The following is a 72,089-nucleotide window of genomic DNA, read 5'->3' as shown; positions in this document are numbered from 1 at the left end:
AAAGGACTGGAAAATGGCAAATATCATCCCATTATATAAAAAGGGTGACAGGGCAGATCCAAGCAACTATAGGCCAGTAAGCTTAACAAGCATCACAGGAAAATTAATGGAAGGAATTATTAAGGATAAGATTGAGCAACACATGACAAGGACAGGAGTTATTCTGAACAGTCAGCATGGGTTCAGAAGGGGAGGTCGTGTTTTACTAACATGTTGGAATTCTATGAGGAGGCAACAAAAGGATACGATCAAAGTGGAGCTTATGATATTATTTATCTGGACTTTCAGAAAGCATTTGATAAGGTGCCACATGAGAGGTTGGGCATCAAGTTAAAAGAAGTGGGAATTCAGGGTGATGTTTTTAGATGGGTGCAGAATTGGCTCAGACACAGGAAGCAGAGGGTGATGGTGCGAGGAACCTCATCAGAACTGGCGATGTTAAGAGTGGTGTTCCACAGGGGTCAGTGCTAGGGCCTGCTATTTTTAATATATATAAATGATTTAGATAGGAATATAAGTAACAAGCTGGTTAAGTTTGCAGATGATACCAAGATAGGTGGATTAGCAGATAATTTGGAATCCGTTATATCATTACAGAAGGACTTGGATAGCATACAGGCTTGGGCAGATTTGTGGCAGATGAAATTTAATGTCAGTAAATGTAAAGTATTACACATAGGAAGTAAAAATATTAGGTTTGAATACACAATGGGCGGTCGGAAAATCGAGAGTACACCTTATGAGAAGGATTTAGGAGTCATAGTGGACTCCAAGCTATCAACTTCCAAACAGTGTTCAGAAGCCATTAAGAAGGCTAACAGAATGTTAGGTTATATAGCACGATCTGTGGAGTACAAGTCCAAGGAGGTTATGCTCAACCTTTATAATGCACTGGTGAGGCCTCATCTTGAGTACTGTGTGCAGTTTTGGTCTCCAGGCTACAAAAAGGACATAGCAGCACTTGAAAAGGTCCAGAGAAGAGCGACTAGGCTGATTCCAGGTCTACAGGGGTTGAATTATGAGGAAAGATTAAAAGAGCTGAGCCTTTACAGTTTAAGCAAAAGAAGATTAAGAGGTGACATGATTGAAGTGTTTAAAATTATGAAGGGAATTAGTACAGTGGATCGAGACTTGTATTTTAAAATGAGCTCATCAAGAACACGGGGACACAGTTGGAAACTTGTTAAGGGTAAATTTCGCACAAACAATAGGAAGTTTTTCTTTACACAAAGAACGATAGACACTTGGAATAAGCTACCAAGTAGTGTGGTAGACAGTAAGACGTTAGGGACTTTCAAAACTCGACTTGATGTTTTCTTGGAGGAAGCAAGTGGATAGGACTGGCGAGCTTTGTTGGGCTGAATGGCCTGTTCTCGTCTAGATTGTTCTAATTCTAATTTAACTGTTTTCGAGTTAAAGCTACTAATTCACAACCTGACTTGTTCTAATTCTAATTAGCGCGAATCCGAGAAACACGCAATGGGCAGAATGGAGGCGCATTCATCACTCTCTCGCCAGCTTCGGGGCATGTACCTTAACTCCACTTAGTTAGCGAATGAGAGAACAATTGAATTCAACTTTGTTTGATATTTAAAATAAAGTGTTTGAGTCCGTGTCTGTGTGGGTCTCCTCTGGGCACTCCAGTTTCCCCCCAATGTCCAAAGAAATGCAGGTTAAGTTAATATGTGCCACTAAACTGACCCGTGTATGTGTTTGCCCTGAAACTGACTGGCGCACTGTCCAGGTTTGTTCCTGCCTTGCACACTATGCTGGCTGGAATAGGCTCTGGCACCCCATCCCCAACCAAATCCCCCTGCACATGACCCTGGTCTGGTTTAAGTGGCTTAGAAAATAACATGACAAGACATACTGTACATATGCTAGCATTATAATTAGGATTTTTACAAGTCATTTAGTTTTTCTCTCGGAATGGATAACACTTATCAGAACAGAGCTGTTTCTAGAGAATGATGTACTTGTGAACTAGAGTGATGATTTTAAACAGATAGCAAAATAATTGTGCAGGAGAGAATCAGTCATGTCAATTGTTAAAAAAAACAGCAATGTAGCAGAGCTGGACAACAGTTCTGATTTTATGAAGAGCAACAGGAAGGCAATCAGGTAAGTTACAGAATACAGAAGTCAGCAATCGAAAATCCAAAGGTATTGTTTCACACATGCGATTAGGAGACAGTTTATGGGCTTAAATAAGTGCGTGTTACCACTGGGCCAGGGGTTGGCACTGCCCTCTGCCTTCAACCTCTCCTGCCCTGAAGACAATTTAAACTGTCTCACATCACCGGATAGCGTCCATGTCTCGCAACCATATAGCAAGACAGGAAACACCCTAAAGACTTGGTCCTACGTCCTATTGCAGAAATTTCAGGCCCACTTCAGGAGAGAATGGACCTCCACTGTGGAAAATCTTTTCAATCACATCTGCCTGAGAGAAACTCTAAGGGACAATAAGGTCAAAAATATTTTTTTTTTCATTTGTACCTTGTCCTTATTTTCCTTTATTTGCCCAACTTCAAAGGTAATCCTGGCTAGTCCCCAACACTTTATTTACAGAAGCCAAGCTTTGTCTCACTGGATAATCTTTGATCTCCAACTTAAAATATTTATTCAGTGCTGTCATAACGTATAAAAAGATGCATCTGAATGTACAAAGGAAAGATAAGTAATTCTCTTTTCCAGAGTGCACACGTCTATGCATTTCCTAACATGCTTTATTTCACTGTGTTTTAACTCTATGCTTTCCTATGTTACTGTATATAATTTGAGTTTGCTACTAGTAAACTGTAAATTCTTGTAGGATGTGACTAATTATTTGCCTACTATCGCTGTTTTTAATGCTGGAAAGATATAGTCCTTTTCTGTGAACATACACTGGAACACAGCCTCTGAGGTTCACCATCATAGTATCCATATTTGATGAGTATTTTTAATAGTTAGGCTTTTAATTAAATGTAACACACAAGAAGTTAAATTCCTTAGTCTTTCAGGTTTTATTCTAAAATAAGGAAATGGGGCTTAGCCTCTGAGGTTGCATATGAACTATTTTTGTAACACACACTAAGTTTGCTATTTAGCCCCTGAGGTTTCATTATAATGCTAGTTAAACAGCACTTAACCTCTAAGGTTACATTTAAAAAACACGACTACTTGTCATAGTCGGTTTGTGTTTTTGGAGTTTATAACTTGTTTATAATATTAGGTCACATTAACTCAAATATACAGTAATCCATAACAGTTATAATCCACTTTCATAGAAAGGCACTCAGTTTCAGTTTAACTAACAAACAGGTGATGAAACGCAAGTGAAAAACTGTGCCAAGTTCATAACCAAAAAAGTCAGTTCTATCTTTTGCCAAAGCTCAATTAAGAAACCAAAAAGCACAGTGGAAAAACAAGAGCAAAAAAAAACAGGTAACCAGGTGAAAACATCAGAAGCAAAGCACAGCGTATGATGGGCATTGTTACCCAAATTTTCTAGAGAGCTTGGCAGTGACCTTTTTTACCGTTGCACTTCTGACATCACAAACTGTGAGCTGCACTCTATTTACCATAGTGATGTCGTAACAATCGCACCATATGATTGCACAACCCATACAAAAAATACAAAATGGTGTTAAACAATCGTACTATGTTTTCGATATTCTTTTTAAGTGCAAAATCACAGTCAGCCTATGTTAAAACCTGACTAGGCAAAAATACATTTCCAAAACAATTCCAGAATAAAACCAGGTAAATTTTAAGACAAGAGAAAAGCATAACAATAACGAACTTATTTCATAAAGACAAAAGTAGATCAAGAGATCCAACTTCAAGTCAAGTTGGTGGACCATACTCCTATTCCATCGATACATAGGAGAACCAGATGAAACACTGAATAAAGGGATGGAGCCCGGTGTGACCCTGACAGTTAAACATTTTCTTTTATGCCTTCATTGATCTTTTACAGATCATTGCAAATACAAGCAAACATACAAAACCATCTGTGATGTATGGTAATAATAATCTAGAGAGATACTGTAGATAGACAGATAGATACATAGATATAAAAGGCACTATATGATAGATAGATAGATAGATAGATAGATAGATAGATAGATAGATAGATAGATAGATAGATAGTGTCAGGGATGCCAGGGGCAATGACCTGGCCAGGACGCCCACCTTGGACCATGTGGGGGCCGCCACCCTGGAGGTTTTGGTGGCTACGGGTAGAGGTCTTGGAAGCCCAACCCTGTAGGGGCCCGTGGTCACCGCCAGGGGGCGCCCTGAGGCCTTGGAGACCCTGGACCTCAGCACTTCCGCCACACCAGGAAGTGCTGGGGGGAAGAGAAGCAGGGACACCCAGAGTACTTCCGGGAGTACAGCCAGCACTTCCGCCACACTGGGGCCTGTTGGTGGAAGATTGCCGGGAAGCACCTGGAGCACATCCAGGTGTGGATAAAAGGGGCCACCTCCCTTAATTCGAGGCTGGAGTTGGGTGGAAGTAGGACGAAGCAGGAGAAGCAAGATTGGAGGCGGCCCAAAGAAAGGCATAGGCCAGGACTTTGGGGGTTTGTGTGTGCACTTAATGCTCTTCTACTTCTATCAAGGCTGCTCTCCTGAACGTGAGATCAGTGTCTAATAAAACTTTTATTCTGCAAGACTTTATTACATCAAATAATCTGGATTTCTTCTTTATCACTGAGACTTGGATTTTAAATGGTGACTCTTCATGTTTTACTGACTTGGTTCCTTGAGGTTATTCATTTTTACACTCTCCTCGTTTGACTCGTCGGGGCGGGGGTGTGTATTGACACTGTTTTAAAAGTATGTTCTTGTGTCGAAGCCTTACAAGGGGTCCGTTTAGCAGCTTTGAACTTCAACTTTTCAAAGTGTGCAGCTCCCCTTCTTTATTGTTTGCCGTGGTTTATAGACCTCCTGTAATTAATGATACCTTCATATATGAATTCTGTGATCTTCTGGCTGATATCACCCTCTCCTATGACAAAATATTTATTGTTGGTGATTTCAACATTCACGTTTGTTGTCAATCGAAACCTTTGGTCAAAGACTTTTTATCACTATTGGACTCATTTGATTTTATACAGCATATTAATACGCCAACTCACTCTCTCGGTCACACCCTTGATCTCGTTCTTACTCGTGGTATTTCAGTGAATAGTATTAATTTATGTGATGTTTCTTTCACCGATCACTTTTCTGTAATAATGGATCTTCATATTACTGTTGATCTCCCGATTAATAGCCGTCCACCACGGTACTTGCACTTTTTAAATTCTTCCATTATATCTGATTTTAAAACTATTTTCTCTAGTCTTTATATGCATGACCAAAATAATGATATCGATGATTCTGTCGTAAAATTTAATTCCTCCTGTAAAACGGTTTTAGACGCAATTGCTCCGCCCAAGATTCGCTGTAATAAGGTAAGACCTGCTCCCTGGCTAAATGAAACTACGCGATCACTGCGCCGCGACTGTCGATCTACTGAACGGCGTTGGAAAAAAAAAAATCTCGAAACAGATTTTCAGGACTTCTCTTTTCAATTTCCAGGCTGAAGTTAAGAAATCGAAACACGACTTCTTTGCCGATTTAGTATCCCGTCATTCAAACAATCCTAGGGTTTTATTTAATTCAATTAATGCGGCCATTCACCCTCATTCTATGATGGGATTAACTAGCACTGTTCATTCATGTGAGCAGTTTCTATCATTCTTTGTCAGCAAAATTGATATTATCCGCCGTAACATTGTTCAAACTGGCTATGAACTTCCTACTGTTAATCACGACATTGTTCTAGATTCCTTTGATCAAGTCTCACATTCAATGCTAAAAAGAACTATTGACAACCTGCCTTGTTCACACGGGCGTTAAAATCGAGCGTTTTTTGCGTCAGAAGGCGTCCGTGAGCGGATCAAGCGCCAAGTGTTTTCTACACGTAGGAGTCAATGAGAGTGTTCACACGGGCTTTGGTGACGGCGCTTGTCCGCAGCGCGCTTATACGGCATCAAAAACGTTGCATGCAGCTTTTTCTTGGCGTTCAAAACCCAACGAACGCAAGGAAACCGCTTCTAGTTCATTTTCTGCGCGTTTATTTTACGCTTAGGAGGACCGGATATATATTTTCATATTGCTTATTTTATTTTATTGTCTCATGTAATTTGTAAACCATGAACCTATTAATTTATGTTCTAATATAATATTTGATAACGATTATGGGGGGGTGGGGTTTGGGCATTTCAGTGCATAACACCGGTGTAAGCGCACACTCGACTATCAAAGTGACAAGTAGTCTCTTCGCTAACACCAAGTCGCATATTGGTTGATCGGCGTGCAATGTGGCATTGCACCAGCTGCAGCAGACAATCAAAAGTGCAAACCGACATCCGACAGTAATTAAAAAACTTGCGCGGAAATTTACGCATTTCTTCATAAAGCAAAAAAAACTTCCTTTAACCCGACGTTGTGCAGTCAGAGGATGAACCCAGTAGCGGCGGCGATTTTTTCTCTCCCTAGGCGCCAGATTACGATTATTTTTAAAACAAGAAGATTAATATCTAACATAGCAAAATGGTCCATATTGAAAGGAGGCACCTCAAATAAAACGACAAGGGCTTTCATATCCAGTTCCCGACACTGCCTCCACAGGTTAACACACAAACTACAATTTGGGCTGCAGGCTGGCGTTAGACAGAGACAAACGAACGCCGGTGTAGAAGTCAATCGATCGCCACCACAAAATGCAACATAAACGTCTAGGACGTTCAGAGCAAGTTCGTTTATCCAAAAACTTAACGCCCGTGTGAACAAGGCCCTCGATATTGTACCACCACGTCTCTTAGTGGAAGCCTTTGATGTGTTGGGCACATCTTTACTAGCCATTATAAATGATTTTATTATTTCGGGGGTTGTGCCCTTTTGTAAACATGCTGCAGTCTGTCCCCATCTAAAAAAGGCAGAATTTGATCCTGGAGTTTTAACCAACTTTTGTCCAATTTCCCAGCTGCCATTTCTGGCTAAAATTCTAGAAAAAATTATTTATGATCAATTGGTCAATCACCTTAACTCCAATAATTTATTTGAGATCTACCAATCTGGTTTTAGGCGTTATCATGGTGTTGAAACGACACTCCTGAAAGTGTTCAACGACATCTCTCTTATTACTGACTCAGGTGATGCAGCAGTCCTTGTCCTCCTTGACCTGTCCGCTGCCTTTGACACCATTGACTATGAAATATTGCTGATGCAGCTTGAACATCCTGTTGGGCTTAAAGAGGCTGCTCTTAACTGGTTCAGGTCATATTTAACTGGTAGACACTTTTCAGTGACTTTAAATTCCTCTTTTTCATCTACTGCTCCTCTCAAATATGGTGTTCCTCAGGGATCCATTTTGGGTCCTATTTTATTCTCTATATACCTTCACCCTATTGGAGCGATTTTTAGGAAATTTAACATTTCTTTTCACTGCTATGCTGATGATACTCAGATTTATATTCCCGTCTGCAACTCTACAACAAATCAACTCCACAACTGTCTTTCTAAATTAAGATCCTGGATGGCTAATAATTTTCTTGATCTGAATCAAAATAAAACAGAGGTGCTTATAGTGGGTCCACCAGCTAAAGCCCAAACTGGTCTTGGACTTCTCGGCTCTTTCTCTGTCTTTTGCAAACCTCAAGTCCGCAATCTTGGTGTTATCTTTCACAGTAACCTCTCTTTTGAGAAACAAGTAAATTCTGTAGTCAAGAGTTGCTTTTTCTAACTTCGTCTATTAGGCAAGATCAAGCCTTTTTTATCTTCTAAAGATCTTGAGAAAGCTACTCATGCTTTTATTTTTTCTCACCTCGATTATTGCAATTCGCTGTATTCTGGGATTAACAAATCTCTGATGTACGGGTTACAGTTGGTCCAAAATGCCGCCGCTCACTTTCTGGTTGGAGCAAGGAAGTATGACTCTGTTTCTCCTATTTTAGCTGCCTGTCAGTTTTTGAATTGATTTTAAAATCTTGCTGCTAGTTTTTAAATCTTAACATGGGCTTGCTCCTGCCTATTTATCTGAACTGTGTGTTTTACACCAGCCATCCAGAGTGCTTAGATCTTCTGGTCAGTTGTCTCTTGTTGTCCCCCGTACCAAATGTAAAACCAAGGGGGACAGGGCCTTTGCAGCTGCTGCCCCTCACCTGTGGAACCCTTTACCTCATCATATAAAGGAGTCATCTAGAATTGAACTGTTCAAAACAAGATTAAAAACTCACTTCTTTTCACTTGCATTCAGTGACCTTCAGTAATACAGATGGTTTCCTCTTTGTGATCATATAACATTATTTCTATTTATTTATTATCTATCTTATTTTATGTTCATATATTTTATTACTATTTATGTTTTATTGTTTTTGTTTTTTTTTCTTTTATTCTATTATTGTAAAGCACTTTGGCCGCAGCATTACTATGTTGTTTTAAATGTGCTATATAAATAAATTTGACATTGACATCAATATTCTATAGGGGTTTTTACTTAAGTAAATATCCTTAAATAGACAATGGAGCCTTAATATATCTCATAATATTCTATAGGTCTCTGTGGTGGGCTGGTGCCCTGCCCAGGGTTTGTTTCCTGCCTTGCGCCCTGTGTTGGCTGGGATTGGCTACAGCGGACCCTCGTGACCCTGTAGTTAGGATATAGCGGGTTGGATAATGGATGGATGGATTCTATAGGTCTCTACTTTAGAACTTACTTATCAACAGCACTGACAAACATGCAGGGCCAGAGCCGGCAAGGTCTCCTTCCATTGGCTCGGTCCCGAAAGTGACGTCAAGAGGGCCAGGTGGGAACTCCCGTGAATGGTTTACACGAAAGGGAAAAAAAGAGTCAGTGCACTCTCCCACATCCCGGTATGACTCGGAATTGCCCTTACTCAAGCCCTTTAGCTGCCTCACATGCGCACGTGTGTGACAATATAAAGGCAAATGTATGGTAAGTTAAAAGCAACTTGGTATTTATTAAAGAACAATAATACCAGTAGAGGAAAATATAAAAGGTCATATAGATAGCAAAGTCTGGATATATGTAGTCTTTAGAAAAACCTTACGAAAATGTCAAAGATGAATGTCCTAGGGCAGCATTTGACTTAGCAATAGATGTTATTCATGAGATGCTTTAGCTGATGATTAGATGAAAATGTTTACTGGTCTCTTGCCCTCTCCTGAAGTCACTGCCTCTTCCTCTCTTAGAAAAGCCATACTTATTTTAATATTCCATATGGGATTCAGGAATGTGTGATGTTACACAGATTTGATTGGATGCCTGTCAATATGATGGATGTCCTCACTCAAACTCTTTGATTGGTGGCCGAGTTCAAAAAGCACAGGTGCCAAAAAAGTTCCATTGCTGCACACTAGAGGGAGAAAACACCTTCAAAATACCCTGACTAGAATCCGGGCCGAGACAAATCTTGATAAAAATGAAAAGTTTATTTTCATAAAAGCCTGTGCAGGCATAAAGCACTGAAGAGCACAAAGAGTTGTCTGAAAACAGATTCCCAATACAGTACCCAAGAAATCAAAGTCAAGACGGAGCAGAGGTTAAAAAAAATCAGTTACACAGTCCCGATAAACAAATCCAAAGCAGGAGTCGAGAAACAGAGCACAGATTCGATATCCAGAAAATTAAAAGGCAATAGCAGAGACAAATATTCACAAGAACTATCTACTGCAGCACGTGCAATGAACCGCCAGGAACCATGGGAGGCCCCCTCTGAAATAGGGTGGATGGCCATTCCTGGCGGTGATGGGCAGTATTATCTCTGAAAGAGAGAGACACTGACAGCTAGTAAGTGCAATTCCAAGACTACTTTTATTTCTTCGCTCTACACTCCTTAGACCAAATCAATTGAAACTCATTTTACAAAATGCAGACTGACATACAGCACATGGCCGCATGTCAATCAAACCCTGCAATTCAATTATGACTCAGTGCGCCTATACAACAGGGCAGTGGCCCCTCCCATTGTGGGACCACCCACAAAGTACAAGGGACATAACTAAAATCCTTCTCCTTTCCAAACATAGAATTAGAAAGATGTGCTTAATAAATGAAATAAACATTAATACAAATAAATTGAATAAAATAATGTAAGACCAACAAGAAATGACACTTTGAACCTCAGCTAGGGGAGACATGTTGAATGAAACATGACACAATATAGCCTGAGGCATCGTTTTGGTATTCTACTTTGTTTGAACAGATGTTTTTAAAAGAGAGGTACAAAATCAGGAAGAGGATCCTTGTATGTTAAGTTCATCCTATCCATCTGAGCAAAATATTTCTTTTAAGGTGATACAATTCAGAAAGAGAAGAAACGTTGATGTTAACTGTCTTCCTAAATTTAAGTTCCTTTGCTTGTGTGGGCAAAAAAATAAATATAAAATTTAAAACACATGACACTACAGGCACTCTTACAGTTTTGGATGTATCGGCTACAGAAATCCACAATAACAGTAATAAGATGTCACCTCCTTTTCACTGGCTGAGAACTTGAATGCGTTCACTTGATTTCATCTTTTCACAACACAAATGAAGCTGCCAATTCCCTGAACTGCACATTTACTGGGACTGTATCACTGTAACTGCGAGCAACAGAGAGCACATATAGGTGATGGCAATGCATCATTCATTTTTTCTGCGAGTCTAAAATGCTAAAGTATAATTTAGTTTTAAAAAAGTTTTTCCCTTGCAACAAGATGTTTACTTTTAACACATGTGACATGTTCTCCGATTACACAACGTGTCTCATTAGGGATAATTATGGCAGACTTTTTGACCACAGACAGTTGACAAAAGCACAATTACTCTTTGCTGTTTCAGTTTCGCGCTATGTCAACTGTATCCTCATTTCCACCCACCTTTACAACAAATAGATTCATGGATGACTACACACACTCTACTATAGACTGGTCTGGCCGTGCACGACTAGGTGAGGAGGACACATTGTCCTCTAAGGCTAACAAACACTTATTAGTATTTTAAAAGTGGTTATAATTAATTAATAGTTTGGGATCACAAAGCAAGTAAATTATTATTAATGTTTGGATGGACAGAATCGTATTTTGCAAATTAGAATGCTTCAAATCTGAATAGAATATGGTTTGCAGCTTGGGAAAACCTGAATGCCATTTTCTTGGTGTCCAGCTAATATAATAGGACTCTGTGGTTCCAGGGACACATGTCCACTTGTCTATCTCTGCATGTTCTACTTGAAACAAAGGGATTTCTCTGGGTAGTCCAGTTGAATGGAGTTGGACTTGGCTCAGGTGACATGTCCCTCTCTAAGGAGACAGAAGAGGCAATTTGGGATTACAGAGCAACCGTCCTTCCTAAAGGAGAACTCCTTCAATTGAATGACCTTCTGTCTACAAAGGTGTCTCTTATACAACAGGCGCTCTTGCTCAGCCTCGCTTAGCTTGTCATTCAATTATATTTAACCATGAACAAATCCACAAAATTGCACCAGTTGCCTCTGGTCAGGGCGAGCTCTCGTCCTCCTTATGGTGATAACAGATGAGGGAGTCAAACTTGAGAATTACAGAGCAGCCGTCTCTATCACTGTACCAAAGGAGCTCTCCTTCAGTACTGGTTGCAAAGGCAGTTGACAGGTTTACTAAATTATTACTTGGCTTTTATTTGGTTTGTTTACACTTATATTTTAATTTAGGTATCGTCATTTATTTTATGAACGTATTGTACATTTTATATACTAATACTCAGCAGAAACCTAAGTAATCAGAAAGTGTATTCTTTTTTTAAGCAGTTAAAGAATGTTTGAAGGGCATCAAAAGTGGCACAGTCCAGCCAATTCATCTTACGGAGAAGATAGAAAGACATCTTCCGTGGCACACAGCTTAGAAAATGCCTCCCGCTCCTTCAAAGTGGATGAAGACAATCGTCACCAATGCCACCACTGTGTCATGCCTTTCCATGGTTCCTTCAGGTGTCATTGGGGACTGTACTTCATTAAAATAAGTCAAACCTATGTGATAACAGGAACATTTCTGGAGAGAGTATACCTTTAACTGTTACGTAAGGCATGTTATTTGAACTGAGTTTCAACTGTAAGGAATGTAATCAGGAAATGGAAGGCCACAGGCACAGTTGCTGTTAAACCTCAGGTCTGGCAGGCCAAGAAAAATACAGGAGTGGCATATGCGCAGGATTGTGAGAATGGTTACAAACAACCCACAGATCACTTCCAAAGACCTGCAAGAACATCTTACTGCAGATGGTGTATCTGTACATAGTTCTACAATTCAGCACAAAGAACATCTGTATGGCAGGGTGATGAGAAAGAAGCCCTTTCTGCCCTCACGCCACAAACAAAGTCACTTGTTGTAAGCAAATGTTCATTTAGACAAGATTCATTTTGGAACAAAGTGCTTTGGACTGATGAGACAAAAATTGAGTTATTTGGTCATAACAAAAAGCGCTTTGCATGGCAGAAGAAGAACACCGCATTCCAAGATAAACACCTGCTACCTACTGTCAAATTTGGTGGAGGTTCCATCATGCTGTGGGGCTGTGTGGCTAGTTCAGGGACTGGGGCCCTTGTTAAAGTCAAGGGTCGGATGAATTCAACCCAATATAAACAAATTCTTCAGGATAATGTTCAAGCAACAGTCACAAAGTTGAATTTATGCAGGGGTTGGATTTTCCAACAATCCAACAAGCCCCAAACACAGTTCGAAGTCTACAAAGGCATTCATGCAGAGGGAGAAGTACAATGTTCTGGAATGGCCGTCACAGTCCCCTGACTTGAATATCACCAAAAATTAATGGGATGATTTGAAGCAGGCTGTCCATGCTCGGCAGCCATCAAATTGAACTGAACTGGAGAGATTTTGTATGGAAGAATGGTCAAAAATACCTCCATCCAGAGTCCAGACACTCAAAGGCTATAGAAGGAGTCTAGAGGCTGTTAGATTTGCAAAAGGAGGCGCAGCTAAGTATTTATGTAATATCTCTTCTGGGCTGCCCAATGTTATGCACCTGTCTAATTCTGTTATGATGCATATTGCATATTTTCTGTTAATCCAATAAACTTAACGTCACTGCTGAAATCCTACTGTTTCCATAAGGCATGTCATATATTAAAAGGAAGTTGCTACTGTGAAAGCTCAGCCAATGAGAAACAAAAATCCAAAGAATTAAGAGGGGTTCCCAAACTTTTTCATATGACTGTACATTTTAACTTAACTAAGAAAACACTTTCAATTTAACACAGAACTCACTGACAAAAAAAAAAAATATGTTAACGTACAAATTTTCTGAAATTGCTTGTGTTGTATAATAATCATTTCAGTAGGACAGATGTATGCTCACATCATTCAAAACGCAACTTTAAAATATTGTGAAATTTATTACTGGAAAATGGGAAGGATTTTTGGGGGAGAGTCACTCTAGATTTGTACTAATTTTAACTTTCCCAAAAAATTACTTTCTGCTTAAAAAACAACTGGCAAGTATTTTTTTTCTGTTGATTACACCAGCTTATCTGTTGATAGCCTTAAAACAACAATCAGATTTCCAGATCTGCACTTACATTCTCACATTACTTCATCTGAATGATTATTAATGAGTTGGAGGCAGTTGTGACCCAGTCCCATGACTGCCTGATGTGTGCTCCGCCATACTCAGTGACTCAGTCCAACCAGCCTGTGACTCAACTCGACAAAAACCAAACAGGTTTGGTTTTCTCTCAAGCTGTGGGTGGGCTTGTGTGTGTACAAGACTTGATAACCAATGAGAGCCCACCCAGAAGTACAATGTAAGTAATACAGCTACAGGGAATAACGAATGCAGAGGTTTTGAGCCTTGTAAACAGAGAAGCCCTGCAGTTTGCGGTTGCTCTCTCTACGTACCATCACAGAATGATAAAAAGAAAGAAAGGGCAGGACTGCAGCTGAACCTGCCATACTTGTAAACCCACTGTACGGGCACAGACTCCATCAGGCAGTATGTTATTGGTTACCAGAAAAAGGGGCAAACCCACAATACTTTAGATCAGTTACATTTTTTAGTAGCTTTAATGGTGAAGATCTGACATCTTAAAATCTTTAAGTTAAGAGTAGGATGAAGTGGCACACTAGTAAGAGTTGCCTTACACCAGGAGTCCTCAATCACAGTCCTTACACAGACACGCACATAAACCAAGACTAAACATGAAAAGATTGAGTTGCACATTTACAATTTTTTTTACATTTAAATTTTTTTTTTTTTTTAATATTTACATCATTATCCAAAATTAAATATTAGTGTTCCAGGGAAGCATGACATTTGTCAACACAAAAGAAACTGAAACATGAAACTTACTTGTAAGATGGTCATTTTATTGCAATAAATTGAATTATAAATAAATTTAAAATTCATTTTTGTCATTGGTACATTTCAAAAAATAAACAGACAGTTTCTGTGAAACTCTGTATTTAAGTAATTAAAATTTAAAATTTTATCTCTGATTATTGAATTCAATGGTGAAACCCAAACACTTAATTGCTTTTCCCAAATAAAGTTTGTTACTTCTATAATTCTATTGTTTTCATAAAGGGGTCACCAACTTCAAATGAGATACCATTTAACAGTCACGCTGCTCCTTAAATAGCTAATCCATCTGCATGTACTTAAATGCCTGGACAGCACATATTTTAACAATGGACTGCTGTTCAAAGAAGCACATTTTATTAGCAGTAGGACATTTCATTTTAAATATCCCAGTGGCTCATTTCTGTGAGCAGAACACAAACTAAATGCTGAAAGGTTAAACTAAATCCCCATCGCCAAAAGAGCTCACTCCTCTTCTAGAAAGAGTGAAAATATTTTACAGAATGAACACTCAATCTCTCCTCTTGTGCAAAAAATGTCATAATCAACGGTAAAAATAATGGCATGGAACTGAAGAAATACAAATATAAAGCAAAAGAACACCAACAGAACAGATTTGGTAGCCAACCTTAGTTCCCAAAAGCAGAAATAAATTGATTCCTGGGTTTTGGATGAAGACATCCTGAAAGTCCTGAAATCTTCTCTGTTTGTCCATTTTTAATTTAACATCTGCAAAGTAGCAAATAGCTTCTTCTGTAGGAAGTCATTGCAATGATTTCTCTCTAAAATGAACAAAAATGCACAAAAGAAAGAAACACAGCTGAACATATTGGTCTTTTATCTCAATAGATCGCCACCTTTGATACAAGATAAACGAAGAGTACACAGCATTGAACATGACAAATTCATTAGGAACAGTTAGATATGACACAAAGACACAAGTTACTTGATGGGAGACATCCCAGCAAACCTTACTTTTAATATTCATGTTCCCTTGTTTCTCACACACAGGGCTCCAAATTCCACAAAACTGGTTTCCAAAAAACGTCCTAAAAAGAACTGATGATCCCGGTGAATACGATGAGCAGGATAATGCATTTTTTTTCCCCTTTCGAGTTACTGATTGTTTTATTTGCTTCATTTTAACTCAAATACACATCTCATATTCATCTTAAATTATTGAAAAGGTGTAAACAATTACTGATAACATTATAAAAATCATAATACCTTTGTGAATGGCAGAGGCTTCTTAAAACATTATGAGAAAAAACAAGTGAACATTATGGCAGAATTTGGCTTTTATTTCTTTTCCAATTGTTTTCCTTAATTCATCATAAATTTAATTCTAAGATGGTTTAATGAAGTTTTGTACACTGCAGAGCAATGCTCTTTTAGTACAACAAAGTAGCAATGGTAAATTTAACTTTGTCCTATATTTCAACTTCTACATAGTAGAATCATTACAAAAATCGAAGACTTTACACACTGACTTGTATAAACTGATTATTTACAGACTGACAAGCAACTATAAAAACGAAGAGCAGGAAATTGAGATTACAGGCAGCAGATGACATCCTACACAAGCTTTGTCATTTTGTTGCCATAGTGACATCCTAAGGCACATCTTACCCAATCAACAAATAACTAATGTGTAGTTTAAAGATTTAAAATAAAAATGACAAGACGCTTCTGGCTATATTGATTTGCACATCCTGTGTTGTACATCACACGCAGATTCACTTTCTTCTGCTAGTGAAGGAATCGAATGCTCATTTTCTGCTCAACATCCACCTTTTCCAAGACCTGAAACATAAATAAATACAACAGTAAGCACACCATAGTAAACACTATGAATCAACGCACCATCATAATAAGCAGAGTTAAGGCTTTGGACTTCAAACCTTTTAGTTGTGGGTTCAAATCCCACTACTGACACTATGCAACCCTGAGTAAAATCACTTCATCTGTCTGTTCCAACTGCAAATACAACAAAATGTGCCCAATTGTATTTCCAATGTTGAAAGATTCCAAATAGTATTAGTCAGAAATGCAGAATCATTTGAAAAAACCCCTCTACATGGGAATGTTAAGGTAATAAGGAGATTTGAAAAACAATTTTAGATTTACACAAAACACACCTTGACAAACTCTGGAAATGAAATGGCACTGTCTCCATCTTGGTCTGCTTCCTGAATTGTCCGGTCAGCTATGCTACCCAACTGCTCATCTGAGATGTTCACTCCCACCATCATGCGGAGGACCTGCCAGCAAAAGAAAAACAGAAAATGCACCTTTTGTTTTTACATGCATCTGTTGTGGCCACCATCATACAAATTTAGTGACTGCACTGCATATGATTATTATGGGATTCGTGGATAAAAATGTTCTGTTAGTTTTCAAAATAACTAGTTGTTTAAAATGTGATACACTTCAAATTAAACTGAATCATGTACTTTATTTAATAAGTATATTTATGGCAAACCAGCAACATGTTTGAGCCAACAGACTCCTTAATGCACTGTATATTAAATAAACTGCTGTGAATCATCCTATATTTTAAACTTGCGTCTATGAGTCACAGAGCTTTGATGAACTCAAGAAAAATCCTGAAGTAATCCGCACCTCCAACCACAAAAAAAGGATATAAAATAAAGCAAGCCGCTTCACAGCAAATTTAACAAGCACATTTAAAATGTTTGCTCATATAAAACCTGCTTATTTTTTTTCCGCTCTTGACAATATAAATGAAATCAAAAACAGTAATTTAATGCAATCCAAAAACAGACTTTTAAAGTCAAAGACATAAGGACTAAAAAACTTTAATTACGCCTGTGGTTGCTACCCCCTTCCCTTTTGTGAATACAAAACACAAACTGCAGAAAATTTTACAGGCTTTGTCCTTAACATACTCACAAGATATCTGTATAGGACATGCAAAATGAAGGCAGGAGAGGCGGCTTCTGGGTAAATTACATTACAATAGGCCTCTAAAATCTAAAATGAGTATCCTAGCTTTACTAACAAGATCAAAGTGTGCCGTGTCTGGAAGGTTTCTGCACATAACATAGGGGAGGAAGGCTGGTATCTTTGAAACCTCATCTTCTTTTCAACCCTCTCGGCCCAATACCCAATGAAATAGCTAGCCACCCAGCAGTTCTACTCAGTGCATGCATTCAAGTACAATATGGAAAAAAGGCCCCTTTATCAAAATAATCCTAGTTTGAAGTATAACATACTCATTATCTCACAATAGGAATAAAGCCAGCCTAAAAGCCTTTCATTAACTCCTATAATACTACAGAATGCCAAGGATGTGGTGGGCACACCTGGCTGAGATCTACAGGGCTGTATCTGCATCAGGCTTTGTTCATTAAAATGGACCATGGCCCGTCTAGAGATGCTTTCTCCTGGGATGTTGCAGTCACTAGTTTTTGTTTTGCTCCCCTTTGTTGTCATCTGGCCAGAGCTCAAGTGCCTGTATAGTATTAATGGATATACACGGTTGGATTCCATTTATGTTAACCAATTTGAGGCTGCTTGTTTTACTGTCTGTTCAAACTAATCTGTAAGTTTACATGTGTGGACCTCAAAATTTGTAATTGGTACATTGTGATGTGCTCTACACAAAAGTAAAATGCAACAAATTAAGTACACTCTGGAAAACTCCTTCAGGGTTGTCCAACATCTAATTATTCAGATCCAGATCATCAGGATGACTTTGATTTATGCGGGGACAATTCTAGTTTGGCACGAAGACGATTATTCATGTTGTCAGTTTGCACACTTCTTGATGGTCCAGGATTTTGTGGGCGATTTTTAATGTAATAAACTTAAGTTATAGCGTAATGAAAATTACATAATTAGATCTGGACCACCCTATACAAGAAAACTTCAATGGCTTTTGCTTGGAGCCATTTTTTTTTTTTTAGACTTGGCTTTTACACAGACCTGTTAATAAAGCATTCTTTAATGCATATTGACAATCCATACACAAACCGTGAATCCCAAATAATAAAAGAAGTACTATTCTTTTATTAAATAAGGTAAAAGACTTTAAAACAGTATGATCTATTAAGTGAACCATAATCAACAGGAATTCCACAGATATCAAGGCAAGCAAAATTGTGACTAGTTTTACCACTGGAAGGCAATTTTATCAATCCATGTATATTATACTGTAATACGATAAAATAAGCATACTTTTATATAACACTTTACACAGTTCCAGAATAAAAAAAACAGAGAAGCCCTGAATATGTCAGGTTTTGCTTTAATAACAGAGTAATAAAAAGAAAAACAAATGAAAGACTCTCTTTAGAGAGTGTCTGCCAAAACTGCTGCTCCGAGAAATATGTCAAGATCAATAGGGCTTTACTGGATTGTGGCAAGACATTCTAGCAGACTTGTGTACTTTTAACAAGTCTATTACTTTTCTCCATCCTCAAACTGAAATGTGATGTATCACTAGTTCTGCAACTACACTCCAGCTCTCCTGCGACTCAGCCCAGGATGAAGATGGATGGATGGCTATTTCAACAGTGATGCATATATCTCAGACTACAGTTCTCAACTCAGACAGATAGCAGTATTTGATGCTGGTTTTGAATTTCATTCTATGGCAATTTCAGATTGGAATATATAACCAGCTCAAAAATAAATAAATTAATAAATAAATAACACATACTACAAAGTCCAAATTTTTATTTAAACAAAAGCAACAAAAGAAAAAAATGCATTCATTTTTTTAGAATCTTACCTGTAGGAGCTCTTCGCGGGATATCTTATCATCTTTGTCCAGATCATACAATCGGAATGCAACTAAAAAAAAAAGTACATATTTATTATATATTCATACACACAGACACAGGTATAACATTTTCAAATATTAATATGACAATATTAATGATTTTTAGAGAGACTAAAGACACTTCCAACTGTTTGTAATAAATCTGCAACTCTGATATGGCATGTTTGTGCCAATATTTAATAACCGCTCTGTTGCTTGTTTAAATCATGGTATTTACGAACATTGAACAATATATAATTAGTCAGGCAGCATTTTAAAAGAGAAAACACAAACTTCAAACTTTTCAACCAAAGACATTGTGGTAATCATTAATAGAAAAATAATTTGCAAACTGAAGAGATTTTGTTTTTTTGCTTAAAATTTAGTTAACATGTCAACATTTACCTGCCAAGTGTCAGAGAAGCTTCAAGTGCTTCAATGAATCTGGTTTTATATTGTGAAAAAAAGAACATACTTGAGAATTGCTTCTTGAATACTCTAAAAGTTGTGTTTAATAATAACTAACTTCCTACTTGGGCCTTCCTGATGGTCAAGTGGAAGTGAACACGGGCACCAATGATATGGTGATGTGAAGCATTGCTTGATGTGCACATTAAAGGTTTAATTGTTCCATAATCTGCTTCTGCTGTATCAAAATATAAAACAGGGCAGAGTGGCTCTTTTTCCTTAGGAGACTGTGTTCCATAATGCTGGTAGTGACATCCTTCACATCTTCAAGAACTCTGTGATGGTTAGTGCAATTTTCTGTACTGTGGTTTGCTCGGCTGGTAACATCACTTTAAGGCCCACCAGATCAACAAGCAAATTAAAGGGCAGGTTCAGTTATGGAACACTCTGGACTCCTTGGAGGTCATAGTAAAGGAGGGAATTAAAACAAAACTGGGTGCCATTATGTACAATGCTGCATATCCTCTCTGAGACACAAAAGCATGGAGGACTTAAAGCCAACAAATTATTCAGCAGAAGTGTATCAAGAAACACTATGGGGACTCCTTTATACCAACGGCAGTAGGCCTACATAATCTCTCACTCTGACTGGAACTCCAAAGTCAGAAGTTATCTTTTTGAAGTTATCTTCCTCTTTAGATATTCTGGTGTGTATTCAGACTATAATATATGTCTATGTATATTGTGATGGACAGCCGATATTAAAACGACTGGGGGAGCAGATGTGCACAGGTCACTGCCTCCCCCAAAATGCTAGATGGCAATCACCCCTAGGTTGCAGTGGCACCTCAGATTCCTGAAGGACTTCAGGCCGCCATTGATAGCTGTGGAGATTGCAGAGCCCTGCTACATTGGGCTTTCACTGTGCAACTCTTGTGCCTGGGTCTGGTGTGTTCAGGGGAAGCTGGAGTACCCTGGTATTCATAGTATTTATTTATTTATTTAAAGACCTTCTAGAAAAAAAAGCAAAGGTTCCCCTAGATTAGACACATCTTCATGTGTACCCTAACACTGCAAATAAAGCATCCAAAAATATTAACAGTACCTATTACTGTAAAACTGTACTTTTTACACTTGCACCATACTTATCAATAACTATGTTGCTCGACTTTTTTCCAATGGCATGAGACAGAATTGATTACCGTTCCTCTCAGTAGGATAAAAATGTAACTTTAAAAGGCTGGGCTCAGGATAACCTTCACATTTGAAAAACCTTCTGCAGTAACACTAAAATCAGCAGCACAAAGCAAAAGAAGGAATAATAAACAAACAAACAAGAAAACAGAAAATTCTAATGCCTCTTCAGGCTCCTGCCTAATCACTTCTGGGGTAAATGATGTCCTCATATTTGTTCCTTGTGCCAATTTTGTTTTATTCAAAATGAAGTGGACAGCCCCCTACATTTCCTTCACAAACGAATCAATATCTGTAAGCAAAGAGAGGTTGCCCCAGTCGAGTGTTCTTCTTTGATACCTGCTAGACTGCCCTCACACACTGGCCACTTCTTTGCCATGCCTCCCTTCTTCAAGCCACCTCTTTCTACACACCTCTATGGGAAATCCTGTGCACTTAAAAGTATATAATGCCCGCTTTCATGCAGGACAGCATTAGTTATCTGCAGTAGAACATGCAAAGTATTACTCAAAAGAAGTATTCATTTCCACCAAGAAATGATCAGGTCTAAAAATCAACATTCACAATATGCAAGACAAATTATATTTCTAATAATTATTAATTATTCTAGTGCAACATTACTTTAACTACAGTTAAGAGACACACCGAGGTCAAAATGAAGAACACAGCCGTGTATTAGATTTCATTATGTACTTACACAGCAGCTTATTATTTCTGCTATTAAGAGGCTCAGAACTACTGGGGTCTTTGCCCTTCTCATTGTCTTCAATTGGTCGGAAGTGTGCCAAGGTCCTCATGAATGCACGAAAATTGACCTGGTCCTCACTGTGTTAAAAATAAAGTAATCCAAATTAAGACAAGACAGTGAAAAGTTAAATGCATCAGTGATCCAAATTGATACTTCATCAGTAGGACCATTAAATTACCTGTGGCAGGCGGCTGGGGTCCATGCCCAGCTGGGACACCCCTGCACACTATATTCAGGGGGAGTAGCCCTGGACAGTGCAATACCTCCCCCTGGATGCTAGATGGCCACCCCCTGGGTTGGAGCAGTGCCTCAGTTTCCACCAGGGCTCAATGGGAATTGGGTGCAGCCCTGTTGGGTCCTGCAGGCACCGCCAGGGGTGCTGTGTGTGGGACTGCTGAGCCCCTATTGGCAACATATTCACACCTGGGAAGTGCAGCCGGTACTCTGATCACCCAGAAGTGCTCCAGGTGCTAGAACTATAAAAGGAGCCAGCGTTGCCTGGGAGGAGTGGTGATGCCAGAGAGGAACGAGAAGTGCTTTGCATAACCTATGTGCTGTTATTTGGGACGGTGTATTGCCTGTGGGACACGGGGAAGACGTGCGCTCACAGGGGAAGAAAATAAATAGTTTTATTCATTTTATACTCGCCTCCCGCGTCCAATGTGTGTCTGGTCAGGGGCTATACAGTGTTCCATCTTACACACCATTAAGAAAAGTTAACTCAGAAGGATCCATCTGTTCTACCAAATTATATGAAATAAATCCTTAGGTAATTAAAAACCAGGGTCAACAAAATACTTAGACTTCTGCAATACAACACATTTCCTGCTAAATAATTTGACAAAAAAACTGGTCCATGAACAGCTTACCCATCAGAAAAAAAAGCATTGATAATTCGGTCTCCGAGTGGATTAATAGCAAGCTCTGGTATCCTCTGGAAATCTTCACGGCTATAATCAAAAGGAAAGCAAATGCAAGTTACTGTAAATATGACATTATAAATGGTACCTTATATACTGGGGGGGAAAACGCAAAATTCAAAATTCTGTGAAGAATTTCTATTCTATAGAAAATTCTTCTAAGAATGGATGTGTATTAACAAATGAAATGAAGATGACCAGACAAAACATGGAATATCCTGTGTTCATACGGTCTGTGATGAAATAAAAGTCAAAGTAAATTTAAGAATCACTATGTGTTTTTTTTGTGTTAATTTGCATTTTCCATAGTGTCCCAACTTTTTCTGATTTGGATTTGTACTAAAACAGAAAACACAAAAAACACCCAAAAATGGCCAGGATTGCAGCTGAATGTATAACAGCCATTAGCATTTGTATGATTTTCAGTCATATAATTTGGAATGCTGCAGCAACAAGATCAGCAAACCTGACATACTCCACAACATCAAGTCACATATTGTGACATCAGCTTAATTTAGCCAAATTCCAGATTTTATAGGCAGAAGGTATCCACTAAGAAATGACACTTTGATATATCAATATTTAGGAGTAAAAAAAAAAAAAGAAAAAAAATCCTACAGCAGAAAAACTCAAAACACCCCAATCTCTCAGACTGATTCAACTGAAATTTGGGGACTTTATAGAAAGTAAAAAAATAGCCAAAACGGTAGTTTTTTTTTAAATTGTTAATATTTGTCGATAATACTGTACCAAGTACACTTTGCTAAAGTGCTGTGCAGCGCTAACAACCGCCTGAAGACAAAGAGCAGAAGCAGTTTAGTGACCAATTTGCAGAGAGCCAGAGTTTGTAAATCAAAGTGTCCAGTTGAACTGAAGAGCACTGCAGGTGAAAAGCACCACTGACAAACAGGGAGAACTGACGAGCGAAGATGGGGAGGTGTCTTCGATAGGTCAAAGACAACCATTGACATGTGTCATGCAGACAGAGCTGTGAAGTGGATGAAGAAAGTTCTGCTTAAAACCAAAACAAACTTTCTATACAAAATATCTTTTTCAAGTTGTACATTGGTTTAAATCAATTAAAACCAAACCCCTTTTGATTGATAACGTACCAATTACACACTGTACATTACGTGTAATGGCAAATGGAAGCTGTTTATTTTATTGTCTATCATTGTGTTAATACAGTTTGTATGTAAGAAGTTGGGCGGCATGGTGGCGCAGTGGTAGTGCTGCTGCCTCGCAGTTAGAGGACCCGGGTTCACTTCCCAGGTCCTCCCTGTGTGGAGTTTGCACGTTCTCCCCCTGTCTGCGTGGGTTTCCTCCCACAGTCCAAAGACATGCAGGTTAGGTGCATTGGTGATTCTAACTTGTCCCTGGTGTGTGGGTGTGTGTGCCCTGCCTGGGGTTTGTTTCCTGCCTTGCACCCAGCAGACCCCCCCGTGACCTTGTATTTAGGATATAGCGGGTTGGATGCAAGAAGTTTGAAAATTTCAGTATCAAATTATATAAATATGTAATGAGACAACGGTTACAAGACTAGGTTTCCACAAATGGTGACAAAGTGCAAAGTAGAAAATGCCTCCATCTATACTGCCACTTGTAAAAATTTCTGATGCAATTTGCAAGTGTATTTGAAGTTTACAGAAATTGCTAAATTTGGGGTAAATGGTTGGCCAGTTAAAAGATTACACTTTACAGGAGCTTTATGTGGAGGTCATATTAACACTTACAAACCTATTACCACTACTGGTCTTGCTAAAACTCAAAATTATATCAAACATCACAATCAAGTACATTCTAATAAAGCATGAAAGAAAAAAAAAAAGAAAAAGAGCTGTAGTAGATTAGGGACGTGACATATACCAGATTTGGAGAAAACACAAAAGGTCTGACAGCTGGTACGGATACCAAAGTCAAAACTTGAGCATCAATCCAACACTTTACTAGATACACAGACAATACCAGACAAAATCAATATTTTAAATCTAAGGCTAAACATGCACTCAAAAAATGACTAATTTATATACACTAAAAAATTCTGAAGTGAACAGACTTATGGTTGCTAAATTTACCTCAAAACACGGACTCAAACGGAGAAAGATTCTGCTCGACATACAAATACAAAAAGATATTTGCCCTTGACTCAAAGATCACAATGACGTCTTTAAATCATAATTCATACATGGAATATAATTCAAGTAAAGAAATTCTTACAGGGTTCATGAATTCTAAAGGTCCATGTTGTTCTGCATTGAAATGGACTGAAGAAACACCTTGAATGTGTTGCCAAAATAGAAAATTCACCTTTTGAACACTTGGAAGCTTAGGATTTTGTTTACACCCAGACTCAGAATATTTTCTCAACACTATTAAGAAATTTTTATAGTCCATCGTAAATTACATCATTGGGTGCAAAAAGAATAATCAAAGGCAATTTCTCACTAAACTTTAAAGTACAAGGACAGGTAAATCACCATTATCTTAAGGACTGGCCCATGTGCATGCGTGTACGCATTTGTCTTGTGATGAACTAGCAGTCTGTTCAAGTGTTGTTCCTGCCTTGTGCCCTATGACTGCTGGGATAAGCAGGTTATGATAGTGGGTGGCCAAGACTGTTACTCGTTGTGACACAATATCAAGTTCTTTTTTCTTTATTTATTTATTTTGAGGGTTTCAGAATTCTAAGTGTTTCATAAGGATAATGTTTGATCTATGATGTAACGGTTTACAAAAGCACTTAAGATAGCAAAATAAAGGCAAATCAATAATTTTCTCTGCAAAATTTCAGACAGAGAAGTGAAATAAGGAAATAAAAAAACTGCATAACCACATCATCATAAAAACTACATGAAGTCAAAAACTGATCACCACTTTTCAAAGACTGAAGACATTCACATTATCAATTCTGTGACGCAATTAGACATTTTGAAATGTTGAAATTAAACCAATTCAAAACAGAAACAACTGCACTACAGCTTTTCCCTTTCCTTGATTTTACATTTGCTCTATGACATGGCTCAATTTGACCGTGCAATTGTGGTTATTATATATATAAAAAAAAAAAAAAAGTACCACGTGTATGACATTGTTTACTGCTCTCATTAGGGACAATAATGGACTACTTTACTCCAACCGTGCAACGGACTCCTAATAGTACACAAAAAAAAACAAAAAAAAAAAAAACATTGTTATGAAATTCTACGAAATAGGAGACTAATCTCTAAGTTACAAAAGAGGTTTGCACAGTTGATTAAAACAGCACGGCAGTACTAGTGGATAACAAAATAAAGATAACAAAAACAAATCCAGTACCAACAGTTTTAGAATGCTAGACATGACACACAAGTCACAGGAGCAAAACAGTCTCCTGAACATTGTGTGGTCTGCTAAGTATAATGTCTGCTGTGTGGTCACTTTTCAAATGTCAAGGACACCAAAACAGCAGCACACAACACTTGTTCTGTAACATTTTAATCTGGGATGGGCAAAAAAATAATGCAACAAATTTCCTTTGTCATCTAAAATGGCACAACTTGTCCAAGTACATAGATGACTCAAAACTCTAAATGAAACAACTGATGTTGACTGCACCACAGCCTGGAGCGCCTTTACTAGCTAAGATGTTATTTCCATCAAAATAAACCGATAGCAAAATTCATGGCTACAATACACCCCACTTCCAATTAAAAACAAACTACGAAAGGACATTTGATTCTGACTGTACTGTTAGCGGGAATACCCAGTAATTTGGAAAAAGTCAAAAAGGTCTAAAATGGACCTAATTTATATGGTTTCAGCTCATTTAAACCCTAAATTTATTCGAAAACATGTTCAGAATTTGAATATAAATGAAGTGCAGAAAAAAAAAACCCAAAAAAAAACTGGAAATAAAATGTTGATACCAGTATTGGAATTGGCAGATATGACATTGGAAAGTTCATACTGGTGCATTTCTAACATGTTGTTTGATTTTTTTATACACACAAGCATTATGAAAAACAAACCAAGGATGCTCAAAACTGCTAAAGTCATGAAAAAAATCCCTTCCATCTCCTGCCGGGTGTGTGTGTGGGTTTGGGTTCTACTCTCTTGTAGCACTTTTAGATACTGGCTTGTTCAATCACGGTATATTAAAAAAGGGCCTCTGGGGGTCTTCTTGCTCACTGCAATCAGGCAATTCAGGGTTTCCATCCCATGTATTTATTTACTTATCAACTGATTGATGGATTGGCTTATTTGTCCTGTGAGTCTGTATCCTTGTTTGCTTTTACTGCTGTATGCATTTCAATTTCCTCATAGGATTAATAAAGCTGATGTAATCTAATCTAAAACCAAACATAAGTGGGGCTGTAGGGTAAAAGTTGCTTTTCATTATCAGCAAATGTATTTTGATTCAAATGTATTTGCCATCTTACATCAGCTTAACAAAGGCTTTAAACACTGTTTTACATTCCAAGCTGAAATAAGGACACTTTTTTTTTTTAAATTCCTGGCTACCATGCTTTACAGTTATTTACCTGACAGTATACATGGTTGATGTATTTGATATTTCAAGGTAGCAGTGGCACAACTTTAAAGGGGGTAATTAAAGGTTGGCTCTCCTTGAGCTATACAATTACTTTAAGGCCACAAAGCACTCTCAAAACTACTCATTTAAATGCAAAAACCATGTAATTATGTCAAATAGAATTAAAAGCAGCAATCACTGGCATGTTAACCATTACACCCCGGGACCAAATAGCTTAACTATTAAATAAGAAATATAATTACTATACTGTATATTATTATTATTTAAAAACAGCACAGAGAGATGAACACTATGCATAAAACAGCATCATAACAAGGACCATACAGTAATTGTTGTTTTATTCATATGGTTAGAAAACACAATCCGTTCAAAAAAAGAATTAAAACACTGCTCTCAGAAGTTGCAAAAGCATCGCTCTTGCCCATTATGCTGCCAGAATGCATCTTGCCAGTAATCAGAAAAAGTTTGAAAAAGGCAAAACAGATGATTGAATATTATTTTTTCAGTTGTCATTTGGCGGTTCACCATCTACAAATGTAGCTTTAAAAAGAAAAATTGTTTTAAAATTTTTCATGGAAGCTAAAACTGTTGGGTAAAAAAAAGGGATTCTCTATCAAATTCTCTGAGCTCAATTCTTCTAGTAGGCCGCTGCATAGAGTCACCCACACACACTCCAGAGTCCCTCTAGGTAGGGGTCCTCACAGTCCTGCAGTGTCGCAGTGGCTGCAGGTTTTTGTTCTAGCTGGTTGCTTAATTATAAAGCAATTCTTCCCAATAATTTAATTTCATGGCTTGTTAGTGCTTTAACTCTGCCATGTCAGGTCATTCTCATATCCTAGATTTTCTTCCCCTTTCTAAGGATATCATCCAAATGGTTTGAAGGCTAAAATGGATGAGCAATTCTCATTCCTTCACTTTTTTCTCCTCACTTTCCTTCCAAGTATTTAAATTAAACCCAAAAGTGCATGATAAATACTCACAGGTGTAAATGGTAACAAGCTAAATGGAGAAATGCTGGTCTCTTTTGTCATTTGCATGTTATTGCTATTTAGGAGCAATTAAAAAAGCGAGAATACAGCTGTTGAAGACTAAAATAAGCAATAACGGTTCAAAATCTTAACGAGTGAGACAACTAAAGTGAAGCAGAAGTGTTACTTGAGCAATAAGTGCTTCTTATTAAGCAGTTGGGTTGGAGCAAAAACCTGCAGCCACTGCGTCCCTCCAGGACTGTGATTGAGGACCCCTGCTCTAGAATTACCCTTAAACCTAAAACACAACAAGTAGAAATGAGAAGAAAGTGGGGAACCCTGAGAAAGTCCATGTAGACACAGGATGAACGTGTAAAACCCGCAGAGACACACACCAGGCTGGATTCTTCCTAAAGTGCAAGGATGCTAGTCCACTGTGTCACTCTGAATGCAAGATTCTCTGTAAAATTAACAGCATTTATAAAACAAAAATCTGCTAAACTCGCACACACAGCTTATATCCTAAAAACAGACAAACCCCAAAAGATTTTACAGTTGCCAGCCATAAGAATCTGGTAATATTTCTTTACAATGAAGAAAAACTACTTAGTGAACATGGCAACTGCTCTGTCCTACAAAGAGTGAGGAAGGTCATGTGCAAATTAAATGGCATGTACACTAGCTTTAATGATACATTAGCACTGGTAATGCTCCTGTACCTCTTAATCACCTTAGCTAAATTACACCATTAGGGTTGCTGAACTAAACATAAATGGCAAAAAGCAGGTTACCACAGCAGCAGCCGCCAATAGGGCTTAGGGACTTGCAACAGGAAAGCACTGGACATCAAGGCTGCTTCGGAGTTTTTGTTCATATATTGTCCATTTCTTAGGTCCAGTTAAAACCATCCTGAAATGGCAGGACATGGCTTTGACTGAATCAAAACATGATTTTATTTAAGTTGGAATGATAGTCTTGGTGGAAATATATCTCGCCAAAAGTTCAAAGGGTTTTTTTTTTGTTTTTTTTTTTTAATATAATTATCTAGAACTATTAGCCACCCAGTAATCGTTTTAAAATTACATAAAGATGGCTATACAAAAGATCTCTGTATATATATTGTGTGTTCATGTAGCACAGCATGAGTAGATCAAATTACAAAAAGGTACTGATGAGATATGGGAGAACGACACAAGTATTTACTGACTGAAAATCTACACAAAACAAAAAGTGTGAGAGAACAAAAGGTTATCAGTCAGCTCTGTTTACTGACTCACAAACCCAGAACAATGCATCTTATTTATATTTGTCTACCAATCTTTGTTCTCAAATACCCTTCTTCAAAAAAAAAAAAAAAAAAGAAAAAGAGCTCAACTATAAAACAATTCTAAGAACAAAGACTCCTAGCAGTTGGTCAGAAGTTTCACAATGAAATGCCTTTGAAGTGAAAACTGGGCTCTGCAAAGACACTTTCTAGGCACCTTTTTTGGAGATCCAGCCATTAATACAATATCAAAGTACAGCAATTACAAATGACATTTTCTGTGCTTTGATCTATTAAACAATGGCAAAAAGTTAGACGATAAAGACAACATCAGTATATAATACAATACAAAACCTGCTTATATTACATTTACTTCAAGCATTCTTAGATCCTTATAATGAATATTGCTTAGTTCACGAGGTCTTGTCTGACCATACAGATTCCATTATGTCTTTTATTCTAATAGCTGCTTACATATTTATAAGATAAATACATCACATGTATTAAGGAGTAATTACAGGCCCACTGTACAGTAATGCAATGGCAGGCTTCTACAGCCAATGTAAAACTGAAGCACCTAAAACAGCTGGTTTAAAGACAATAAGTACCTTTGCATGCACTGTTAACAACCCAGTTATTCACAAAAACCCATTTTCTAAACTGCCAGGTAAACCCTCATTCTGGTTAGAGAAACCGGGTTAACCTTTTGACAACTAAATGTCCTGAATTGCTTAGGTCCTCTCGCCAGCCCTCACCTTTCTTAAAGAAACCGATACCAAACTATTTGATAAAATCACAAGATGCAGTCCTTCTCAAAATTCAATATTTAACCTGTTTAACCAGTTCAAGGTCACAGGAACCTGTGCTTATCCTGGACAAAGCACCAGTTTAGCAAGAATCCATTAAACAAATCTAAGTGGAAGATCATCTACTTTTAGAGCTTCCAGTTTAAAATATGCTTGCATTCAAATCAGAATTGATTATTGAGGCATAGTTAACAGTTAAAAGTATTAACAGTAAAAGTATTAAGTGTTTTCCATTCTCTTTCTGCTTTGTGTCTGGTTGTGACATTTTGAGTCATTGTCATATTTACTAACCAACTTCTCCTAACATTAAAACAGGACCATGAAAGGAATTTCTATCATTAGAATATTAACAGTAGCCTGAGTCGACAAAGTGTGTGGGGCCCCTAAAAGATCTGGTTGGGATTCCTATTCAGTGCCTCAGAAATGAATGATTTTAACCAAAAATGTCAACAGACAGTCTCCTCACTATGACTGGGCGTGTTTTATGAATGTGTTATTTGTTCTATGCTATATACACTTTTTTACCCGTGTAAGTATTTGTATTATGATTTGAGGAGACATAAAAGTAAAAATTTCATTGTACAGAGTACACATCACAACAAACATAAGGCAAAAGACAGAGTCGTAATCCCCCCGAAAAACAAAATCTTTTGCAACATCTCATATCATGTGTGAAATCACCTGGAGAGAAAAGCTACAGAAATAGGTTTGTAACTACTACAACTTCATTTTGCTGACTCTTTCTGGATTTGGAGCAATGACGTGTCTAATCTAAAATGAATACTAGCACTAATTTTTAATTAAACAGTTTTCTTAGGTGGTTTGCATGAATTTAATCAATAAATGAAGTGTTTGTTCTTCCAGGAAAATCTGTGTGTGGGAGATTGATGAAGAGTAGTGTACATGTACTTTAACCTTCTGAAGATATTAGAGATAACATAGTACATCTCCCCAACACTGCAGAACCTCCAAAGGCCCGGTACTCCATCATAAACAAATTAAGTTCTTTCACCAGGATAGATTTACCTGAATTACATAGTATAATCTCTCAACTGAAACCCTCCACCTGCGTCCTTGACCCAATACCAACAAGGTTTTTCAAAGAAGTATCAGGCGTGCTAATTGACAATATTCTTGACATAGTTAATTCGTCATTAGATAAGGGGGTCTTCCCAGACTGTCTTAAGACTGCTGTAGTTAAACCCCTGCTCAAGAAAAATAATCTTGACCCCTCTGCTTTTGAAAATTTTAGACCCATCTCTAACCTGCCCTTCCGAAGTAAAATTCTAGAGAAGGCAGTCGTTATGCAGTTAAACGACCCTCAATAAACATGCTATTCTTGATAAATTTCAGTCAGGTTTCAGAACAAATCACAGTACAGAAACTGCACTTGTGGGGCAATTGCCACAATGGGGCATTGGGACTCCTTTTGGAACAGATGGGACCTGTTCCGCCGTGACGGGTTACATCTGAACCGGAGGGGCACCAATGTATTGGGGAGGCGTATGTGTAGGCTAGTCGAGGATTGTTTAAACTAGGGAATGGGGGGGCAGGGAGTTTAGGACAGGCCAGATTTAGATCTATACATGGAAGAACAAACAATGGTGTAGAAATAAAAATGCATAGTAATGTAAATTTTAAGCAAACACGTAAAGATAGAAGGATTAACACATTAAAAATAGCTTGCCTTAATGCTAGAAGTATCAAAAATAAGGTAAGTGAGTTGGAGTTGTATGTAGCAGAGCATAATTATGATATTATAGCAATAACGGAAACCTGGCTAAATAACAAAGATGGGGATGAGTGTAACATAGAGGGATACACATTTTTTAGGAAGGATAGACAGAACAGAAAAGGAGGTGGGGTTGCTGTTTATGCCAAACAGGAATTAAATGTAAGTCATCTTCAGTTGGATGATGAGCCCCATCTTAGTGAGGACATGTGGCTTCGCCTGGAAAATATTAGGGAAAAAGGTCTCATTTTAGGAGTGTGTTATAGACCACCCAATTCAGACAGTAATTTCAACACACATCTTTTTAGTAATATCAAAAGGCAAGTTTACAGGGGATATTATAGTCATGGGGACTTTAATTATCCAAATATTAACTGGGATAACCTTACAGATGGAGGAGCACAAGAGCAGGAGTTTTTAGAAGTAATCGCGACTGTTTTTAACACAGCATGTTAAAGCACCAACAAGGGGTGAAGCCTATCTGGATTTAGTATTCTGTAATAATCAGGATAGAATTGAGGGTGTAGAGGTGATTGAACCACTAGGGTCAAGTGACCATAATGTAATACAATTCTCAGTATTTTGTAAGAGTACAGATGCAAAGACTAAAATTGTTAAGTTGAACTTTAGTAGGGCTAATTTTGAGCAGATGCGACAAAGTCTAAGTAGGATAGACTGGGATAAGCTTTTAAATGTGGAGACAGTCGAGGAGCAGTGGAACAGGTTTAAAATGTTTTACATGTAATGCAGGACAGATACATACCTAAATTTGGAAGTAATAGGAAACTAAAAAATCTCCACGATGGATTAATAAAGATTTAAAAAGAAGTTGCAAAGGAAAAACTGCTGTATAAGGCATATAAGACTAATGACTGCAAAGAGAACCGTAGCGTATGAGAACATGAGGGCAACCATTAAGAAGGATATCAGAGAGGCTAAAAGACAGTTGGAGAGGAATATAGCAGATAAGGCGAAAGAAGACCCCAAGAGATTCTTTCAGTATTTTAGTAGTAAAAGAACAGTTAAGGAGGAGGTCAAGTTCATCAGGAATAGTAAAGGGAATTAAAAGATACAGACAATGAAATAGCAGATGCCCTAAACTTACATTTTTCTGAGGTGTTTACAAGTGAGCAAGTGGATAACCTGCCAGAGGTAAACACAACTACTAAGGAGGTACTGAGGGATTTGGAAATTGTAGAGGGAGAAGTGCTGCTCAGATTAAATAAGATGAAATCAAACAAATCACCAGGCCCAGATAATATTTATCCTCGTGTTCTTAAGGAGGCTAGTGAGTACATATATAAACCCTTGACACGTATTTTTAGGAAGTCACTGTGCACTGGAGAGATTCCAAAGGACTGGAAAATGGCAAATATCATCCCATTATATAAAAAGGGTGACAGGGCAGATCCAAGCAACTATAGGCCAGTAAGCTTAACAAGCATCACAGGAAAATTAATGGAAGGAATTATTAAGGATAAGATTGAGCAACACATGACAAGGACAGGAGTTATTCTGAACAGTCAGCATGGGTTCAGAAGGGGGAGGTCGTGTTTTACTAACATGTTGGAATTCTATGAGGAGGCAACAAAAGGATACGATCAAAGTGGAGCTTATGATATTATTTATCTGGACTTTCAGAAAGCATTTGATAAGGTGCCACATGAGAGGTTGGGCATCAAGTTAAAAGAAGTGGGAATTCAGGGTGATGTTTTTAGATGGGTGCAGAATTGGCTCAGACACAGGAAGCAGAGGGTGATGGTGCGAGGAACCTCATCAGAACTGGCTGATGTTAAGAGTGGTGTTCCACAGGGGTCAGTGCTAGGGCGCTGCTATTTTTAATATATATAAATGATTTAGATAGGAATATAAGTAACAAGCTGGTTAAGTTTGCAGATGATACCAAGATAGGTGGATTAGCAGATAATTTGGAATCCGTTATATCATTACAGAAGGACTTGGATAGCATACAGGCTTGGGCAGATTTGTGGCAGATGAAATTTAATGTCAGTAAATGTAAAGTATTACACATAGGAAGTAAAAATATTAGGTTTGAATACACAATGGGCGGTCGAAAAATCGAGAGTACACCTTATGAGAAGGATTTAGGAGTCATAGTGGACTCCAAGCTATCAACTTCCAAACAGTGTTCAGAAGCCATTAAGAAGGCTAACAGAATGTTAGGTTATATAGCACGATCTGTGGAGTACAAGTCCAAGGAGGTTATGCTCAACCTTTATAATGCACTGGTGAGGCCTCATCTTGAGTACTGTGTGCAGTTTTGGTCTCCAGGCTACAAAAAGGACATAGCAGCACTAGAAAAGGTCCAGAGAAGAGCGACTAGGCTGATTCCAGGTCTACAGGGGTTGAATTATGAGGAAAGATTAAAAGAGCTGGGCCTTTACAGTTTAAGCAAAAGAAGATTAAGAGGTGACATGATTGAAGTGTTTAAAATTATGAAGGGAATTAGTACAGTGGATCGAGACTTGTATTTTAAAATGAGCTCATCAAGAACACGGGGACACAGTTGGAAACTTGTTAAGGGTAAATTTCGCACAAACATTAGGAAGTTTTTCTTTACACAAAGAACGATAGACACTTGGAATAAGTTACCAAGTAGTGTGGTAGACAGTAAGACGTTAGGGACTTTCAAAACTCGACTTGATGTTTTCTTGGAGGAAGCAAGTGGATAGGACTGGCGAGCTTTGTTGGGCTGAATGGCCTGTTCTCGTCTAGATTGTTCTAATTTTTTTTTAAATTTTTTTAAAGTAGTAAATGACTTGAAGGTAAATGCAGACAGAGGCCATTTATCTGTTCTCATCCTCTTAGATCTGAGTGCTGCATTTGACACCATTGATCACAATATTCTTAGAAATCACCTTAGTCAATGGGTGGGCCTCTCTGGCAGTGTCTTAAATTGGTTTGAATCCTACCTGGCAGGTAGAAAACTCTTTGTGATTTGTGGTAATCGCATCTCAAAGACACATGATATCCGATATGGTGTTCCACAAGGCTCTATACTGGGTCCGCTGCTGTTCTGAATCTATATGCTTCCGTTAGTTCAGATTATCTCAGGTTACAACGTGAGTTACCACAGCTATGCTGATGACACACAGCTGTACTTATCAATAGCACCTGATGACTCCGACTCTTTCGATACACTAACACAATGTCTTACTGGTATTTCTGAATGGATGAATAGTGATTTTCTCAAACTAAATAAAGAGAAAACTGAAATTTTAGTAATTGGCAATAATGGATTCAATGAGGTTATCAGAAATAAATTTGATGCATTAGGATTAAAAATTAAGACGGAAGTAAAAAAACTTAGGGGTAACTGTTGACTGTAATCTGAATTTTAAATCGCATATTCATCAGACCACTAGGACAGCATTTTTTCACTTAAGAAACATAGCAAAAGTTAGACCTCTTATATCATTGAAAGATGCTGAGAAATTAATTCACGCTTTTGTTTTCAGTAGACTAGATTACTATAACGCACTCCTCTCAGGACTACCCAAAAAAGACATAAATCACTTGCAACGAGTGCAGAATGCAGCTGCTAGAATCCAAACTAGGAAAAGAAAATCCGAACACATTTCTCCAGTTTTGATGTCACTACACTGGTTGCCTGTGTCATTCAGGATTGACTTTAAAATACTGCTTATGGTTTATAATGCCTTAAATAATCTCGCTCCATCTTATATATCGGAATGTCTGACACCTTATATTCCAAATCGTAACCTTAGATCCTCAAATGAGTGTCTCCTTAGAATTCCAAAGGCTAAACTTAAAAGAAGTGGTGAGGCGGCCTTCTGCTGCTATGCACCTAAAATCTGGAATAGCCTGCCAATAGGAATTCTCCAGGCTGATACAGTAGAGCACTTTAAAACACTGCTGAAAACACATTACTTTAACATGGCCTTTTTATAACTTCAATTTAACTTAATACTATTACTCTGTACGTTCAATTCATCATAATAACTAATCATAGTGGCTCCAAAATCCGTACTGACCCCAACTCTCCCGTTTCTTTTTCCGGTTTCTTTGTGGTGGCGGCCTGCGCCCCACCACCTACTCAAAGCATCATGATGCTCCAACATTGATGGACTGAAAGCCAGAAGTCTACGTTACCATCATCAAGTCCTTCCATGAGAACCCTAAATACAAAGAGGACTGTTTGACTTATGTTAGGTAGATTGCCCAGAGGGGACTGGGCGGTCTCTTGGTCTGGAATCCCTACAGAGTTTTTTTTTGTTTTTTCTGTCCACCCTGGCCATCGGACCTTACTTATTCTATGTTAATTAATGTTGACTTATTTTTATCTTTTATTGTGTCTTCTATTTTTCTATTCTTCATTTTGTAAAGCACTTTGAGCTACATTTTATTTGTATGAAAATGTGCTATATAAATAAATGTTGTTGTTGATGCAAAAAAAAGGAAAAAAAAAAAGTGAAGTGAAAGCAGTACCAACACACTAACCACCTGGAGATAAGCTTAGAACAGCTATTTTCATAAGAAATGGCGAGGGCGTATCTTGGTTTTTATACTCAGAATCTGAACATGGACCTATTGGCACATTTAATCCTTTTGTCTTTTTTTTTTTTTTTTTAAATAAATTTGTCTGACGCTATAATTACATCTACTGCCATGATGGGAAATGTGGATAATGTGTGCTCAACTGGATAAGGTGACAAATAGAAAGTATTCCCTTTATTTTTGCACGTCATTCTTCACCGAGTGCCGGCTCAGAGTGCTGTAACAGTTTCTCATGAAAAATAATTACAAACTTTACAAATTTACCAAAAAAGAGTTGTTTAAACAAAGCAGTTTCAAACTGATCAACATAAATGGAACCTAACCTCGACTGTCCTATAACATTATCGTTGAACAGTGGCCACAATAATCAATAACAAAACCACCAGTTAGCAACATCCGGAGACAAAATAAATCTATAGGGGTCCTCCATTGTTTATAAGAGAGACAAAGTCAAAGGCCATTTTCAGGCTTCTATGGTTTAATTTAAAAATGAAAACTTTGTTTGTACCTGCATTTTCACATTGTCTATTCAAGTATCCCCAACTGCCACTTTGTGAACAATTAATAAATAAATTCCAGGGCTTGAAATTAATTTTTGAAAGAGGCGGGAAAGATTACCCCCTTAAAATGAACACAAAGGGGGTAATTTCAGACTCCTATTGAAAGTATGCTGGAAGTGGACAAAAATTCAACTATGTGATGTGGATTTGTAGACATGCCAGACTACTATAGATATTTAAAGTTTAGACTACTAATAAACCTAACCACTAAAGCCATTAAAATTAACATTTTACACTATAGCTTTTAGATGGATTGTGCATTGTGTATTGAATTGACGGAAGCACTCCGTGTATGCCCACCTGCTAAGAATTTAAGGTGTGCCAAGAGAGATAGGAAAAACAAATATGGTATGAGCAAGCAAAATGTAACACAAAAGACATTCATTTAAAGTGGGCACAATCACACTCAATTATAGGATTACTGAAAGAATGAAAGTGACTTCCAACGCGAATACAGTACAACACAAACGTAAAGAGGACATTCTTAATGGTAACCTGATTCGTTAGGTTTCCTGCATTTTGTGGTTTCTCAAACCTCCTACAGTTGTACTTTCATTCAACTACCTCAAAAACCCAAACTGCATACTTAAAATAGTTTATTGTGCCATTGTAACATTTAAAAACAAGACGCCTGCACCAATACCTGGGAAAGTGGCCGGAAATATACGAATGCGGACAGAAATATACCAGTTTATCCACTTCTGAGCCATGGGAAGCAGGATGTCTACCTCAGCAGTCCAAACAAAGCAGGACAAATGCCAGTTTTCTGGCTGGGCAAATATGTGCATATGACTACTTGATAAGCAATTATTACAAAGTTAAAAATTAAAAGACTCCCTAAAATAAACTTGCATGTAAATGGAAAGAGAAGGAAAACTCAGGTGTTACACTTAAAATTGAGATGAGGCAAGGATCTAGATGTTTCTAGGCAGAAACCCTACCACTATGCATTTTCTTCATTTACCGGATACCGTTTTGGTGTATTGTGCTTCACAATTTTCTCATTTCACCAAGCCATTTGTCAAAATGCTTAATGAAAATAAAAATGACAATTAAAACACAAAATTCCTTATTTCACTGCACCTTTGAATAAACCTTTGCATTAAGCAAACACACTTTTAAAAGCTTCTTAAAAATAGGAGTATGAAATCTCACCTACCTTAGAGTGCCATTTTCACCTTTGTCCAAACTGGTGAACCTGCTGTAGAGCCGTGTGATTTGGCTGTGAGAAACTGAAAAAAATAAATAAAAATGTAATACAACAATCATATAAGAAAGGAATCTAATCACCAGGCTGACTACACTTAAAAAATGATGTTCTAATACACAATATGGAAAAAGCTCTTATTATTGTAGCATTAAATAAAAAGAAATGTAAAATGGTATTCTGCGGTAGGCTGGCGCCCTGCCCAGGGTTTGTTTCCTGCCTTGCTCCCTGTGTTGGCTGGAATTTGGCTCCAGCAGACTCCTGTGACCCTGTAGTTAGGATATAGCGGGTTGGATAATGGATGGATGGATAAAATGGTATTTTTATGACTTAGCACACATTTACGAAAATTTATGCAATCATCTGACCTGTCATGTCAGTGCATAATTGACGCCCAAAAAAAACTGCTGCTGCCTCTTCCCAACTGTCTGTCTACGACAGACCAAGAAGCAGAGACGAGAGCAGCTCTGGTTATGTTTCCCCTGAAAAAAATAGCATTATGCATCAAAAAGTACAAATAAGATGACACGTGAATTAAAACTGGCATGGGTTTTTCTTTGCAAAGAGTGTTAATTCACAAAAGTGAACAAAACCATCCACTCGCTACCCTTGGTGTATTTTAAGAGTAAACACGAATGTTTTGCTTCACTAACCTGATCAAAAGCGAGAAGCAGCAATAGGAAATGCTCACTCAAACAAACACATTTTCACAAATGGGCGATTCAGTCCAAGTGTTACTTAAGAAACCTGCCTGGGCCCCAAATGTAGAAAATCAAAGCTTGGTTGTTAAGTAAATGTACAACACAAACCAGAGAAAGAATTGGCTTGTTGGGTTTTCTTGCAAATATACCATATACACTAATTAAACACCAACTTACAATCACTACCCATACACCATAGACTACAGTAACCAACTAATTAAAACAGCTCAAGCCCCTGAATGTACAGGGTTAATATCTAACTGCCCTGCCTTAAATATGTGCTTCAATAACTAATATTCACACAACCCGATTTCTAAAATGCCAAGTTAACCTATTCTGAATAGAGAAATCAGGTTATTGGACTCCGAGAAACCCGATTACCCCGATTATGTGGCCATGTAAACCCTTAACCAGATTACTGTTGAGCATTTTGTAATCTGTCAGCCTTTACATGCATTTTCTTCATGAACACTTTCAGTAGCCATGAGTAGAAGCTTCCACAAAACATATGTACAATCTATCTCAAGATTTCAGAAATCACCAAATTTATGTTGATAAGCTGAACGTACAGTGCTAAACTCCGCTCAACAGCAGCAGGGTAACATTTAAATAGTAGCGCGCATTATACAGTCCAATTATTTTTTCCAAGTAACCAGTAACCTAACACAATATTTATCTTATTTAAGTAAAAACACTTTCATTATAATTATTCTACAAGCACTGGGTGTAAAGCAAGAAGCACACATACCAGTATGTCCATCCTATGCAGCGATAACATCATCACAGGCGTCATGATGATTTTTAATTCACAGTGACTGATGATGATGTTTTACTTCTGTGCAGTTTAATCACGTCAGAGTGTTTTGACATTGGAAGACTCCAGAAGATCACTTGTGCATGAAATTGTGGGTTTCTAAGAAAACAGGTTTCTGCCTTAACCACGATATTCACCTAAACCCGATTATGTGTGTGCATGTAAACACATTCAACTTATGGATAGCAGGTTCAAAAAACTAGTTGAAGGATGGTTCTAGAAAACGGAATAGTCCAAAGGTTGTATTGAATGCTAGAATAGATACAGCACGAACAGAAAAGGTGATGAATATCCTGCATTGGCATAAAGTTCTTTTAACTAATTTTAACTGCCATCAGCAGAAAAAGTGGTCTTTCAGGACTAAAATTGCAGTGCTAAATCAATTAGGCTTCCCCTGCTTCAGCATACGAATACAAAAACTTGGATGTCTTGTGTGAGGAGTCTGCCGGTGCCCCCTGCACTGATGTGGATTCCCCGAGACTCTAAAGCATCCTGATAATTGACTGTCGACTTTAAAATGTGGGTGTGAAGTGGCATTCTATCTAGACTTGGCTCTCATTTTCAGCTTAGGTGTCATGTAAAACCCAACTGGATAAAACTCGTCATGAAAAACAGATGACTGCAGTGTACCTCTAGAGAGCACAACAGGGGATCACAACGAGAAGACACTAAAAAATACTGTTTGAATTTGGAGTGACGACGTTTATTCTGGTGCCAGACAGTGTAGGCGAGCTATATGCTGGTGAGACATTTAAGTAAACTTTTCACCATAATCTACATGCAGGACAATACAACTACTACTTCTATTATAGTACCCAAGTTGAAAAAAAAAAAAAACCAAAAAACTAAAAAAGTAGCTGGAAGGAAAAGACAATGGCCTTCCTGGATCCGAGTCCGACACCCCTGCTCAACTTCAAAATTACTTACAGGTGGAATAGGAACTGCAAAGGGGAACAAAAATCTGAACTCCTCATTATCCAAAGCAGTTCATAAAAATCCATGTTTTTTTCACCTTGATATACTAATCCTGCACAATGCGACTGTAAATCATCAGTGTTGTTTAAACACAAAACCATTTAATGCTTTCCTTAGTGTTGCTGCATCTTGAAACCATGAGCACTCGCCTTATAGAAGGAAAGGGAAACAAACGACACCACAGACAGAATAAAACCTCCACCTGCCATTTCCATCTTGGATATTATATTGAGATGTTGCATAAATGTATAATGCAAAATGGCCAGAGGTGGGACAGTTATAGTCTTGCACAGTTTTACCTTTAGAGGACTGAAGACTTGAATTTTATTTTCATCACTTAGACTTGAATATTTATATTTATGGCTAATTCATTCATTTAGCATTTTGATTGTATGTAGTGTTCCAAGTCAGGTAAGGCTACACTATAAAACTGAAAATTAGTGAGTGGAGTGAGAACATAACAGACATCCATCCATCCATTTTCCAACCCGCTGAATCCAAACACAGGGTCACGGGGGTCTGCTGGAGCCAATCCCAGCCAACACAGGGCACAAGGCAGGAACCAATCCTGGGCAGGGTGCCAACCCACCGCAGGACACACACAAACACACCCACACACCAAGCACACACTAGGGCCAATTTTAGAATCGCCAATCTACCTAACCTGCATGTCTTTGGACTGTGGGAGGAAACCGGAGCGCCCGGAGGAAACCCACACAGACACGGGGAGAACATGCAAACTCCACGCGTGGAAGCGAACCCAGGTCTCCTAACTGCGAGACAGCAGTGCTACCACTGCACCACCGTGCCGCCCTACATAACAGACAGAAACAGGAAAAACATTAAACTACATGATGTATTCTCATGCAAAATCCTACCAAAGTGGTATCCCTCATAAGTTCTCCCAAAGCATTTCAAATCTGCTCTACGTATGGCAGACTACTGTATAATAAAGGTCAAAAATGACGCCACAGGCTTCCCAAAGGTTGTGAAATCTCTGATCACCATCTTTTGTGCAAGACTTCCTTTAGACACACATTTTGTAACTATATTCGGCCAGCCATGTTAACATGGTCTCATTTTTTTTTTTCTTCATCTGACAAAGACTCTTTCAAAGTCACCTAGTTAAAGATTAACCTCATTATTGTCTCCCTCAATTTACTGCCACATTGTCGGAATGTTAGGTTAGTAACTTTAATTCAGGCGATCAGTCTTTGTCCCAGCAAGACTAAGTACACCAAGCAAAACCGCTGGATGTGTTACATTTCAGATGTTGCAGCTTGATCATCATATAAAAGTAAGAATTTTACTGTATGATAATATTGACCGCACTACACATCGGCCTTAATTAATATTAAATAGAACAAACTGGAGTCTGAATTTTTTTTTTTGCCTTTTGTAGATATATTGATAGATTAATAATACTTTGTTAGACAAGCCTGATTTTATTCTTGCATCACTGCAGTTCCATCTGCAACACCACCCACATAACTCAAATTAAAGAAGACATATATAACACAACACCATCACAAAGCACATTATTTAATGTACATTTGAACTGGAGTTAGGCTCCATATTTATAAGCATTGACTGATGCATACAGGAGCTCCTCAGTCTAACCCTACTAAATCATGGAAACCTATGCCTTCAATTCGATGGTAACAACATATACTCCGCATTCAGGACTTGGGAAGGATCAGAGACTGTGTTGTTTGCCAGCCAATATATGTTTCTATGACAGGCTGATTCATAACGTTTCTCTAGGGGATGGCTGATAATCTTGGAACAGATTTTTTTATCTGGTGGAACAGTTTTGACTTTAAGGTAATGGACAAACACTTGCACATGCAGTGTTGCAATACTATAAAACGCTCATAATCACACGTGTAAAAAAAAAGTCTTCCCATCCCAAAAGATCAAAGGCGACATAGGAAATAAATCCTTTGCTTTGTCCTTTTGCTGACAGATTTGGTGTGATCTTTCAGGATAACAGGTGCTCTATCATTACACCTAAATGTTTATATGAGCCTTCCTACTTAATTTGTATTATAGATAACAATAGATACTTTCCTATACTGATTTTTTTGGATATGATATACTTTGTTAACCCCAGAGGATGGCAAATCAAATACAATCTCCCCCACTTCTTTATGTTAATCTCAATAGCATTATTATCACTAGCCCATCCACATCACCTATTCAGTACAAACAGGCTGTGATAGTGATGATGCTGCCTCATGTGTTCAGGGTCCTGGGTTCAAAGGCCACACCCTGTTCTTATCCTTGCAGAGTGTGTAAGTTTCCCCCTTTGTCTCTGGTTTTCCTTTCATACCAACAAAGCTACATTAGTCTTGTCTGTTTAAGGACGATTATAGACAAACAAAACTGGCGTCCCATCCTAGTCTGGTTCCAGCCTTGTGCGGATTCAGTTATATACTTCCAAGGACGCTCACAGACTGATGCAAACATTATAAAACTGGTTATTCCAAGAAATACTAACAACTGCTACAAAGCTAAAAGGATTACACAAACGTGTACACTGCTCGAGGGGCGCTGCTTAAAGCCTGACCCTCCGATCTGCCCCCCACATCATGGGAAATGACAGTTTCCAATCGGGGATTAATAAAGTATACCAAAATCAAACAAAACAATCAAAAAATTAAACGCTTATATGCTCGCATCGCGGCCATGTTACTGATCTCGTTCAAAGCAAACAAGCTAATTAAGGTGACTTGCTCTTCCCTTTTCTCCTCGAAGTATTCCAAAAGTATACAGCTGTTTCTAACTGTATGTGTTATTGTCTGCATTTAAACATCTCCTCACAGACGACAGAAGTTACCAAGTTAAACAAACAAAGTGTGAGCGACCACTGAAAAACATGTGAAATGTGCACCAAGGACAGCCCCGGTTGCACACTGCCTGTCGTCGGCGCCTAGGCCGGCAAGCCGCTGGTCTACTTACAGCCTGTTTCCTTTTTAATCTCCTCGATCTCCTCGTCCCTCAGCAGCGTCGAAGCCCGGGAGCCCATAATGTGTCCGCTTCTCGATTGAGTCTGTTCTGACCGCCTCCCTCGGGGTGTCCGCTAGCGAAAGCCCGAGGACACAGAATCAATGTGGCGCCTTCATACAAACACAAACCTTAAATGCAAGTTCGACCTTCTTGACGCGCTGTTCAAATTATAACGTAGTATTAGACGGATCTTCTTAAAAGACACAACTGGCCCGATCTCGTTTATTTTGCTAAATTGATACAGTGGTGACACTGGCGAGGAATGCGTCACCCTTTATAAACTGACACTCTTCCTGGGTTGTGACACCGGTGGGCGGAGCCCGATACGCAGGCGTGTAAATTAGGGGGCGGGCATTGTGAGGCTTCTTGGCGGCTTACAATGCGAAAACCGTACTGCACTGTAAGGCCGAGAAATTCTCACATTGTAATTAGTTTAAAAATTTTAGTGTCAGTCACCAGCTAGTAGTATCTAACATGACACTTCAGGCTGCTCCAGGTGAGCTGCAGCCGCCTATTTACTCTGTCCCTGTAATGCAATTTTTTAGGGTACAATTAAGTTCACTTGCGCTTTAGTAGTTGCTGACAGAGCAGGTGCTACACCAGGTTCCAACATCCAATCGGCGGACTACGATCCTGTCTAAAATTAACCAAAGTAGTTATTACGCGACTAGCTTGAGCCAACAGCTGATGCCTCAGCCTGGGATCAACACACGGGCCCCGAGACTATGAACTGGAATTAGTGGGCTAAGGAGAAGAACAGAAGCCCCCTGAATATACAGTATCAATCGAACTCATAACATATGCTGCTCGAGATACAGTGGCCGGGGGTATTGCGGAACGAACGGATGGGACGCAAGACCCCTTGTGCTTGAGCTATTGTAGTGTCCTGCGAGGAAAGAAAACACGCCAGACAACTTTTTCTCAATGCAGGCAAAAACTAACCTTTTTATTGAACGTGATTAAACTATACACAACTGTTGCCATTCACTCCTCATGCCGCCTCCTCCCACACTGAAGTGCGTGTGAATTGTGTTTTTATAGCGGCGCAGCCCTCACTCCCACCCCAGAATTCACATGCACGGGCAACGTTAACTTTGTTGTGGCGCGCACTATTTGCCCTGTCCGAGTGCGGTTAGGCAGGGCTGTGACCAAATCTGGAGAAGTAACATCTGCATATCCAGTAGGTACGGGTGTGTTAGGGGAAGCAGGCCAGGTCACCAACAGGCAGGGCCGAATTTAGACTTGATAAGGCCCTAAGCTATTTGAGACATGGGGCCCTTTATAAGTCCAGATATTCTATGTAAGTGCCAAATATGATTTTCCGATACCTAGAGGTTTAAACTGAAATACAATTAAGAGATATATAGATAGTGAAATAATAAATGCTTAACATAAAATAATTTTTATTCGTAATAAACATAAAAATGCAAACTCTGGTAAAAAGAAACAAAAGTTCTTTTAAAAGGCACAATGTACAAAGGTTTATTATCTAATATCTTGAAACATGGTATAAGGATTAAGGAATTATATTAAACTAAAATATTTTCTTTCTTGCTTTTGCCAGAGCAAAAAGTCACTGATGACATCATCAAATGATAAACTGTGTAGTTTGTCACTTTCTATGCACATGAGACTGAGGGAACATAATTTATCTTGTGTCATTGTTGTTCTAAATTCATTTTTTATTCTCTTCAGCTGAGAAAAAGATCTTTCTCCAGAGCAATTTGCAACCATCGTACATAGAAACAATCTCAAAATTGCTTCTACATTAGGGAATGCTGTTTGGACACGATCATTAAATATTACCCTATACAGATCCTGATGTGTCAGACTATCATGTTCCGCTGAACCATGGGCTTGACTATGTCTAACATATTGGTGAAAATGCTTGACTTCTCCTACAAGATTCATGTCCACATCTTCAGGATATGTTTGGCATAAAGCACTAACTCCTTCACGAATCTCTTCTTCTGTAGCTTCTAATTTTGTTAGGAATGAAATTTTTTTTGCAGCATCATTGTACAGTATATTGAGGTCCTCTGTGCCAGACTTGACTCTAATGCATCCATCACAAGTATAAATGTTTTAATTTTGAACTTGTCTCTTGGCCCAAGGTTCTCTAAAGCATCATCTTCATCATTATTGATATGCCTTCTTCTATAACTGCTTTTCTTGTAATCAACATCAGGCAATTTTTCCTTTGCTTTTTCTTCAAAATGATCGAACATATCCCTGGAACCTTTAACAAAATCCGAAAGTGAAGCATACAATTTTCTACATACATCTAGACTAATTTGGGGGTCTTGCAGTGATTGACTAGTCTTGTGAAATTCATCCAGCAAATAACTCCATAAATATAACATAACCATCAATTCAAACTCCTCCATTTTATTCAAAATGTTTATGGCTTGATTTCTTGTTTCGACTTTCTCTGCAGTATCAATATGCAGCTGATGCAATGCAGAAATTATTCCATCATAACTATCAAGTATTGCACTTGTGGCCATTGAATGTGCCTCCCATCTAGTCTTTGACAAAGACTTTGGAACTTTTGAATCATCTTTGAAGAATGACAACAGTACTGCCCATCTATAGATGATGACAAGAAATTATATATTTCTTGAACAATTCCAAAAAAGTTTACTGCATCTAAACAACAATCAACTGCTGCTCTACCAACAAGATTCAGGGAATGACCAGCACATGGAATATACATAGCATACTTGTTAATCTTCAATATTATTTCTTACATACCCTTGTATTTGCCAGACATATTGGCAGCATTATCATATGACTGGCCTCGACACTTACTAAAATCTATTTTGTACTCATTTGTAAGGTAGTTGTGCACCATCTTAGCCATACTTTCCCCTGTGTGGCTACCCATCTCCAGGAAAGTTAGAAAACATTCGATAGGGAGCCCATCATCTGGTGAAACATACCTCACAATAACAGTGAGCTGATCAATATGGGACCCGTCTGGAGTGGAATCTACAGATAAACTGAAATATCCTGCAGTTCTTAAATCATCCAAGATTGAGTCTCTTACTTTATGTGCCATAATTTGGATAAATTCATCACATATTGTTTTAGAAAGATAAGATGTAACACCTGATCCTTTATTCCCAAAGTTTTTTATATGGGTTGCTAGAAAAGGATCAAATTTTGCTATAAGTTTGAGTAATCCAAGGAAATTGCCATTGTGAGGAGAACCAAATGTTTCTTTATCTCCACTGAAAGGTAAACCACACTCTGCCGTAGTAATTATGACTGCCACAACTCGTTCAAGAACATTTTTCCAGTACTGCTGTTTATTATTTATCTGTTCTGCTAGTTGGCAGTCAATTGTTGAGCCACGTCTTCTTGTAAGATATGTTACCGAAGCTGTTCTATGGTCTACAGAGTTTTCATGACTTTGAACTAAATAGGTGTTACGCCAATCACAAAATCCATCGGATGATAATGGTGTAGAAGAATTTGAAAAGAGTTTACACATGAAACAATATACACGACCAGTTGCTGGCGAATATACTAACCATTCTCTGCAATATTTTTCACCATTAACCCATTTGGGATAGAACAAGCCTTTTGAGCAATATCTGTCTTGGTTTGCAAAAAGCTTCTTTGATTTTGTAAATGAGCCATTTGAGTGCTGACATTCTGACGGACCTTTTTCTACCCAGTATAAAATCTCATCTTTACTTAAATCACCCCATCATTCTGTTTGTTTTTTGATACTGAATCTTCTGTGCTTGTACTACTTTCTGGTTTATAAATCTTAATATTTGTTGCTTCATTCGTTGAAGTAGATTCTATACAACTAGATGTACCAGGTTCTGTATCAGGAATAGGATGAATATCCCGTGACTGACTCACAGTGGTAGAGGCTTTTGGTTCATCAGGCCCCTTATCTATCTTTGTTAAGAAACTTTCTAATTTTGGTAACTTGCTACGCTCTTCTTCAGCTCTCTGCTTCTTTTTCCTCTTTTGAGCTCCACTTTTATAACTTCTGGTTGACATATTGCAAACTGTGGGCAGAATATTTAATATAACTATAAACATACATTTAAAAGTAATATAATGCACAACATTTTTTTTTATTGAAAATTTCCTGTGATATTACCACTACTTACCAGTAAGCAATATTTTTACAATAAATAATGCATGCAAAGAGAAAATAAACAATATCTTCTCAAGTTTAATTAATTAAATTAAAGAAGAAAAAAATAAACATATACATTAATACTTAATTTAATGCAATCAAAACAAAATAATATGTATTTTTAAGTTTTAAGTTTATATATTAAGCTTATATATTAAACTTACAATTTGATATTATATTGACAAAAAAAATATATGCTATAATTACAGCTACAGGTGTCCGCATAGGATCGACCTATCTATAAATTTTAAATATCATATCTAATGTTTTATCACTTAAACCTATTTAGGACAATATGTCATTATTTTCAATATGATTTACCAATTTTTATTTTAAAAAAATTGTTATCATGCAAAGTCTACTGTTATTTTGACTTTAAAATATAGAAAACATGGTTCTCTATTTTCTCTATTTTTTTCAATTTCAATACGATCGCAGAAAAAGTATTGCATGCAACACCTGTACTAACCATGTTAATTATGCACAACTATCCAACAAGAGTTTTTATCAAAATATTGCAAAAAAAATAATTAAATGCGGTAGTAAATATTCTTGCGTTAGTTACGTTATGTGCGTACTTGTGTAGAATGCACTTACCTGAAATGTAACTCCAGTAAGGACACAAAAAACTACTTTCCAAAATAATGTCAATAATCAAATTATCAAAGAAACACACACTGCAAATAAAAGGTCAGAATAGTGTATCGTCTGCCGGCTCACTTGAACTACAAAAGATCAGCGCATGCTCGAGTGTAGCGGAGGAACACAGGGGAATCCCCGTGTTTATAGTAAACGAAATTATATACTCTAAAGTTTAGAGTCTAAACGTTCCATTTCTATTGTGAAATAATAATGAAATAATTTTAAAAATTACCGAAATTACCGGCATTTACTGTCGAAATTTATCAGTAATTTCGGTAGTCATAATTACCGGCAATATTGGTTAACCGGTTATCGGTAATGCAAACCCTTGGCACAATAGCGCTCTGTTCTTCGAAAAGACGCGCAAAAAAATTGGGTGAAGAATATTGGACGTCCCGGACGTGCAGCATTGGGACAAATAATGCTGTAGTATATTTAAGTATAATATGACAATTGCTCACTCGGACAATTTGTTTTGGGGGCCCCCAAGAAGGCGGGGGCCCTAAGCTATAGCTTGTGTAACTTATACGTAAATCCTGCAATCCTGCAACAGGTGCCAGAAAAGAGTCAAAACCCTCAGAGGAATCCCAAGTATGCAGGCTTGGGGCGATCCGCCGAGAACGTCTGCTGTTTGCCACCGATGTCAAGCATGAATGTTTTTTCTCCGTGTTCTAGGATTCCAAAAGGGCCATCATAAGGAGGTTTCAGTGGGCCGCGATGTGCCTCGTGCTGGACAAACATGAACTTTGCTGATTGTAGGTTGCATGGGAACCAGGAGTGAGGAGAGCCCTGCTGGGCAGGAGGTATTGGCTGGAAGGTGACAGCTGTGTCCCGGAGCAGAGACTGGTGCCGGGATGCAGTCCAGGGGACAGAACTCTGAGGGATAAAATCCCAGGGCACACAGAAAGGCTGGCCAAACACCAGTTAAGTGGATGAGACCTGGAGATCTTCTTTCGGAGCTGTACATAACCCCAACAGCACCCACGGCAGATGATCAACCCAGGTGTCATTGGTAAGGGAGGGCTGACTTTAGCAATCGGTGAAATTGCTCACAAAGGCTGTTAGCTTAGAGGTGGTAGGCAGTGGTATGGTGCAGGGCCGTCTCAAGGTCTTATGCCATTGCAGCCCTGATATGTGAAGTGAACTGTATACCTCGGACAGATGTGATGTTGGAAGGCATGCTGGACCATGCAACCGAAGTGTTGATAAGAGCTCTTGTCACATCTACTACAGTCGTGGACATCAAAGGGACAGTTTCAGGCCATCTGGTGGTCCTGTCAACCACAGCGAACAGGTGTGTAAAACCGTGAGAAGGTGGAAGGGACCTACCAGGTCCACGTGAACATGATCAAAATGACGAGCAGGCACCAGGAAAGGTGTCAGTGGGGTTTTTAAATGGTGATGTATTTTAGCCTTCTGACATGCAATACAAGTTGCTGCCTTACTACAAACATCTTTCTTGAGGCCCCGCCAAACAAATTTGCTTGCTACCAAACATTGGGATGCCCTTTGTCCTGGCTATGAGAGGCTGTGTATGGTGTTAGAGATGTGCTGTTTCCAGTTGCTGGGGACAATTGGGTGTGGGAAACCTTTGCTGTTGTCACACAGATGCTTAGCAGCGCTGCTGTCCAACTGCACCTCTGACAACTGCAGGCCGGTTTCTGCCAAGTAAAGAGCTTGGATTTCTGGATCCTCAGCTTGGTCAGCCACCACATTGTTCTTACCCGCGACATGCTGGACGTCTATTGTGAACTCTGATATGTAAGCCAGGTGTCGTTGCTGTCGGGCAGACCACAGCTCAGCAACCTTGGACCTTGGAGAACAAGTGGTTTGTGGTTGACAAATGCAGTGAATGGCCGGCCTGTAAGGAAGAAGCGGAAATGTCAAATGGCCAAGTACAAACTGAGCAGTTCCAGGTCGAAAGTGCTATACTTGCATTTATTGGGCCTTAAATGTCTGCTGAAAAACGGCAATGGCTGCCACGCATCATCAGCCCACTTTTCAAATACCGCTCCCACTGCATGGTCTGACATGTCAGTTGTAAGAGCAAATGGAGTGTCAAGTAGCGGGTGTGCAAGCATGGCCGCATCAGCTAAAGCACATTTGGTGTTCGTAAACGCCTCATCCAGGTCTTTAGACCATGTGACAGGGGACTTCGCAAACTGGTCCTGTAGTGCCTCATATAAAGGTTGCATAATGAGTGCTGCCTGAGGAATAAAATTAGTAGAAACTGCCCATACCCAAGAATACTAGGAGGGCACGTACTGTGTGGGGTTGTGGAAAATTGGTGACAGCAGAGACTTTGGAAGGCAAAGGAATCACACCCTCTTTTGGAATGCGATGTCCTAGGAAATCTATGAGAGGCACTCCAAAAAAGAAACACAGCGGGATTGATAATCAACCAATACAGGCTCAGGCACTCAAACAAGGCTCAGAGATGGGTGAGGTGCTCCACTTTGGAGGAGATGGCAACCAAGATGTCATCTAGGTAGACAAAAAGGAAGTCAAAATCGTGGAGGACAGAGTCCATCAACCTCTTGAATGTTTGTGCGTTTTTAAGGCCAAATGGTGTTCGTAGGAATTCAGACAATCTGAAAGGGGTGATGAATGCTGTTTTGGGGATGTCTGCTGGGAGCACAGGTACTTGGTGGTAGCCACGGACCAGGTCCACCTTTGAAAGGATTACTTTCCCAGAGAGCTGTGCTGAGAAATCCTGTATGGTCTGGAACAGTGTGATCATTCAGGCGGTGGTAATCCCCACATTGTCAGAAACCTCTATCTGCTTTGGGCCCCATATGGAGGGGTAATGCTCATGGGCTGTTTGATCAGCGCATGATTCCTAACCATTCTATTTCAGCAAATTCAGCCTTCGCAATTGTCAAGTTGTCAGGGGGCAGCCAATGGGCATGGGCGTGTAGGGTAGATCAGAAGTAGAAATGTAGTGTTCCACGCCATGCTTGGTTTCTAATGTGAAAAAAGTGGGTTTTGATGGCCCAGGGAATTCGTTGAGAAGGTGGGCGAAGTCACAAGTCGTAGCCATCATATTATACAGGGCGGAGGTAATGATACTGCTGAGTGTGCAGGGAAGGGTGGTAAAGTCCTTTACATCTACAAGGTGACTGTTCTTAACATCAACCAACAAACCGTTTGCACACAGAATGTCCGCACCCAGCAGCAGCCTGGCAATCTTGGCCAAGACAAATGTCCAAGTGAAACATCTTCCATTGAAAGATAAGGTGGTGTGCTGTGTTCCATAGGTGGGGATCGTAGTGCCGATAGCAGCCTCCAAAATGGGCCCTTCTCTCCCTGAAGCCACATCAATAGGTGATGCAGGAAGCACTCTCACTTGTGTGCCAGTACCACGTAGAAAACGGCAGCCGGACTGGGCATCTGTTATGTGTAGTAGGTGGTCTGTAGTGTCTGGTGAGATAGCATTGAATGACCCAGTTAGGTTAAACTTACAAGAAGGGCAGAATTTCTTCATGTTCTTGCCGAATCGGGCATGGTAAAAACACAGGTCAGTTGTCTGTATAGTGGCAGGAGAGGGATGAGCAGTACGAGAGGCAAGCTTGCTAATGGGACTGACGAGGGTTGCAGGTGGGAGATAGCTGTGCGAAGACAGTGTGTACTTGTTCTGGCATCTTTTGGAGAAACAGCTCTCTAAATATAAAACAAGGCTTATGGCTGCCTAGCAAAGCTAACATGTGGTCCATCAACGAGGAGGTCTTCATGTCTCCAAGGCCTGGCAATGATAGTAGCCACCGTGTCCGCTCTGACTCTGTGAGGCTGTCTGTCACTAAAAGGTATGCCTTTAAACTTACATGCACATGTCTGTGTTCGGGAGATTTTCAAGCAGACTCATCACCTTGGAAGTTGCAGAGCTGCAGCAACGTACCTCATGTCATCTGCCATATTGTTCCACAACACGAACTGTGCCTCTGCTTGGGCGAACCACACTGCAGCTTGCTGTTCCCAAAATTCTTTAATGCCTCTGTGTTGGCAGTCATGACTAACTTAAAGTCCTGCGAGGAAAGAAAACACCCCAGACAACGTTTTCTCAATGCAGGCAAAAGCTTCTAACTTTTTTTATTTTATTTAACTATGTACAACAATTGTCTATTCACTCATCACCCCGCTTCCTCCCACACTGCAGTGCATGTGAATTGTGTTTTTATAGAGGCGGAGGGCTTCTAGCCCCTATCCTATCATCGCCCCCTGATTTACGTTCCGTTTCTAACTTCATAGACTTTGCGGGCTCCAACCTATTCACTTCTCAAACTTAAATGTTTTCCGCCCCTTTAACAGCACACTTGGCTGAAGAGGCTGTAATTCATCCCCACTTCAAGCTTCTGTGGATGGTCACCAGGCCATAATTCAATGCCACACTTCTACCGTAGTCTTTTATTTACAGTAGCTGAAATAAACCTGGACAACTTCTAATATTGTTGAAGGAGTATAAAAACCCAAATAAAATGTTGGGGTGCCAGCCAGGTCACCTCTTTTAATTTGTGGCAACAACTAAAAAATCTGACACTTGTGCATGCAAAAAAACAACATAAATGGCTTCTCAGGCCGTCCAAATGTAAATAGCTCTTGTGAGCAAGCAGGGATCTTGGAGCTCCATCTTATAGCTTTGTCCTGGTCCAAATGAATTCCATCATTTGCGGCCATCTGACTTTTATAGCTGCCAGTGTGGAAGGGGTGGAAATAGTTGATTTTCAAGGGACAACTTCTCGCTTCTGACGAAGAGAAAAATAGACAATACAGTGGTAGCTCCCCTCTTGCCCTGGTGGGGTAAATACCTTGGATGAGCCCTAAAGGTGTCCCTCCAACGTTTGAGACCACCCCAGTCAGACCATCAGCTACTGTGTGACAGTCAATGGGCCCCAATTGGACTGATATTTCTTGGTTCAGCATTTTTTATTTCTTGTTGTTTTGGGCCCCAATTGGAATGATACCTCCTGTGTCAGTTTTTTTTAAGTTTCATATCATTTTTTTTTATTTAAAACTAGGGGGCTTTGCCCCCTGCTCGCTTCGCTTACCAACCCCCTGGCCTGCACTAGGCACCAGCCACTTCGCGTCTCTGCCACTCTCGTATGTGGATTACACTTTCAGCAAACAACAAATCTTTTAATTCTTGTAAATACATCTCTTCATTGGGAAGAAACACTACTTTTCTCTGATGGCAACACGAATTAGATGATTTACAAGTCTCTGACTTAAATTTTAAATCCGAACAATATATTCAATCTCTTTTTGCTGTTCTGTTATTTTTTTATTTATTTTTTTTATTTTTATTAATTTTATTACAATCCATACAAAGCAATCAAGTTTTTAAAAAAAGAAAAATAGAGTTAAGAACAGATCGATACCCACCCTTGAGAGAGAGAGCAAGCCAAACGGCATAAAATTTAAGGCTTTTAAACATACCTAAATTAATAAATTCTCTGTGCTTTATGAACTTATTTTAAAATATTACTGATTAGATCCTGCCATGTTTTGAAAAAGTCTGTACAGATCCTCTAACTGAGTATTTGATTTTTCCAATTTCAAATAATATAACACATCGGTTTCCCACTGACTTAAAAGAGGAGAGTTTGGGTTCTTCCAGTTTATCAGCATAAGTCTGCGTGCCAATAGTGTAGTGAATGCAATCACAATTTGTTTGTCTTTCTCCACTTTAAGCCCCTCTGGAAGAACCCCAAACACAGCTGTTAATGGGTTAGGAGGGATTGTGAGTCCAAGGCTGTCTGAAGGTAATTAAAATTTTTGTCCAGAATAATGTTAATTTGGTGCAGGCCCAGAACATGTGACCTAGTGAGGCTGGGACTTGGTTGCAACGTTCACAGGTTGGATCATGCCCTGGAAACATTTTGGAGAGTTTTAGTCGAGACAGATGTGCTCGATATATAATTTTGAGTTGTATAATTGTATGCTTTGCGCATATGGAGCTCGAGTGAATTCTCTGCATTGCTACTTTCCACTCCTTTTCTGATATATTAATTGAGAGATCTTTTCCCAGTGTCCTCTTGGATCTTTGAAAGGAGGGATTGTAAAATGATTTTATATATTGTAGAGATGGAGTCTAAGTCCTTGAAATTGAGCAATATTTTTCCAGCATGGATGAGGGTGCAAGATGAGGAAAATTTGGAAGGTTCTGTTTAACAAAGTTCCTGATTTGAAGATAGTGAAAGAAATGTGTAGCTGGAATGTTAAATTTGGAATGTAATTGTTCATAGGATGCAAAGACGTTGTCTATATAAAGATCTCTAAGCAAGTTAATTCCAAATTTTTCCAGATATTAAAACTGCATATGTTTGTGAAGGTTGAAAGAGGTGGTTCTCTTGCAGGGTGCCACAGATAGAAGCTTCTCCGTCTTAAAATGCTTTCTACATTGGTTCCAGATTCTAAGTGAGTGGAGCACAATTGGGTTATTAGTGTATTGCCGATAGCGTGTGTTTATTGGAGCACAGAGCAAGGAATACAAAGAAGTACTGCAGGATTTTACTTCTATTGCGGTCCAAGCCTGTGTATGTTCTTCTATTTGTGTCCAGGTTCTTATCGCCTGTATATTTGCTGCCCAGTAATAAAACTGGAAGTTAGGTAGAGCCATGCCGCCTTCTGCCTTTTGTCTTTGTAGGGTCGCTCTTTTGATGCGTGGATGTTTTGAATTCCAAATAAATGAGGTTATTGTTGAATCTAATTGCTTAAAGAATGATTTATTAATGTATATTGGGATGTTTTGAAATAAAAAGGAGCTTAGGAAGAATATTCATCTTAACAGTGTTAATTCTTCCAGCTAGTGTGAGATGAAGGGTTGACCATCTATGCAAGTCTTGTTTAATTTTTTCCATGCAGACGCGAAATTTTGTTGATAAAGAGCTTTATGTTTACTTGTGATGTTTACCCGAGGTATTTAAACTGTTCTGCAATGATAAAAGGTAGGGTGTCTAATCTAATATTATATGCTTGAGAATTCACTGGAAAGAGTACACTTTTATTCAGATTAATTCTGAGACCAGAGATCTTTTGAAATTCTGTGAGTGCTGCTAAGACTGCAGGCACAGAATTTTCTGGGTCCGATATATACAGTACCATGTCATCTGCATATAATGAGATTTTCTGTTCCAGTCCTTCTCTGCTAATCCCCTTTATCTGATCAGTATTTCGACAATGTATTGCCAGTGGTTCAATGGCAATGCAAACAACAGCAGTGACAAGGGCATCCTTGTCTAGTGCCACGTTCTAGTTTAAAGTAGTCTGAGCAAATGTTATTGATGCAAACTGAAGCTTCTGGGTTAGTATACAGTAATTTAATCCATGCACAAATGTTGGGCCAAACCCAAACTTCTCCAATGTAGTAAAAGGTATTTCCATTCAATCATGTCGAATGCTTTTCTGCATCCAATGATAATAATATTTCTGGGGTGTTTGATTTAGTTGGTGAGTATATTACATTAAACAGGCGTCGAAGATTTGAAGATAAGTGTCGGCCCCTAATAAATCCAGTTTGGTCTTGTGATATTACGAGGGAGCACTTTCTCCATCCTTCTAGCTATGATTTTAGAGAGTATTTTAACGTCGTTATTCAGAAGTGAAATTGGTCTGTATGATGCACATTGTAATAAGTCCTTATTTTGTTTTGGAAAGACAGTGATTAGTGCTTGGCGAAAGGTTTGTGGAAGAGATTGGTTATCTCTGGCTTCTGTAAATGTTGCTAATAGGAGGGAGCTAGCTGAGCGGAGAATTTCTTGTAAAATTCTGCAGGGTAGCCATCAGGGCCTGCTGCTTTCCACCTTGGAGTGACTTTATAGCATCTAGTAATTCTGATAATGCAGAGGTTTATCAAGTTCCTCCACACTAAAAGCGTCTATTTGTGGTATCTGTAATGTATCCAGAAATGCATTAGATTGTGTATTGTCTTCTTTAAACTCAGTAGTATATAGGGATTTATAGTAGTCTCTGAAAGTGTGCATTATATTTTTGTGTTCGATGATTTTATCTCCGTTCGTGTTAGTGATTACGAGATTGCGTTGCACTTCTTGCTTGTGAATTTGTTGAGCTGAAAGCTTATTAGCTTTCTCTCCATGTTCATAATAATGATGTCTGGATTTGTAAATTAGTTGTTCAGTTTCTTTAGTTGTCAAGAGGTTTAATTCTGAATGTAGAGCCTGCCTCCTCTATGTAGAGTCTCGCTTGGTAGTCTGGCATGTTCTTCATCTATTTTAGTAATTTCGCTTTTTATCTCTGCTACTTTCTTGGCTTCGATTTATTTCTGTGGGAAAGATATGAGATAATCTGTCCTCTTAAGAAGGCCTTAAGAGTTTCCCAGAGTATTCCTGCAGAGATCTCAGGGGATGTATTTGTCTCTAGAAAGAATTTGATTTGTTTGGATATAAATTCAGTACAATTCTCGTCAGCTAATAGAAGCGGGTTGAGGCCATCTGCGGGTGAGTGTATGGGGCTTAGTAATTTTAGCTCCAAGATCATAGGTGCATGGTCAGAAATAACAATAGCATCGTATTTACAAGATTTAATCTTAGGCAAGAAGTTATTGTCTATAAAGAAGTAATCAATCCTTGAGTAGCAATGATGTACTGGTGAGTAGAAAGAATATGTTCTTGAATTTGGGTTTAAAACCTCCAGGGATCTGATAAGTTGTGATCAGTTATAAACTTTGTAATTATCTTTGCGGTGTTAGATGCGTTCCCCTGTGGAGGAAGTCCTATCTAAAAGTGGATTTAGAACACAATTAAAGTCCCCAGCCATTATAACTTTATGAGTGTTCAGATTGGGAATGGATGCAAATAAATTTTGTATAAATTCCTTATCATCAACATTAGGTGCATAAACATTTATCAAAATCATTTTACAGTTAGATAAGTCTCCCATGACCATTACATATCTCCCTTCAGGATCCAATACTACATCTGATGCTACAAATGGTACTGTTCTATGTATGAGAATTCCTAACCCCTCTAGTTTTCTTTGTAAAACTAGAATGGAATATTTGGCCAGTCCAGTCTTTTGCAGCGGAACTGATCCTTGCTTAGTAAGTGGGTTTCCTGTAAAAATACTATTTTAGCATTTAGACCTGTTAGGTGAGAGTACTTTCTTTCTCTTTAATTCGTGATTCAGGCCTTTAACATTCCAGCTTACGAAGTTAACTGTCCCATCATGGAGACACTGATTCTGAGTTTTTGATGTCATTTTATAGTCTTAACTGGAAGTGAGACAGCTTAGGTCTTAATTTCCTATTTCCCCTAGAGTTGTTGCCATGCAGCTTATTATTACGTTGGTAGTTATAATTATAAAGATTAATAGGATAGATTAGGTATAGATCAAGCCTGCTCTCTTTCTCTCCCCCCCTTAACCCCCACCCTCCCTTTTTGCCTCCCCAAGTGAGGCTAAAACCCACTTCACACAGTCCCAGTCCTCTGACATACCCAGAGACAGAGCACGTCCAAAGCAAAACAAGCCCCAATGCAGCGGCGCTTTAGGGTTAAAAGATAGAGATATCTGTTACCAATATAGTCTTTAAAAGGAAAAAAAAAAAAGAATTTTGCACTTAAAATATATATATAGTCTTCAGCAATTTTAGTGCATTAAGATGATACACCCAGATAATAAACCCGGGTGATGGTGTTAAAGATGTGTCCAAAATAAGCATAACAAGTCTTAATGCAGTAATAGCAATAACAATAAACCAAGGGTATGATATTGAACAGTCTCGTTTAGGGTAGAGATGAAGTAATTTAAAAAAAAAAAAAAAAGGATAGAAAAAGTAATTAAGCACAATAAAACATAAACATAAACAGAGCGCCCTAGTAATACTAAGTAATAATGAGAATATATGAGAATATATGCTGATAAAAACCCGTATTTTAAAACGAATAGATCAGACAGTAGATTATTAATTTAATAATATATTTTAATAATATTAATATATTTTAATTTGTTTTTATTTTTTTCATTTTTATTACTATTTAATTTAATATTGTTTATTTGTATCAGTATACTTCTGCTGGATTATGTGAATTTCCCCTTGGGATTAATAAAGTATCTATCTATCTATCTATCTATTAATCCTTGCCTTATCATTAACCGCCATGACTCACTATTATGTATCAGAATAGTCCCGGGATCAGCTTTCTTAATTCCTTTTCTGCTTATTCCTTGCTAGCGAAGACATAGAAATGACCTTTCCATTCCACTTTAAGTTTTGCCGGATACAAGAGGCTGTATTTGACGCTAGCTTGCCGTAACCGCTGTTTGATGTTGTAGAAGGCTGCGCGTTTAGTAGCTGTTGCTGGAGAGAAGTCAGGAAAGATACGAATGTGGTTATTCTCAAATGTAATATGTTCTGTAATAATTTCTGTTTGTTTGCACTAATGCGATCTTTATTGCTTCATCATAATCATTTTTTGGAGACTTTTTAATTTTAGTACTTTCATTATTTCTAACCTGCTCTGCATGTGTATTGTGCCAATGTTTTTGAACCTCTTTACAACATTATACTTTGTCATCTACTCTTTGTCTTTTATTTCTGGCCCCAGGCGTGGTTAAATCTTTTGGTACAAAGTCTTGCCTCGTGGGACATGAAAGTATCTCTCTGAAAAAGTCATGTCTCGTCCTAGGCTAAAAAGTCTTTTTATTTTATATAATATAGTGATGTCCTTTATTATGTTATAGTGTCAGTTGTATATGCCATCTGTTTAAATTAAAAATGGAACGCACATTACTATTACATGCAACAAGCGCCATGGAAAGTGTGTGTTAAAAACGACATCCTTGAGTGACTATATTGTAGGTAACATAATAGGTATGGTGGACTGGGTGAGCTAGTTTTTAATGTGAACATTAAAATCTTAACTTTTGTCTACTTTGACAGCCCTATTAAAGACCAATAAAACTTAACGCCTGCCCCATGTAAGATTACTGATAAAGTAGTCAGAAATAAAATGGAAATGACTTACAGTATATGAAAATACCAACTAGTGTGGGTTCATGTGAGGAAGATCCTGTCAAAGGAATCTCATCATTATCATCACCGATTTAACAATGCTTAGTTTCAGGAGGCGCAAGTGGTATGGCTGCTGATTTTAACACAAACTGAATATTTACCAACATATTGTTATACATTACAACCACCAAAAACAGAATTGGAAAATAATTCAACTTCATCTATTCGATGTGGAAAGTCGAAAAATACGTGAATATCCATAAATTTCCAATATTTGATCACCAGACAGAGTACTAAATAATATTGTAGATACATAATCAACATGATTCATGATACTGATGAGATCGATAATGATAACAACTACTCCAAAGCAGTGAGATGCACAAGTTCACATATATAGCCTATACATTTCTAACGTAAGGCCTGCCAGAACAACCAGGAAACATGCTAGTATTGGCAAGCACAAAGAGACTCCAAAAATAAATACTTTTTCAAAAAAGGCAGAACTTGCACTGAGCATATCATGGCAAATTACATATGAAGACTGAGTTGAGTATGCTGTAAACATTCTAAACTGCTGAGGCGAGTTTGCCAATTTTTTTCAAAAGAGCTCCATCTGCTGGGGATTGGGGTGCCCTTAATGCAGAGAAGCCTTGGATCAGAAGGAACGTGTCTAAAAATGTTGCTGAGGATACAAGCTAATGTCCACTTTCTAAATCCTCTTTTTCCATTATTTGGATGAACATAGAGTACAAATCTGTCTGGTTACGACTAGGCACAAGCTGAGAAACACGTTTTAGTGAGATGCCAGTTCATCTACCAGACGCAAACCTTCACCCACTCAGGAGGGGCTACATTCAGTGCTCTCACTTTAAATTCAGAAGCACGTCTTGGCCAGTGTAAGAAAACTGGGGGATACCTACATGAACACGAAGGGACTGGTAAATACCACAAAGTCTGTGTAACTTACAGAAATACAGCATGTTATTCCAACAGAAGGCACACCACAAACATTAACACTGCTTTTTTGAATCCCATATCAAGTCACATATAACAGATTGCATTGTCATATTGCATTATGCACTGCATATGTCAACATTGAGGTCTATATTGATTATTTAGATTTCAACCTTTTGTAGACTAATAGCACAGCTAGTAAATACTGTATATAAATAAGAGAAATAGAGTACTTAAATGCAGACATTTTTTAAGTCTCTAAATGACCGTCTGGCTCAGTTAGCCAGAGGGTGGGTGGGTTGTAATTCAGTTAAGTTGGAGGAAAAAAAGAATTCTGTAAGGGTTTGAGGCAGGCCAAAGACCAGCCAGCCCCCACTGGACAACAAAAATGTTCTCAAGTTGTTTTTTTTTTTTTAGGCTAAATCTTAGAGGATTCGTTGCAGTGGGTCTCATGAAAGGTTAGGGTGTCCGCTTTCATTCAAATATTCAAACATCAGAGTTGGTTGCACACCACCACAGAAAAACTGGAAAAGTAAATACTAATAAAGATTGCAGGATTGTTAAAGGGTATGCTAATTCTCTACATATCTAGTTGATTAAGGGTAGAACTAAGTTGAAGTTACAAAAAGGCCAAAATAAATAAATAATTTTTTTTTTAATTTTCCAGGATATTAGCCTGGCATACCTCTATTGGTAAAGTATTACAAATTTTAGGTGCCTAAAAGCAAAAGGGCGCCTCACCAGCTCTTGAAATTATAAGCAGACCACCATTAGAAGATCTAAGGTTACAACTTGGAGTATAGGAAGATAGACACTCCAAAATATAGGAGGGAGCAAAGATTACGTAAGGTTTTATTCTCCATTAGTAGTATTTTAAATTAAATTGTAAAGGACACGGGTAACCAATGTAACGATGCTAAGACTGGTGTGATGTGCTCAGATTTTCTTTTTCTGGCTAAGATTCTGGCTGCTGCATTCTGGACTAACTGCAACTGATGGATGTCATTCTTAGGTAGACTGGTCAGGAGTACATTACAGTAATCTCATTAACTAAAATTAAAAGTCTGAATTAATTTTTCAGCATCTTGCAGTGTTGTAAGAGGTTTGACTTTTGTAATATTCCTTAAAATGGAAAAATGCAGTCCTAGTAATCTGGTTAACATGCGATTTAATGTTTAGTTCAGAGTCCGTGATCACACCTAAATTCTTTACTTCCACCTTGACTTTTAATTCTAAGGGGTCAAGTTTATTTGTAATACCCTTGCTATTTTCATTTTTCTTAACAACTTAAGATTAAAATTTTTTTCTTTATTTATTTTAAGGAAATTACTACTCATCCATTCACAAGACAGACACTGAGTTAGTTAGGCCAGAATGTCAGGGTCATCAGGTGCTATAAATAAGTAAAGCTGCATGTCATCTGTAATGCTCTGGTAGTTCCTTGTGTTTCAATATAATCTGGGGTGGACTGCAGGGGACACTCCAGAGGCCCAACCACCAGACACAATTCAACCAAACACAATTTCAAAGGTAAAATAGTGTTGATTTTATATTCATACCATAATACAGTAAAAGGCAGTCCAACATAATATAACTGAGAAAACAAATATCTCTGTCTCCTTCCAGTATAACCTCTGTGAGCCTCATTCACCTCCTTCTGATTCTGACCATGAGGTAGCTGAGCACCTTCTTTTATGCTGGACCCAGGAGTATTTCCAGAGCTATGACACTGCCTAAAGGAAGCACTTCCGGATCATACAGAAGTTCCCCATAATAGAGATATTCTGTCTTCACGGTGCCCCCTACACCACCTAGAGATTCCGCCAGGGTTGCCCTTCCACACTACAATCCAAGCCCCAGGCACCTCTGTGGATTTCCAAAATGGACCCCCATTAGAAGAGCACTGCCACCACTGGCACTGGGGCATGAAGTGCTCATTAAGTCCCTTCATCCCTGTTCGTTTCTTTTGACTGAGATAGAAATTGATAATCCTTCCAGCCAGATTGTGCCACCCTTCTTGTTGTCTTTCCATTATGGACTCTCAGCTGGGTAGGAAATTATCCTCAATCCCAATTGGGATGCCAGTCCATCCACTCCCATATTTAGACTGGCCTAACAGGAGCGTGGAGAATAAAAATAACTGCGGGCGCAGAGTAGACCCTTGTTGTACACCCTATACAATATCATGGACCTCTGAAGTATAATTGCCACAACTAACAAAGAATTTTCTACCTGTTAAGTATGACTGAGACCAGTTTAAGATGTCGCGGGAGAGACCCACTCACTGACTAAGGAAATTTCTTAGGAACACTGTGGTCTATGGTGTCAAATGCTCAGGTCTAACAGAACAAAAGCAGTTACACGGCCCCTGTCTGCATTAACACACAAATCATTTACTACATGAAGCAGCACAATTTCTGTATTGTGACTTGTTCTAAATCCTGACTGAAACTTACTGAGAATGAATGCTTAGGTAATTGTTTAATTGCTGAAAAAGTACTTTATCTAGAATGTTACTCAAAAAAGGCAGATTAGAAATTGGTCTAAAGTTGACAGTCAGGAAAGACCCCCATATCTAATGATGAGTTCACTATGTCAAATACACCATCAATAAGCACATCAGAGACCTCAAGAACACAAGTGGAGGATTTAGGCTAAGAAATTATTCTGTGCAGTTCAGACAAACCTACTGTATTTCAGTGAAGGAATCTTATTCTCTAAAAGAGCCTGCTGAGGCATGACAGCTCATAATTCCTCCGTGAGCCCAAAGGACAGCTGCAATTCTATCTGGCATGGACACCAGCAGTTTGCAGATGTATGTAGACAGCATCAGTCTTTATCCAGTCTTCCACCACCCAATTCTGCTGTTTGGCCAGATTGGTTGGATGGCTGCATTGGTATTTTACTCAATGCTCTAAACAGCCCCAGAGATTTTCTGTGGGATTTAAAGCTGGGGATTTTTTGGGCCAGCTGAGATAAGAGAAGACCTGGGTGGGTATTCTGTGTTCAGTGTAGCCCTTCTGGTCCAAGCGCATCATCATCTCAACCAGAGGACTCATTTCCTAGTAACTAAAACACCCTCACATCGAAGAGGTGTCTTCTGCATGAACAGCACCTTGCACACAGTTCTCATCAAAGGCTTCATTTGGTTTATGATGTGCCCCTCACCTCATATTTGAGTCCAAGCAGAAGCACGACTCATCAGACCAGACAATGCGTTTCCAGGCGTCAAAAGTCCAGTGATGGTGGCTCTGCACTCACTGTAACCGTGCAACTCTGTGAATGGCTGCCAGCAAGGGACTCTTTTGGGTAGTGTCTGCTCCAGATATCCAATGAACACAGCTCCCTTCTGAGCGTTTATTCAAAAATGGCTTGCTATGAGCCGCATTGACTTTCCGCAGCAGTTCCTGCCTGGTGGCAAGCAGTTTGCTGTCACAAAGTGTGACACCAGGTGATGGTTAGGTTTTGTCATTCTAGGGTATTGAATATTGCTAGATGTGAGGTCAAAATGATTTTAAATGATTCTAGCACAAGGCTGCAACATAAAATGAAGGGATCTGAATACTTTCTGAAAGCACAGAGTGTGACACTGTAAGAGTTGCAAATGCAGTTACCCAACTTCTACAAAACAACCAGTCTGTAATAATTAGGTATATAGTACCCTCTAGTGGTTAGAAGAAAGAATGCAAATGTTGATTGCAAGAGGTGCTGAACGCTTTCTAGTAAGAAAAGCAAAACAGAAGGCAATTGATTTCCCGAATGATTATTTAGAGGTAGCTGAAAATACATTTTTTCCCAAATAAAAAATAAATTTACAAAACTGACTCATCCATCTATCCACCCATTTTTTTAATCTGCTAATTTCACGTGGGATGTTAAGTAGCCTGTTCAAGTTAGGAACCAGACCTTGAGGTGACACCAGTTCAGTTTGGTTTGTCAGAATTGATTTTTATAAATTATACTTGCCACCAATGGGCTTAAAAAAGTTTACTGTTATAAAAAGCCATGCCAGATGCACTTCAGAAGAGGTAATCCACCTTTAGCTAAGCATGTTCAGGCCTGGCCAGTACTTGGATGGGAGGCCAGACAGGAAAAGTTTGGGTTGCTTCTGGAAGAGGTGTTGGTGAGGCCAACAGGGAAACTTACCCTGTGGTCTGAATGTGGATTCCAATGCTGTGACAGGGACACTATGCTGTAAAAATGGCACTGTCCTTCAGATGAGACATAAAACTGAGGTTTTGATTCTCTGTGGTCGTAAAAGATCCCTGTTCATCCTCCATAAAGAGTAGGGTGTATACCGATGTCCAGGCTAAACAGCTCTTCCTGGCCTAGTCAACTTGGCCACCTAAATGTCCCCTGACTGGTTAACTGTCTCTCACCTCTTCTAACGAGTGGTAAGCATACTGGCACAAAAATGGTGGCCGTCACATCATCCAAGTGGGTGCTACACATTAGTGGTAAAAGCGCTATATAAATGGAAAGAATTACTGTATTATTATTACTATTATTATATTTAAATTTTAAATAGCAGTTTATCTTTCTAAAACATACTTCCATTTATAAAACCAGCATTCAGCATAGCATTACCAACACTGTATGAATAAAACATTACAAAGTTGTTACAGGTTTATTGCACTGGCTTTAATTTGTTTTCTTTTCAGACATTTATTTTGTTGTTTTTTTTTTGTGAATTTGCTCACCGAATTATATTGGTGAATATGTGTTAGTTTTCTTTCTTTCTGAAATGCATTATTTGTTCATTGATATTGTCGCACATACGAGTCTGAGGATCACCCTTCTGGCTCATTCTTGGTAAGCAATACCACCCCAGGACGAGAAGGGGCATTGTCGCTAATGGTATAGTCTCTTTCTGTTCCCACAGCACAGAGGAGAGGGCCACACACTTCGCCTCTTCAGGCTGGAGGGTTATATTTTCCAGGGGCTCCGGGAAAGTGGAATTTCATTTGGACAAAGGCTTACATGGAAACCGAGCCCAACTTCAGACCTGACACTAGATTAGAAAAGGCATAGCAGTCCTACATTTTGCACGTTTGTGGCATCATTGTTTAGTAATGTTGCTTTGAAACAAAATAAAGCACAATGTCATGAAACAGCAACAAAAGCAGCTCCCACGTAATAAAGTGGCCTTGATTGCCAGTGACACACGTTCTCCTAAAGGAAGTTCTCTCTCTGGATTGTCCATTTGGGCGGGCGGCCTTTTAAAGCCCCAGAACTGTAAGGGGTGGAGCCAATTTTCTGCATTGGCGGTTTACTCTAGGCTCTGGAGAATGAACATGACAAAGCTGGGTGGTAATACAATATGTATAATTTTCATTATGGTATAACTTATTAGATAGATAGATAAATAGATAGATAGATAGATAGATAGATAGATAGATAGATAGATAGATACTTTATTAATCCCAAGGGGAAATTCACATAATCCAGCAGTTTAAGTTTATTACATAGAAAATCACCTAAAAAATCAAAGTCATCCAGATGGAGCTGCATAATTAGATCTGGACCACCCTGTATATATACACATAAGTTGTGACAATTTAATTCCGGGAGTGAACATGCATTTAATTCTAAGACTCGGTCAATAGCACAGGAGTAGGGTGTAGTTATCAATTATGGTGGTAGGTTTCATATGCCTATTATCTTGTTTATCAGTCTGCCAAGTGGCACTGTGCTGAGTTGATTAAATACTTCTTTTTGACATTTATTCTATAATTGTGTGTGTGACTTTTGGGATTTTTTTCCTTTAAGCCAAAAACACACGTAAAGGTATACCAAACATCAAGTCATGATGATTAAGTTTTCCGACATTAATGGGCCTGTTAATAAAGAGCTTCCAAGTAAATAGACTGAAAGTCGGCAACATTACACCATACTAAGGTGTCTGCGGGAAAGTGTTTGGGGAAAAACATCTAAAGAAATGACACACCCAAAACTACTCATGTGAGCACAACTGTACCATGAGAGCACCCCTGCACACAACACATTGCCACTCAAAGATATTTGGACCAAAAACACTGTGCTTGTTACTGTGCAAAGCCCACTTCACACACTAGTTGAATTAGGAAAGGGCTTGTCGACTATTTGGTGAAACAGCCCAATCGTAGGCCGAGTGAGCGGATATATCATGTAAACCTGCTGAAGCCGTGGAAGGAGAGGGACCTGGATCCCACCTCCGCTCAGCCCCGCTCATTCTTTGCTCATACCACCAACCTTAATTTCGGTCCCAATTTAAGTTCCAGGCAGAGACAGGAGCTGGAAACAGCTATCCTGGAGGTGGTCAGTGAAAGTCCCGGAAGGGCCTCTCTGATTGTGCACGACATAGTGACTGAGCCTGGGGTTATCGTTAGAGAGTGGCCCTATCGACTTCCCAAGGCAAAGAAAGCAGAAGTGGAGCTTGAAATCAAGCATATGCTGCAATTAGGAGTAATAGAGGAGAGTTATAGTCCCTGGTTCAGCCCAATCGTCTTGGTTAGTAAGCCTGACAGAAGTTGTAGGTTTTGCAATGACTTCCGTCGACTTAATCAAGTCTCCCTATTTGACGTTTATCCAATGCCTCGAGTGGACGAACTCCTTGAAAGGCTTTTGAGCACACTTGACATGACAACTTCCACATTCCTTTAATGGACTCCGCGAAGGTCAAGACAGCGTTTAGCACCCCTAGCAGACATTGGCAGTATCATGTCCTTCCATTCTGGTTACATGGGGCCCCTGGGAGTTTTCAATGTCTGGTGGACAAAGTGCTCCGATCCCATAACGCATATAGTGCTGCTTACCTGGATGACGTTGTCATCTATTCCAGCACATGGAAGGAACATGTACAGCAGGTGAAAGCAGTATTGCGGATGCTAGGTGAAGCCGGGCTGTGCATCAATCCAAAGAAGTAGGCTAAATATTTAGGATACCTGGTGTTTCGGGGTACCATCACACCACAATGTTCAAAGGTAGAAGCAATTCTTAAATGGCCCCATCCGCAAACCAAGCGGCAGGTTCAAACCTTTCTCGGATTGTCTGGGTACTACCGCTGGTTCGTACCTCACTTTTCAGAGAGAGCGGCGCCCTTGACAGATTTAACAAAGAAAGGGGCTCCCGACACTGTGGTATGGACTAATAAGTCGGATGCTGCATTTGGTGACTTAAAACAGGCACTGACTTCGGTGCCTATTCTGAAAGCACCTAATTTTTCTCTCATGTTCATGCTCCAGACGGACATTTTGGACACAGGGCTGGGTGCCGTGCTGAGCCAGAGCGTCGATGGCGCCGAACACCCCTATTATATTCCTGAGCCGGAAACTGCTGGATCGGGAGACCAGGTATTCGGTGGTGGAAAGAGAGGCCCTGGCGATTTAATGGGCAATAACGCAGTTGAGGTACTACTTCCTGGGTCGCTAGTTCACACTGGTGACAGACCATGCACCTCTTCAGTGGATGGCCCTCCACAAGGAGTCAAACCCGCGGGTCACTAGATCATTTCTTGAGCTTCAACCATATAAGTTTTCACTTGTTCATTGTAAGAGCTCCCTCCATACCAACGCTGATGCTCTTTCTAGAGCACACAACCTCTCGGTGCAGGACGCCTGACCTGATGGGTTTGGGTTGAGGGGGGGCCTTGTCACACATGTGCAAATAGGAGGCAGCTAAAAGGCTTGAGTAATGCTAATACTACACCAGATCAGGGGGTGGAAGGGTGTGCTGGCTGTCTTTCTCAGTTCCTTGTAGGTCAGTCCCGGGAAATCCCACCTACTTCTGGCACCAGAGTTGACATCACTTCCAGTTCTGGCCCCGATGACGTCACTTCCTCTACGGGCCTTTAAAGCCACCAGCTTACCTGTAGTGTGGCAGTTCTGATTTGGACTCGATCTTGTGTTCAAATATTTAAAATTTTGCAGCTGGGTTATAATATACGGGTGGCTGCCACAAACGTTTCTGATGTCTAGAGTGGTTGACTTATAACAATACTAACAAAATATCCGCGCTTCGCAGCGGAGAAGTGTGTTAAAGAAGTTATGAAAAAGAAAAGGAAACATTTTAAAAATAGCGTAACATGATTGTCAATGTAATTGTTTTGTCACTGTTATGAGTGTTGCTGTCATATATATACATTCACACACACACACACACGTGCACACACACACATATAAACATATATACATATACATATATACATATCTACATATACTGTACACATATCTACAAATACACATATCTATATATATATATACATATACACATCTACATATATATACATATATACACATATCAACATATATATACACATACATATACATACATACATACACACACATATATATATATATATATACACACAGACACATATATATATACATATTGTAAAAGATGCAAGAGGAGGCAACAAAATGGTTTGGGGTTTTCCGGCCCCTTATATTGTCGACACTCCAGACTTTTTTTCAAAGAAAAATAAACGGTCATACATAAACAAAACAAGTTTCATGCCATTTTTATATGGGAGGAGCCGGAAGTGCAGGAATGCTGGGAAGGATTCGTGATGGATGATGGGACTTGTGACGTCATTGAAGATGGCGGAGGAAGGGCGGAAGTGTTCGTACTGTGGGCAAGGTCTTTATGGCGGAGTGTCTTTAGTTCTGTAAAACAAAGAAACAAGGTTAGTACCCTGCCATTCTCCGCCGGCGAACGTGCTTCGACGAGTTTTAAGATCCATCCGCGGTCTACTAATCGCGCATGCGTGACAATATATATACAGTGTCAGGGATGCCAGGGGCCATGACCCGGCCGGGACGACAGGAAGGACCGGATGTGGGTCTGCACCCATCCTGGATCACGTGGGGGTTGCCTTCCGGGTTGTTTTGGGGGCCACGGGTACAGGGCATGGAAGCCCTACCCTGTAGGGGCCCGTGGTCACCTCCAGGAGGCGCCCCAGTGCCTTGGGGACCTGTTACCCCAGCACTTCCGCCACACCAGGAAGTGCTGGGGGGAAGATTTATGACGGCGCCCGGAGAGCAGCCGGGAGGACAGCCGGCACTTCCGCCGCTGGGGCGTGGCTAGAGGAGGAATGCCGGGAACACCTGGGGCTCATCCGGGTCCTCTATAAAAGGGGCCGTCTCCATTCATTCGAGGCTAGAGTCGGGTGGAAGGAGGACGAGGCAAGAGGAGCTGTGGAGGCAGCCCGAAGACAAGGCATTGTGGCCAGGATTGTGACTATTTGGGGTTTGTGCACGTGATTAAGGTCTGTGTGACCAATAGACTGGGGTCTTTGTGACCATTATTATTATTGTAAATACTGTAAATAAACATGTGGTGGTTTGACAACAACATGTCCGCCTCTCTGTGTCTGGGCCAAGTTCACAACAGATATACATATATATACATATCTACATATAAACACACATATATATACATACCCACATATAGATATACACATATATATATACATATCTACATATATACATATACATACATACATATATATATATATATACATACATACATATATATATATATATATATATATACATATCTACATATATATATATATATATTGTATATAGCAAAATCCCCGCACTTCGCAGCGACGAAGTAATGCTTTTAAATTTTTATTAAGAAGAAAAGAAAACCTTTTTAAACTGAGGGAAAATATATCAATAACTATCTGTTAAGGATCTCTTTGTACACCACGTTGTCAGTTCAGCACTCCGGTTGTAATATGACCAAGCTGCGCACTGAGCTTACTTTTGAGAATGCAACGTATAGTTATGTCCAGGAGAAAAGCAATGTTGCATCAAATCAATGGCAACCTGTTGTAGGGTGTGTCCTTGAGACTTATTACTTGTCATCGCGCAGCAGAGCCTTACTGGAAATTGGAGGCATCTGAATTGAAATGGGAGATCAGAGGGTATAACGAAATGAGAAGAATACATTGAGTGTGGAGAAACTCTAGAGACAGCGTGTGTATTAACTTGTGGATTTTTCTGTGAGTATTTGGTGGCAGCGTGACGAAGTTGCTTCCGCAAGACTGCATTGCTGTGGAGCTAAGACCCGGCACTTAAAAGTTTCTTGCTACAGCAATTTTAACTCCGCTACAAAGTGATCCAAAGTCTCGTTTATAAATTGTGTCTTCTCAATAAACTTGTATCTCGCGAATAAAGTATTTAACGAAGGCATGACAAACGGCAGCGGGAGCGTGTCCATAAACTTAATTTAAACTTACGGTTTACACCGTGCTTTGTTTCCGCAGTAGCTGCACTTATGAATAAGCTTGTATACAGTTATTTTCAGCGCTCTTTGGGAGCTCTTCCTTCTTTTCTACGTACTGCGTTCACAGTCAGTTCACGTGATTATGTAGGAGGCGTGATGATGTGACACGCAGCTCCGCCCCCCACGGATATTGAGCTAAACTCCATTACAGTATTTGGAGAAAAATAGGTTCCAGTTATGACCATTACGCATAGCATTTCGAAATGAAACCTACCCAACTTTTGTAAGTAAGCTGTAAGGAATGAGCCTGCCAAATTTCAGCCTTCTACCTACACAGGAAGTTGGAGAATTAGTGATGAGTGAGTGAGTGAGGGCTTTGCCTTTTATTAGTATAGATATACAGTGGTCGAGCGGTAGAAGGTCAGACTGGAAACAGTCGGAATGTTGGGACGCCTACCAGGTCGTCCCTTTTAATCATTACGAGACAAAACAAGCAAAATAAACAAAAGCAACGAAAATAGTGTCAATGCGCTATCCTGATCAGGAATTTCTTTCTCCGAATGAATCTTTTCGAGAATCATGTGCTCTGTCATGTGGTTTGTTCTGGTCTCCTGGCAAAGATGCCTTTCTCTTTGCTGGCGCTTCTTTTATAATACTACTTCCAGAAGGGGCAGGGTTAATTTCCCTTACTGGATGGCTTTTTGGAGTTGTGAGGGAAGAACAACAACAGGACATATTCAGTGGTAGCTCCCCTCTCATCTAATCGGGTTAATGTTTACCTTTCCCTGGCACTTAGAAGAGTCCTCCGACACCCATGCATGACATGCAGGTCAGCAGGGAAAACGGGAGTGTGAGCGGTCCTGTTGGACAACCCGATGAAGGGGGCATGAAGGCCACGGAGCTGGTGGTGAGGTTTTGTAGCGGGACTACATAGTAGTAATAGTGTTGTTTGTGTTCGTACCATTTGCGTCTTGTTTCCATCATCCTGTTTACTGTTTGTGTGTGTCAGTGAATGCCGTCCCCGTAAAGGGGAATAGATGATTGAAGAAGACTGCAGCCCCAAACCTGGAAAACACCGGTTTTCAATTAATCAATTACATTCGTCACAGCACTATAAAAACAATCAAGAGGGAATGAGGAGAAACAAGGAAAAGGGAGGAGAGAGAGAAGGAGACATTCATTATACGACCATGAACCACTTGTACCTGCTGTATTCCACATCACGCATTTCCATCCAGTTTGTTTTTCATTCCGCCGGACTCACTCCAACACCCTCATCACGAGAAACCCCGGGGTCGGATCATTTTCCACCATCGCCGAGGATACACGGTGAGGCTGTTCCATTTTGTTCCGGGAATTTCAAACACTTCACATATATCGGTTAACCAGTCATCTGCATTCAGGACAATTGTTACTCAGACTCAAGTTCACGACCGTTCATTTCCGTGCTTCATTCATTCTTTTTTGGTATTTGTGTTGTTTGTTATATGTTACAAGGGCAAGGGAGGGGTTGTTATATTCATATAGGGATTTGTCACGGTGTTGCTTTGGTGGAGGGATATTTATAATTTGTTTAGCTTTTCTGTTTCATTTAATACAATT

General features: G+C 39.1%; 1 protein-coding gene and 1 pseudogene across 1 annotated transcript; both read right to left on the bottom strand.

Moving 5' to 3' along the window:
- Positions 1 to 15,879: 15,879 nt before the first annotated feature.
- Positions 15,880 to 43,860, bottom strand: chp1 (calcineurin-like EF-hand protein 1). The gene is made up of 7 exons (XM_039741148.1): positions 43,504 to 43,860; positions 38,005 to 38,077; positions 22,395 to 22,475; positions 21,475 to 21,602; positions 19,146 to 19,207; positions 16,528 to 16,650; positions 15,880 to 16,192 (listed from the first exon to the last, which is right to left on the bottom strand). Exons 1-7 carry the CDS (start codon positions 43,568 to 43,570, stop codon positions 16,139 to 16,141), a joined length of 588 nt encoding a protein of 195 aa, XP_039597082.1. The 5' UTR covers positions 43,571 to 43,860; the 3' UTR covers positions 15,880 to 16,138.
- A 2,158-nt stretch (positions 43,861 to 46,018) lies between these two features.
- LOC120518413 lies at positions 46,019 to 50,550 on the bottom strand (annotated as a pseudogene).
- Between the last annotated feature and the right edge of the window lie 21,539 nt (positions 50,551 to 72,089).

The sequence above is a fragment of the Polypterus senegalus genome, chromosome 18, assembly GCF_016835505.1.
Source record: "Polypterus senegalus isolate Bchr_013 chromosome 18, ASM1683550v1, whole genome shotgun sequence".
Taxonomy (NCBI): domain Eukaryota; kingdom Metazoa; phylum Chordata; class Cladistia; order Polypteriformes; family Polypteridae; genus Polypterus; species Polypterus senegalus.
The sequence above is the reverse complement of the archived record's forward strand: the minus strand, read 5'-3'. Positions and strand labels throughout refer to the sequence as shown.

What these genes read in the sequence shown, in the direction of transcription:
- chp1 (XM_039741148.1), bottom strand. Translation starts at nt 43,570, where the DNA reads ATGGGCTCCCGGGCTTCGACGCTGCTGAGGGACGAGGAGATCGAGGAG. An exon ending in CAGAAATAATAAGCTGCTGT is followed by an intron (nt 19,208 to 21,474) that starts GTAAGTACATAA and finishes TTTTTTTTTTAG; the next exon opens with TTGCATTCCGATTGTATGAT. An exon ending in CATTTCCAGAGTTTGTCAAG is followed by an intron (nt 16,193 to 16,527) that starts GTGTGTTTTGTG and finishes TTTATGTTTCAG; the next exon opens with GTCTTGGAAAAGGTGGATGT.